The sequence below is a fragment of the Coregonus lavaretus genome, assembly GCF_964263955.1.
Source record: "Coregonus lavaretus genome assembly, chromosome: 15".
In the NCBI taxonomy this organism is placed as follows: Eukaryota; Metazoa; Chordata; class Actinopteri; order Salmoniformes; family Salmonidae; genus Coregonus; species Coregonus lavaretus.
The window spans coordinates 20,327,756-20,399,844 of record NC_140002.1 but is presented as its reverse complement, the minus strand read 5'-3'; the positions used below and the strand labels follow the sequence as shown (position 1 = coordinate 20,399,844).

General features: G+C 41.3%; 3 protein-coding genes, 1 long non-coding RNA gene and 1 pseudogene across 5 annotated transcripts in view; 2 read left to right on the top strand and 3 right to left on the bottom strand.

The window, feature by feature from the left end:
• Positions 1-3,295: 3,295 nt before the first annotated feature.
• On the bottom strand, positions 3,296-5,655 carry LOC311142399 (rhomboid domain-containing protein 2-like; annotated as a pseudogene). Its single transcript has 4 exons — positions 5,236-5,655; positions 4,452-4,857; positions 4,088-4,235; positions 3,296-3,840 (listed from the first exon to the last, which is right to left on the bottom strand). The product of its transcript is annotated as a rhomboid domain-containing protein 2-like (transcript).
• A 9,984-nt stretch (positions 5,656-15,639) lies between these two features.
• Positions 15,640-20,118, bottom strand: LOC311142642 (uncharacterized protein; the record flags this gene model as incomplete). The annotated part of the gene is made up of 4 exons (XM_084178297.1): positions 15,640-16,838; positions 17,086-17,233; positions 17,609-17,854; positions 20,067-20,118. 4 exons carry the CDS (start codon positions 20,116-20,118, stop codon positions 16,349-16,351), a joined length of 936 nt encoding a protein of 311 aa, XP_084034423.1. The 3' UTR covers positions 15,640-16,348.
• Positions 20,119-39,338: 19,220 nt separating this feature from the next.
• Positions 39,339-42,426, top strand: LOC311142641 (uncharacterized protein; the record flags this gene model as incomplete). The annotated part of the gene is made up of 4 exons (XM_084178296.1): positions 39,339-40,234; positions 40,366-40,641; positions 40,915-41,051; positions 42,282-42,426. Exons 1-4 carry the CDS (start codon positions 40,136-40,138, stop codon positions 42,424-42,426), a joined length of 657 nt encoding a protein of 218 aa, XP_084034422.1. The 5' UTR covers positions 39,339-40,135.
• A 3,546-nt stretch (positions 42,427-45,972) lies between these two features.
• LOC311142681 (rhomboid domain-containing protein 2-like) lies at positions 45,973-48,990 on the bottom strand. The gene is made up of 4 exons (XM_084178335.1): positions 48,458-48,990; positions 47,488-47,892; positions 47,124-47,271; positions 45,973-46,876 (listed from the first exon to the last, which is right to left on the bottom strand). Exons 1-4 carry the CDS (start codon positions 48,642-48,644, stop codon positions 46,387-46,389), a joined length of 1,230 nt encoding a protein of 409 aa, XP_084034461.1. The 5' UTR covers positions 48,645-48,990; the 3' UTR covers positions 45,973-46,386.
• Positions 48,991-70,746: 21,756 nt separating this feature from the next.
• The window catches only part of LOC311141995, a 4,155-nt gene continuing 2,812 nt past the window's right edge, over positions 70,747-72,089 (top strand). The window contains exon 1 of the long non-coding RNA XR_014614262.1: positions 70,747-70,871. This is a non-coding gene — a long non-coding RNA (uncharacterized lncRNA). The remainder of the gene's footprint in view (positions 70,872-72,089) is intronic.

Here is a 72,089-nt window from a genome sequence, read left to right as displayed (position 1 = left end):
ACCGGCCATCAAGTATGCTATTAATTTGTATGCCATTGTAGGATACTGTAGCCTACCATTTGATACAATAAAAATGTTGAAATTAAGATATCACTGGAGTCATTGCAAGTCAATTTGTGCCACTTGTGTAGCTTACCTGGAGCTGGCAAACAGATGTAATAAATAGCCTATAACTTTAAGCATATGTTTTCGTTTCAGTCTCCTCCATCTCCACTAACCGAAGATCATTGTATATATATTTTTCTATTAATGATGTAAAATAAATAGCTGTACAGAAAGACTCTTGTGAAGGCCAAATTACAGAGGAGGAACTTCTTGATGCAATTAAAGCCTTTAAGTCTGGGAAAACTCCAGGGTTGGATGGCATACCAGTCGAGGTATACCAAACCTTATTTGATATACTCAGAGGACCCTTATTAGCATGTTTTAACCACACCTACAAAAATGGTAGATTATCAGATACTCAACAAGGTCTGATTTCATTATTACTGAAACAGCATCCAAGTGGTAAATATAAAGATCCGGTCCATTAAAAAAATTGGAGGCCCCTTACACTTCAGTGTTGTGATGCAAAAATTCTAGCAAAATGTATAGCGTATAGAATTAAAAAGGTATTGTCGGATATTATTCATCCTAATCAGACAGGTTGTTTACATGGATGATACATTGGAGATAATATAAGACAAGTACTGGAAACAATAGAACACTATGAAAAATCTGGGAAACCAGGCCTGGTATTCATAGCTGACTTTGAAAAGGCTTTTGATAAAGTACGACTGGAATTTATATATAAATGCCTGGAATAAATTTCAATTTTGGAGAATCTCTTATAAAATGGGTTAAAGTTACAGTATGTAGAGTAACCCTAGGTGTAAAATAGTAAATAATAACTACTTCTCAGAAAGTATTAAGCTGTCAAGAGGAGTAAAACAAGGTTGTCCACTATCTGCATATCTATTTATTATGGCCATCGAAATGTTAGCTATTAAAATCAGATCCAACAATAATATCAAGGGGTTAGAAATCAAGGGCTTAAAAACAAAGATGTCATTGTACGCTGAGATTCATGCTTTCTTTAAATCCACAATTTGGATCCCTCCACAGCCTCATAGAGGATCTAGGTACTTTTTCTAACCTTTTACATTACCGTGTAATTTACCAATAAAATGGTCTGACGGTGATGTGGACATACTCGGTATACATATCCCAAAATAAAGAAATTATCTCACTACAATACATTTTAATAGAAAGTTAGCAAAAATATATAAAAATTTTCTACCATGGAAAGGAAAATACCTGTCTATTTGTGGTAAAATCACCCTGATTAACTCTTTAGTCATATCCCAGTTTACCTATTTGCTTATGGTCTTGCCTACATCTAGGGACCTGTTTTTAAAAATTATATGAGCAAAAAAAAGATTCAATTTTATTTGGAACGGCAAGCCAGACAAAATTAAACGTGCCTATTTATATAATGAACATGAATTCAGAGGGCAGAAATTATTAAATATTAAAGCATTAGACCTCTCACTAAAGGCTTCAGTCATGCAAAAGTTATACTTAAATCCAAACTGGTTTTCTAGCAGATTAATAAGAATATCTCACCCCATGTTCAAGAATGGCCTTTTCCCCTTTATTCAGATTACAACCTCTCACTGAAAATGAAATCATCTCCAAAATATCACTATTTTAAAAATAAGCCATAGAAAGTTGGTTGCGATTTCAGTTTAATCCACCAAAAAAGACAGAACAAATAATACAACAAATATTGTGGTTAAACTCAAATATAATTTTTATATTATTATTTTTTCGAAAAAGTGTTTAAAAAAGGTATAATCTTTGTAAATGATATCATAAATAGGACTAGTGGAGTTATGTCACACATGCAGCTAACAGAAATATATGGAAATGTCTGCTCTACGCAAAATTACAACCAACTAATTGCAGCATTAACGCAAAAATGGAAGAGGCAAGTGGAAGGGGGAAAAAATAAGGAACTTGTCTTCATTAAAGACCAAAATTGGTTAAAGAAAATTGTGATAAATAAAAAAGTATATCAGTTTTATTTAAGGACAAAAAAATTGACAGCTGTGCCATATAGATTGCAAAATAGTTGGAAAGAGATTTTCGATGTACCGATACCATGGCACATGGTTTATGAACTGATACGCAAAACAACGCCGGATTCAAAACCTAACATTTTTCAATTAAAATTATTATACAAAATTCTTGCAACCAATATAATGTTATATATATGGGGGATACAACCATCCCAGCTCTGCAGATTTTTCTGCGAAGAGACCGATTCATTAGATCATTTGTTTTGGTACTGTCCATGTGTAGCTTGTTTTTGGTCAAAGGTCCAGGAATGGTTGAAGAAGTGCAACATTTACCTGGAGCTAACTCTGCAGATAGCACTACTGGGTGATTTGAAAAGTCATAGTCAATCGATCAATAATATAATAATACTTTTAACAAAAATGTTTATCTTTAATTTACAATCTGTAGAAACTATGAGAATAGAAAGGTTCAGAACTTTTGTGAAACATCACAGCACAGTTGAAAAATATATGGCAAATGTAAATAAAAAATGGATGGTGTTAAGAGATAGATGGGAGGGGTTGAGTGGAGCTGAAGGGTGGGATTAAAAACAACAAGATAACTAATGTAAAATATACTGTGATGGGACCAACACTTTACATGTTGCATTTATATTTTTGTTAAGTGTAGTTAAGGGGGAAAAACTGATAATACATTAGTGTGATAAAAATGTTTAGTTTGAACTAAAAACTGTTCTGGTTTACTAAGGGTTTTGAAAAACTTTGTTTTAATCTAGGTTATATAAATCAAGAGTACCAAGAGATTTGTCTACCGTCTGTGTAAAAAAACACAAAGTACAAAACACACAAGCCAAAAGGAGTGGTCTTACAATCAACTGACAAGCAAACCCTTTATTGCATTGATTTGACCTTGAACATTCAGAGCCTGCTTGTATATTCAAACCAAAAACATCAGTGAAGAAAAAGTGGACCTTCAAATACTGCCTCAAAACACATGTCCAAGCATATTACATCTCAATGTATAACATGAGACAGAAAACACATTGAATGACAACTATGGGCTCGATTAAATCCGTATCGCCGTAGTTCAGAGCTATAGCGGCTTATAACCACACTGACATTTGTATTTTTTTAATGTTATTCGTTATACCAAGAGTTGACGTTTTTACAAGGATTGTGATTGCTGAAAATAGCCCGCTTGAAATGTAAATGTAATTTCCGGTCTTCCCGAACATTGCCTTTAAATTTCAATCGAGCTATAGCGAGTTTTGCCGTTACGGATTGAAGTCATCAATCTGTCAGTGAAGACACAGGTGCTCCTGGGTGAACCATCACAGATTCTGGCAGTGACTCCGGCATCTTTGCTGTGAAACTCTGGGGGGCACTGACAGACACAGACAGTGGACTGAGGTGGGAATGTTGAGAATGTGGATGTTGAGCCACTGGAGCCAAGTGACTGCTGGTTTGAGAGGCAGATGCATGCCCATGACTGAGTCCATGGCCGAAGCTGTGTTCGTGACTATGTCCATGACCTTGGCTGTGGCTGCAGCTGTGTCCACGTTCGTGACTATGTCCGTGACTTGGCCCAAAGCTATGCTTGAGGCCATATCCATGGTTGTGTCCGTAATAACCTGAGAGCTGAACAGGGCTCCCCTGTGTATAGTAGGAGTGGGCCCAGCCTTCAAATGTCTTTGGTGTGGTCTCGGTAGCCTGTAGGTTGGAGGTAAAGGACACTGGAGCGTAGGCTTGGACTGGGTAGGAGCCTGGGATTGGAATGATTCTGCAATCAATGAGAACGTGGACAGATTTCAGAGAGCCTATCTATACCAGTGATTCTCTATCTAATCATGGGGGACCACTAGGTGCCTATTGTACAGTATTCAATTACAGCTGAGGATCATCAATTATAACTGCACCTCATTATACTGTAGAACATTATGTGCTCTGGCTTGCACACAGTAATTGTTATTTAATGACCTCTTGTCTTGTCTGATAAATGATATGTCTGGTGCTTTCTCAGTACTCACGGTGGGTGGACCGTCTTCCTTCTCTCCTCTGTTGATGCAGGGACATACAGGACACCAATGTTCCTCAGCAGCCTGAAAGGCATCTTCTTGTCCAGCACTGATGCCCTGGCATCGGACATGTCCAGAAGTGAGAGCCAGCCCTTTCCGTCTGTTTCACCAGTGCAAGTTAAGGAGAATGTGTGACGCAGTGATGCAATATTTTTTCTAAACAAACATGCCATAATGTTCAGCAGCAGGATTCATATACAACACCTATAACCTATTACCACTTAACTACACTACTAAGCACACTTATAAAGCTGTGACATACTGCAGAGGAGTGTATCAGTTATTTTGAACCACAATGAGGTTGGAGTAAGGATACAGATCCCCCCCTGCGATGATGGCGATGGCATTGCAAAGGAAGACAGTGTGTGGGACCAAAAGTGTTATGATGAACAGAAACAGCCAGGGCAGGGCTAACATGGGTACAGTGACCCCGAAAAGAAAGCCCTTAACCATACGGGAGTGCACTGTGGCCATACCCATAAGGGAGAGGGACACTGGAATGAACCCCTCCACCTGGTTCTGGGCAGATGCACCAAACAGTAGCAGACCCAGTATGGTGTACAACACCCCTGTGCTGATAGAGAGCAGCAGAAACATGAGGAGGAACCGAACAGTGCCCACACTCTTCTCAATGCCTCCACAGAGGGGCACCAGAACCCCAATACTGAGGAGTAGCTGGGTCACTGTCTTGTGGTGGAAGGAGTATGTGATGAGCTTGTGCACTGCAAAGGAAGAGGAAAGGATTAAAACATAAATGATAGGGTTGACAGACATAAGCTGCACTGGTGTGTTGTGCTGTAGCCTACTGGCACCATCTGTTACATTAGCTATAAGTTTTAATAATAATAATAATAATAATATGCCATTTAGCAGACGCTTTTATCCAAAGCGACTTACAGTCATGCGTGCATACATTTTTGTGTATGGGTGGTCCCGGGGATCGAACCCACTATCTTGGCGTTACAAGCGCCGTGCTCTACCAGCTGAGCTACAGAGGACCACCATTCTAGCAAGCTAGCTAACGTTACAACACTCTCATACAAAGTAGCTACTGAGCATATATAACTGTTGATTCACTCAGACCCTCCTAGCTAACTTACCATGCCCATTGCCAAAAACTGTCGTTCCAAGACTGAAGACATCCTCTGATAAACCGAAATATGTAGTGACAGTAAACAAAACAAATGATACTATAATGACAGCAACAATCCCACTCGTGAGCCTGAACTCAGGAGTAAAACTCTTGAACCTCTGAACCATACGTTTTAAAATTATTCGGGATATCATTTTGATGCCCAATGCATATTTGTCAAACTAGTACTTGGATAATCAAGCACAATAATCAATCAACTTTTCCTCCAATATTGCGCAACACTTTAGCCAGATTGTAGGTAGCTAGCTAGCTAGAGGTTCCCACTAGATAACACAGCCACAAAGTACAAATAGGCTATATCGTAAAAATTAATGAAAACAAAAATAGGCTTTTTGGTCTTAATTTAAGGTTGGGCATAAGGTTAGCAGTGTGGTTAAATACTACGATTGGAAACAGTTGGATAGACCCGTCCTTGGAGTTTAGAACGTCTGGTAGGCTCTTACATTCTTTGGTCCCAAATGGCACCCTGTAGTGTACTACTTTTGACCTGTGCCCATTGGGCTCAGGTCAAAATAAGTGCAATATATGGGCACTGGGGTGCCATTTGGGACATGCCCTTTATGCAGAAAGCAAGATGAATCGTAATGATGAGAGAATCAAAAGAGCTTTAAGGCGCCGCCCTTATGTGGTAAATATCAAATATATATATATTTAAAAAATCTTCTGTTTTTGTTATCACCTTTTAAATTGAGTGTTGTGTTGACAGTTGAATCCAGTGAGGGTGAACACCCCTGATTCTGTGATGTGGCCAACCGGCAAAGAGCGCAGAAGTCCAAGGCCTGTAAGTCAAATCTGACCTGAAAACAATAACACATAAACATTAGTTATGCTGCATGTACAAACTGCAGTTATCACAATAAAAGCAAGTGCAGATATCCCTCCTTATCTAACCACATTTGAAATTGAATATTGTCTTGACAGTCTACTTCAGTGCAGACCCCTCAGATCCACAAAAGGCCTGTATGTCACATTCAAATCAACCACATAGCAGTAGCTACTTAAATTATTTATTGATAGCTACATCATTTATTTCCAAGTTATTTCCAAGGCCAAAATGAGCAAAAGAGTGTTACATTTTTTCTTTACTGTTCACAGCCAATCATTGTGAGCTGTGGGCAGGAACAGACATCTGGGGATGGATGGGACATCAATCCAGAGCCTCTTAGCCAGGTCAGATACATCTCTGCTGTTCCCATAGAAACAGAACAGATTGATCAATCTGTTGATTCATATGGCCATTTTGGTTGGCTTGGTTGAATTGACAATCATTCATTAGAAATGCTAAAGAATCCTACAGTATGGAAAGTCTTTAGCCCCATCCCTAATGTTATGGGAGTTGCATTTATTGCATTTCAATACACTTGCATTTTCAATTACTCACTACTTGTACAACTATGTTGGATTGCCTAAATATTCAACATTTTCTTGACAGTCAATGCCAGTGTATTCTATGGCTGCCCTAAGTACATGCCTTTGTCTGTCTCCTCAGTCTGGAAGGGTGACTCGGCTGATGGATAGAAATGATGATGGGGTGATCTCATCCTCCAACTCTGATGACATCTCTATCTACTCCTTCACTGACTGTGAATCTGAGGTAAGACAGTTGTACACCATGTCTTTGTTGAGTGACATCACTGTAAGGAGAATAGTCTCTGACTAGTTGACTCTGATACCCAGTCTGATGATGAGGATCATGAAAGGAGGACACCACCGCTGAAAGTGAAGGATGAGGAGGATGGAAAGGTGACAAGGCTTAAAGTGAGGGATATGGTAGAGGACGACGATCTTTCTCTCCACTCCTTCGATGAGTCAGACTTTCTGGTATGTTCTGCAGCATGTATTTGAGTAACTCTTTGACTGAATGTGGAGAATGGACTATGACCAACTAGCTCTCTGACACACAGCGTGATAATGGCAATGATGCCTCTGCTGAGGACAGTCCAGGGCCTTCAAAGGAACCACTGAGAAAAGGGGCTTCACTGAAGGACCCTCGACTGGTAGGCTCTTACATGTGTGTGTGTGTGTGTGTGTGTGTTAGTGGTGCGCGGGTCAGCTGTTTGTTCAACCGAACCCACCCGCAATTGCTAATAACCCAGCCGCAACCGCCCGACTATATGTGATAAAGTGAAAATCTGAGGCCCGCACCTGACCCTAACCCGCAAATATAGAACACCGTCAGAACGATTTCTTAGCAGGGGGTGCAGGATTTTTTTGTGCCTAATTTGGATATGTTTCTGCTTATAATTTCCAACATTTTGGTAGGCTATTTGTTAGTCAACTTGTCTATAATTAGATAGAAGACTAAATAAACCAAAAACGTTTAGGGATCAAGAAGAAAATGCAATAACTCAATAAAAAAAGGGAAACATTTTCTGTGCAAAATTTCCAAATGACATCAGTTTGACGGGTTGAAAACGACCAGACATGTTTCTGATAAGATTTCAGTTTGGCTTGGATGCACATTTTATGTGGTTGAAATATTATCAGCTTTTATGATGCTGATAAAGCAGTCCCTAGCTGCGCATTCGCATTCCCTCAAGATGCTGAAAGAAATCATATTTCTCCACTGCTGTTCCCGAGTCAAAATAAAGCCTACATTTGGTGTAGCCTATCATTTTACTGCAAGAAATGCTTAATTCTGCAGGAGTTAATATTAAGACTGTGAGAGGTTAAAGATCTACAGTCAGTGTCCAGATTTCAGTTTCCATTTAACCCATCTGAACAGTAGGCTGTTTGTTCCCTTGACGTGCCATAGGCCTATTTGAATCCCCCTCTTGTGACTGTCGAATTTCTATAGTGCCTCACAATCATCACACATAACATAGGCACTGCCATCATCCTCTTTTAACACTTCACCAAATATTTTCCAAACATTACTTTTCTGGCCGTCCCTTCTTTATTTTCAACTTTCCATTTCGTAGCTTTTCTCTTATTGAATTAAAGCGTTTGGTGATTGGTGTGTAGTCTATCTGGCGCGCGTCAAGTTATGCCCTAAAGTTTAGGCTTACGCACTAATGCCAAATAGCCTATAGATATAACTTGCACAATAATTATACATTTATGGATTTTTTAATGTATTGTTTTCTGTTTATTCAACAATATTTCATGACCCTAAATCCGCCGCCCTGTGGATATAACCGCGGGACTTCTGGTTATGAGTCAACCCGCGCATCACTAGTGTGTGTCACATCTCAATTGTTTGACCCTATGTCTGTACAGATTATTGTGGCCAAACCCAACATCCCTGTCATTGTTGCTCCGCCTGCTGTGGAGTACTTACCATACCACCACAGCCCTCGCCTGGCCCCAATCACCAACCTGAGCGAGAACGGTAGGAAGCTGCTCCAGAAAATGGCAGGAGTGGCCCCACAGGTGAGAGGAAATACAGAAAGCCCTTGCCTGGCCCCCATCACCAATACAGGAAGCCCTCGCCTGGCCCCCATCACCAACCTGAGTGAGAACAGCAGGAAGCTGCTCCAGGAAACGGCGCAGAAAATGGCAGGAGTGTACCCACAGGTGAGAGGAAACAGGAAGGGGATATTGGCCATATGTCCTACAGTATATCATAACTCTAGATATTGTAGCTCAAGAGTAGAAAATAGCCATAAGCTTATATTACTTTATCTCCTTGTCCAAAATATTCAGGAAGGGAAGGTCAAAAGGAAAAAGGGCAAGGCAAAAAAGCGAGTGAAGCAAGAGCAGGCTAGTAACATGAAGCAGGTGGAAAATGTTGGAGAAAGTAAGGAGGACAAGAAAGAGGAAAAGAAGAGTCTGAGGAAAGGTGAGGAAATAGAAGAAGGAGAAGTAGAACATAACAAGGGCATTTTTTAGATTTATAGAAATAGAATGAGGTAGAGAATTATAGAAATAGAATGAGATAGCAGAGAAAGAGCAGCTATCTGATGTGTAAGTGAAAACTACTATTTATTGTCCTGTTTGATTGACAGGTTTCTCCAGTGGCTGCTGCCCAAACTGAGATGTTTGAATAAATAATGGCCATCTACTACTACAACACACACACACACAGATTTTGAGTATTGCTTACTCCTCCAATACACACAGAAACTTAATTTCAGACACAGGAACTATGTTTAGCAAAATACACATATTGGTCTCGTTCTAATATTTTGAGACATGCACTATTCTTTAAAATAAAAAAACTACAAAAAAATTCCAATAAAGCTTTTTAAATTGCAATTATTTGTGTCAGACTGTTTTTTTTTTCTTCATTAATTACAACAAGGGAACAATTATTGTAGTGACATTACATGACATGTTATGTACCAGTGGGTGTTTTATATTCTGCTGTCCTGCACTGGATCCCACTGTAGGTGGCAGTAGTGCACAAAATAGTTGGTTTGCTCACCAGAAACCCAACCAGGCAGAGAGACTATTGTTACCATGCAATGAGCAGATGCTTCAGTGCAGGGTTGCCATGTCCGCAGTTTTGCTAACATTTGGGCTACTTTGAAAACGATGTCGCGGGGGGTAAACATGGCATTTCTTCAAACAAAACATATTTTTCACTGTGACCTGCTGCTGACTACCAGGCAGTGAGCAGGCAGGTTGTTACTGAATGAGCAGTAGGAAGGGGGAGGGCCGTGTTCATTCAAAAATCATGTCAAACACTATTATTGCAACTTATTATGTGAGTTGTTAAGCATATTTTTACTCCTGAACTTATTTAGGCTTGCCATAACAAAGGGGTTGAATACATATTGACTCAAGACATTTCAGCTTTTCATTTTTTATAGCTTTCTAAACATTTCTAAAAACATAATTCCACTTTGACATTATGGGGTGTTGTGTGTAGGTCAGTGACAGAAAATCTCAATTTATTCCATTTTAAATTCAGGCTGTAACACAACAAAATGTGGGTGTGAATACTTCCTGAAGGCACAGTACATGTACAAGCTTTGAGGGTTTTTTGAAAGAGAAAATCCATCATTATTGTGTGCCTACTGTAAATATGGCTGCCACTTGTCTTTTCCTAGGAATGCTCGGAACATGGCGCGGGATGTGCAGAATTCCTTCTATGACATCGTTGAGGAGGTGGGAGGTCTCACACACACACAGGCTGTGGCTTACATCAAGAAGCTGATGACCAAGGGCCGCTACTCTCAGGACGTGTGGAGCTAAGGAAGATTAACTTGCCCATGCCCCCCCCGCTTCTCCTTCACACAAATCCAGACAGCTGATGTTCTAAAAGAGCTGCAAAATCTGGACCCCTACAAATCATCTGGACTAGACAATCTGGACCCTTTCTTTCTAAAACTAGCCGCCGAAATTGTCGCAACCCCTATTACTAGCCTGTTCAACCTCTCTTTCGTAACGTCTGAGATCCCCAGAGATTGGAAAGCTGCCGCGGTCATCCCCCTCTTCAAAGGGGGTGACACTCTAGATCCAAACTGTTACAGACCCATATCCATCCTGCCCTGCCTTTCAAAAGTTTTTGAAAGCCAAGTCAACAAACAGATCACCAACCATTTCGAATCCCACCGTACCTTCTCCGCTATGCAATCCGGTTTCCGAGCTGGTCATGGGTGCACTTCAGCCACGCTCAAGGTCCTAAATGATATTATAACCGCGATCGATAATAGACAGTACTGTGCAGCCGTTTTCATTGACCTGGCCAAGGCTTTCGACTCTGTCAACCACCGCATTCTTATTGGCAGACTAAATAGCCTTGGTTTCTCTAATGACTGCCTCGCCTGGTTCACCAACTACTTCTCAGATAGAGTTCAATGTGTCAAATCGGAGGGCCTGTTGTCTGGACCTATGGCAGTCTCTATGGGGGTGCCACAGGGTTCAATTCTTGGGCCAACTCTTTTCTCTGTGTATATCAATGACGTCGCTCTTGCTGCTGGTGACTCTCAGATCCACCTCTACGCAGACGACACCATTTTGTATACATCTGGCCCTTCATTGGACACTGTGTTAACAAACCTCCAAACGAGCTTCAATTCCATACAACACTCCTTCAGTAGCCTCCAACTGCTCTTAAACACTAGTAAAACAAAATGCATGCTCTTCAACCGAACGCTGCTTGCACCCGCCCACCCGACTAGAATCACTACTCTAGACGGGTCTGACCTAGAGTACGTGGACAACTACAAATATCTAGGTGTCTGGTTAGACTGTAAACTCTCCTTCCAGACTCACATTAAGAATCTCCAATCCAAAGTTAAATCTAGAATCGGTTTCCTATTTCGCAACAAAGCCTCCTTCACTCATGCTGCCAAACATGCCCTTGTAAAACTAACTATCCTACCGATCCTTGACTTCGGCGATGTCATTTACAAAATAGCCTCCAACACTCTACTCAGCAAATTGGATGTTGTCTATCACAGTGCCATCCGTTTTGTCTCCAAAGCCCCATATAATACCCACCACTGTGACCTGTACGCTCTTGTTGGCTGGTCCTCACTACATATTCGTCGCCAAACCCACTGGCTCCAGGCCATCTATAAATCACTGCTAGGCAAATCCCCGCCTTATCTTAGCTCACTGGTCACCATAGCAACACCCACCCGTAGTCTGCGCTCCAGCGGGTATATCTCACTGGTCATCCCCAAAGCCAACACCTCCTTTGGCCGCAATTCCTTCCAGTTCTCTGCTGCCAATGACTGGAACAAATTGCAAAAATCTCTGAAGCTGGAGACGCTTATCTCCCTCACTAACTTTAAGCATCAGTTGTCAGAGCACCTTACCGATCACTGCACCTGTACACAGCCCATCTGAAATTAGCCCGCCCAACTACCTCATCCCTATATTGTTATTTATTTTGCTCATCTGTACCCCAGTATCTCTATTTGCACATCATCTCTTGCACATCATTCCAGTGTTAATACTAAATTGTAATTATTTTGCACTATAGCCTATTTTATTGCCTTACCTCCATAACTTGCTAAATTTGCACACTGTATATTAATTGTATTTCTGTTGTATTTTTTTTGATTTTTGTTTTATTTTACCCCATATGTAACTCTGTGTTGTTGTTTTTATCGCACTGCTATGCTTTATCTTGGCCAGGTCGCAGTTGTAAATGAGAACTTGTTCTCAACTGGTTTACCTGGTTAAATAAAGGTGAAATAAATAAATAAAAATTAAGTTAACGTTACAGCACACCCTCACAACCCCATATGTTAACCTATTTCTTTCGGGTGGAGGGTGAGTGGTAACGGAAAACAGTTTTAAACTGTTTTTGGAGGTAACGTGTCAGCACATAATCACTAAATGGAAAGACGTATGAATGAATGTTTGTTGTACTTATTGTCTTGTTGTGTAATCTTACTGACAGCATTTTGTAGAGACTCGTGCTGAGAGGTAGTGCAATTCATTCAAGATTGGTTGGGAATGGGCTCATACTCCAAATCGACCCCTAACCCCCAGGCCTTTCATGTACACTGAACAAAATATAAACGCAACATGTAAAGTGTTGGTCCCATGTTTCATGAGCTGAAATAAAAGATCCCAGACATTTTCCATCCACACAAAAAGCTTATTTCTCTCAAATTTTGTGCACGTGTAACCACGCCAGCCCAGGACCTCCACATCCGGCTCCTTCACCTGTGGGATCGTCTGAGACCAACCACCCGGACAGCTGATGAATCTGTGGGTTTGCACAACAGAATAATTTCTGCACAAACTGTCAGTAACCGTCTCAGGGAAGCTAATCTGCATGCTCGTCGTCCTCACCAGGGTCTTGACCTGACTGCAGTTTGGCGTCGTAACTGACTTCTGTGGGCAAATGCTCACCTTCGATAGCAACTGGCATGCTGGAGAAGTGTGCTCTTCACGGATGAATCCCGGTTTCAACTGTACCAGGTAGAAGTCAGCGTGTATGGCGCCATGTGGGCGAGCGGTTTGCTGATGTCAACATTGTGGACAGAGTGCCCCGTGGTGGTGGGGTTATGGTATGGACAGGCATAAGCTACGGACAATGAACACAATTGCATTTTAAATCGATGGCAATTTGAATGCACAGAGATACCGTGACGAGATCCTGAGGCCCATTGTCGTGCCATTCATCCGCCACCATCACCTCACGTTTCAGCACAATAATGCACGGCCCCATGTCACAAGGATCTGTTCACAATTTCTGGAAGCTGAAAATGTCCCAGTTCTTCCATGGCCTGCATACTCACCAGACATGTCACTGATTGAGCATGTTTGGGATGCTCTGGATTGACGTGTACGACAGCGTGTTCCATATCTGAATTCCCAGTCATGTGAAATCCATAGATTAGGGCCTAATTTATTCATTTCAATTGACTGATTTCCTTATATGAACTGTAACTCAGTAAAATCTTTGAAATAGTTGCATGTTGCGTTTATATTTTTGTTCAGTGTAGATTTGGTCCACGCGCTCCTTTTAAGGTTATGGAACATTTTGGAATAAACCAATAGATTTTTTTATAAAATAGAGTGCAGACCTTCATTGTTTCCCATCAGATTAGAAAAGTTGGAGATATTATACATTGAATGTTACACATCGTTTTTGTAAGTGAAACTAGGCGCAAACAGAGGTGATTATGATATGAAATATTGCCTCTGGACGTTTATCATGCTGTGAAGATCCCCACAAGGCGATAAAAAAAGTAATATATTGTAAATTAACTCCTGAAATGTCTACGGCATTGAAAGCATTCTATATTTGCATCTTTAAATGTATTTACAAGTTCAACATGGCTGCCTATTCAGATGCACGAAGGTTGTGTAAATACAGAGAGCAGTGCAAGATTAGTCAAATATGCATACTAGTAGCACATTCATATTGTACCATGTACTGTACAATTCCTACATTTAAATTGCAGTAACTGTTTAGTCATTGAGCCTTGTTCTTCATCGGTTCATTAAACGAAAAGGTTGTAGATTAAATGGTGGTTTACTGTAAAAATGCCCAGGTGTTTTTTTCTCATGCTCTCCCACTGTAAGGCTTAGTACCGACTAGTTATGTTTAGCTGGACACTACCACGGCATTTAGGCAATGCAATATGTGTTGTATTGTATGTGCACTTGCAGTACAACATGAATACATCTATTAACTGTCATTTATGTGTGTTCTGATAATCACTAATTCTGGGATATGTATATGTAAGAACTTTATCTAGTTTTATTTTCTTATGCTGATGGTTGAAAGCCTAAATACAAAATATTTACTTCAATTTTCTGAGGTTCTGTAACCGTATGAAATAGAATCAAGTGGATGATATACGGGTGATGTTCAGCAGTCTATCATTTTAGCACGTCATTTTGTGTTTCTTTTAATAGAGAAACCCTCAACTATTGTAGTGATACAGAATCAAATATGGCATGGTACATGTTGTCATTTAAATAAGAAATGTGCCTTTTTAAAATTGACCTGTGTTACATGACTCTTACCACTTGATCCAGTTTTATATGCAAAATAGCTATTTGTATATATACAGTAACTTTAAAGCATGCATTTGTAAAGAAATAATAAATGGAGATCATTGATTTGCTTTATTTAGTCTTGGTTGTCATTTATGGCTTCTCTTTACTGTGCACGACTAGTTAATTTTCCAAAGATTACATCATAATCTGCCCTTGTAGCCCACACTCTTGATCACCTCACCCACTTGTCCCCTGCTTCTGAATTTCCAAAATTTTTGAACGATGCATTGCAAAACAAACTGAATGTAATGGATCTAATTTAGTGGTGAGTGGATGCTATTTTGTATTTTATTCTAAGAACACAGATACCTTAAAAGAAAGGTAGGTGCGTGGATCAGAAAACCAAACAGTATCTGGTGTGACCACCATTTCCCTCAAGCAGCACGACACATATCCTTCGCATTGAGTTGATCAGGCTGTTGATTGTGGCCTGTGGAATGTTGGGCCACTCTTCAACAGCTGTGCGAAGTTGCTGTTCATTGCTTGCCCATATCATAACCCCACCGCCACCATTGGGCACTCTGCTGGTCCTGGGGTGGCGTGGTTACACGTGGTCTGCGGTTGTGAGGCCGGTTGGACGTACTGCCAAATTCTCTAAAACGACGTTGGAGTCTGCTTATGGTACAGAAATGAATTTTAAATTCTCTCGCAACATCTCTGGTGGACATTTCTGCAGTCAGCATGCCAATTGCACGCTTCCTCAAAACTTGAGACATATGTAGCATTGTGTTGTGTGACAAAACTGCACATTTTAGAGTGGCTCTTTTATTGTCCCCAGCACAAGAAGCACCTGTGTAATGATCAAGCTGTTTAATCAGCTTCTTGATATGCTACACCTGTCAGGTGGATGGATTATCTTGGCAAAGGACAAATGCTCACTAACAGAGATTTAAACAAATTTGTATACAAAATTAGAGAAAGAAGCTTTTTGTACGTTTGGAAAATTTCTGGGATCTTTTATTTCAGCTCATGAAACATGGGACCAACACTTTACATGTTGCATTTATATTTTGTTAAGTGTAGTTAAGGGGGGAAAACTGATAATACATTAGTGTGATAAAAATGTTTAGTTTGAACTTAAAACTGTTCTGGTTTACTAAGGGTTTTGAAAAACGTTGTTTTAATCTAGGTTGTATAAATCAAGAGTACCAAGAGATTTGTCTACCGTATGTGTAAAAAAACACAAAGTACAAAACACACAAGCCAAAAGGAGTGGTCTTACAATCAACTGACAAGCAAACCCTTTATTGCATTGATTTGACCTTGAACATTCAGAGCCTGCTTGTATATTCAAACCAAAAACATCAGTGAAGAAAAAGTGGACCTTCAAGTACTGCCTCAAACCACTTGTCCAAGCATATTACATCTCAATGTATAACATGAGACAGAAAACACATTGAATGACAACTATGGGCTCGATTAAATCCGTATCGCCGTAGTTCAGAGCTATAGCGGCTTATAACCACACTGACATTTGTATTTTTTTAATGTTATTAGTTATACCAAGAGTTGACGTTTTTACAAGGATTGTGATTGCTGAAAATAGCACGCTTGAAATGTAAATGTAATTTCCGGTCTTCGCGAACATTGCCTTTACATTTCAATCGAGCTATAGCGAGTTTTGCCGTTACGGATTGAAGTCATCAATCTGTCAGTGAAGACACAGGTGCTCCTGGGTGAACCATCACAGATTCTGGCAGTGACTCCGGCATCTTTGCTGTGAAACTCTGGGGGGCACTGACAGACACAGACAGTGGACTGAGGTGGGAATGTTGAGAATGTGGATGTTGAGCCACTGGAGCCCAGTGACTGCTGGTTTGAGAGGCAGATGCATGCCCATGACTGAGTCCATGGCCGAAGCTGTGTTCGTGACTATGTCCATAACCTTGGCTGTGGCTGCAGCTGTGTCCATGTTCGTGACTATGTCCGTGACTTGGCCCAAAGCTATGCTTGAGGCCATATCCATGGTTGTGTCCGTAATAACCTGAGAGCTGAACAGGGCTCCCCTGTGTATAGTAGGAGTGGGCCCAGCCTTCAAATGTCTTTGGTGTGGTCTCGGTAGCCTGTAGGTTGGAGGTAAAGGACACTGGAGCGTAGGCTTGGACTGGGTAGGAGCCTGGGGTTGGAATGATTCTGCAATCAATGAGAACGTGGACAGAATTCAGAGAGCCTATCTATACCAGTAATTCTCTATCTAATCATGGGGGACCACTAGGTGCCTATTGTACAGTATTCAATTACAGCTGAGGATCATCAATTATAACTGCACCTCATTATACTGTAGTACATTATGTGCTCTGGCTTGCACACAGCAATTGTTATTTAATGACCTCTTGTCTTGTCTGATAAATGATATGTCTGGTGCTTTCTTAGTACTCACGGTGGGTGGACCGTCTTCCTTCTCTCCTCTGTTGATGCAGGGACATACAGGACACCAATGTTCCTCAGCAGCCTGAAAGGCATCTTCTTGTCCAGCACTGATGCCCTGGCATCGGACATGTCCAGAAGTGAGAGCCAGCCCTTTCCGTCTGTTTCACCAGTGCAAGTTAAGGAGAATGTGTGACGCAGTGATGCAATATTTTTTCTAAACAAACATGCCATAATGTTCAGCAGCAGGATTCATATACAACACCTATAACCTATTACCACTTAACTACACTACTAAGCACACTTATAAAGCTGTGACATACTGCAGAGGAGTGTATCAGTTATTTTGAACCACAATGAGGTTGGAGTAAGGATACAGATCCCCCCTGCGATGATGGCGATGGCATTGCAAAGGAAGACAGTGTGTGGGACCAAAAGTGTTATGATGAACAGAAACAGCCAGGGCAGGGCTAACATGGGTACAGTGACCCCGAAAAGAAAGCCCTTAACCATACAGGAGTGCACTGTGGCCATACCCATAAGGGAGAGGGACACTGGAATGAACCCCTCCACCTGGTTCTGGGCAGATGCACCAAACAGTAGCAGACCCAGTATGGTGTACAACACCCCTGTGCTGATAGAGAGCAGCAGAAACATGAGGAGGAACCGAACAGTGCCCACACTCTTCTCAATGCCTCCACAGAGGGGCACCAGAACCCCAATACTGAGGAGTAGCTGGGTCACTGTCTTGTGGTGGAAGGAGTATGTGATGAGCTTGTGCACTGCAAAGGAAGAGGAAAGGATTAAAACATAAATGATAGGGTTGACAGACATAAGCTACACTGGTGTGTTGTGCTGTAGCCTACTGCTGTAGCCTACTGGCACCATCTGTTACATTAGCTATAAGTTTTAATAATAATAATAATGTGGTCCTCTGTAGCTCAGCTGGTAGAGCACGGCGCTTGAAACGCCAAGGTAGTGGGTTCGATCCCCGGGACCACCCATACACAAAAAAATGTATGCACGCATGACTGTAAGTCGCTTTGGATAAAAGCGTCTGCTAAATGGCATATTATTATTATTATTATTATTATTATAATAATATGCCATTTAGCAGACGCTTTTATCCAAAGCGACTTACAGTCATGCGTGCATACATTTTTGTGTATGGGTGGTCCCGGGGATCGAACCCACTATCTTGGCGTTACAAGAGCCGTGCTCTACCAGCTGAGCTACAGAGGACCACCATTCTAGCAAGCTAGCTAACGTTACAACACTCTCATACAAAGTAGCTACTGAGCATATATAACTGTTGATTCACTCAGACCCTCCTAGCTAACTTACCATGCCCATTGCCAAAAACTGTCGTTCCAAGACTGAAGACATCCTCTGATAAACCGAAATATGTAGTGACAGTAAACAAAACAAATGATACTATAATGACAGCAACAATCCCACTCGTGAGCCTGAACTCAGGAGTAAAACTCTTGAACCTCTGAACCATATGTTTTAAAATTATTCGGGATATCATTTTGATGACCAATGCATATTTGTCAAACTAGTACTTGGATAATCAAGCACAATAATCAATCAACTTTTCCTCCAATATTGCGCAACACTTTAGCCAGATTGTAGGTAGCTAGCTAGCTAGAGGTTCCCACTAGATAACACAGCCACAAAGTACAAATAGGCTATATCGTAAAAATTAATGAAAACAAAAATAGGCTTTTTGGTCTTAATTTAAGGTTGGGCATAAGGTTAGCAGTGTGGTTAAGTTTAAAATCCGAGTTTAAGAAGATGAATTGTAGAAATAGGCGGGCAAGCTTGCTAAGCAAAAACAAATGTACTGGACTTCCGCATTTGGATTCGTCACAACCACAAAGTTGCTCAACTGTTGCTCAGATCATCAAGTGCTGCATTTGAAGACACTGCCACCTGCTGACATGTGCCTCAAATGTGATGATCAAAGAGTCCTCTACAGCCATTTCAGTTAGATAGCTAGATAGATTTTATTTGACAGTTATAAATTACGACCAGGGGGAGATACCACCAGTCCAGTCCCATACAAGCCTTTCCTGTGACGTATTATGCGCGCCCATAAAAATGTGACCTATTGTGACGTAACCAAGCATAAATTCACTACATAAACTGTGTTCAGCTTTGATATAATCAGTACAATTGCTTTCTTCAGTCAGGTTGTTTCAGGTGCATAGTCTGCCCTAGCTGACACTGTGCAGAGAATAAATACTACGATTGGAAACGGTTGGATAGACCCGTCCTTGGAGTTTAGAACGTCTGGTAGGCTCTTACATTCTTTGGTCCCAAATGGCACCCTGTAGTGTACTACTTTTGACCTGTGCCCATTGGGCTCAGGTCAAAATAAGTGCAATATATGGGCACTGGGGTGCCATTTGGGACATGCACTTTATGCAGAAAGCAAGATGAATCGTAATGATGAGAGAATCAAAAGAGCTTTAAGGCGCCGCCCTTATGTGGTAAATATCAAATATATATATATTTAAAAAATCTTCTGTTTTTGTTATCACCTTTTAAATTGAGTGTTGTGTTGACAGTTGAATCCAGTGAGGGTGAACACCCCTGATTCTGTGATGTGGCCAACCGGCAAAGAGCGCAGAAGTCCAAGGCCTGTAAGTCAAATCTGACCTGAAAACAATAACACATAAACATTAGTTATGCTGCATGTACAAACTGCAGTTATCACAATAAAAGCAAGTGCAGATATCCCTCCTTATCTAACCACATTTGAAATTGAATATTGTCTTGACAGTCTACTTCAGTGCAGACCCCTCAGATCCACAAAAGGCCTGTATGTCACATTCAAATCAACCACATAACAGTAGCTACTTAAATTATTTATTGATAGCTACATCATTTATTTCCAAGTTATTTCCAAGGCCAAAATGAGCAAAAGAGTGTTACATTTTTTCTTTACTGTTCACAGCCAATCATTGTGAGCTGTGGGCAGGAACAGACATCTGGGGATGGATGGGACATCAATCCAGAGACTCTTAGCCAGGTCAGACATCTCTGCTGTTCCCATAGAGACAGAACAGATAGATCAATCTGTTGATTCATATGGCCATTTTGGTTGGCTTGGTTGAATTGACAATCATTCATTAGAAATGCTAAAGAATCCTACAGTATGGAAAGTCTTTAGCCCCATCCCTAATGTTATGGGAGTTGCATTTATTGCATTTCAATACACTTGCATTTTCAATTACCCATAAATTACTCACTACTTGTACAACTATGTTGGATTGCCTAAATATTCAACATTTTCTTGACAGTCAATGCCAGTGTATTCTATGGCTGCCCTAAGTACATGCCTTTGTCTGTCTCCTCAGTCTGGAAGGGTGACTCGGCTGATGGATAGAAATGATGATGGGGTGATCTCATCCTCCAACTCTGACATCTCTATCTACTCCTTCACTGACTGTGAATCTGAGGTAAGACAGTTGTACACCATGTCTTTGTTGAGTGACATCACTGTAAGGAGAATAGTCTCTGACTAGTTGACTCTGATACACAGTCTGATGAAAAGGATCATGAAAGGAGGACACCACCGCTGAAAGTGAAGGATGAGGAGGATGGAAAGGTGACAAGGCTTAAAGTGAGGGATATAGTAGAGGACTACGATCTTTCTCTCCACTCCTTCGATGAGTCAGACTTTCTGATATGTTCTGCAGCATGTATTTGAGTAACTCTTTGACTGAATGTGGAGAATGGACTATGACCAACTAGCTCTCTGACACACAGCGTGATAATGGCAATGATGCCTCTGCTGAGGACAGTCCAGGGCCTTCAAAGGAACCACTGAGAAAAGGGGCTTCACTGAAGGACCCTCGACTGATAGGCTCTTACATGTGTGTGTGTGTGTGTGTGTGTGTGTGTGTGTGTTAGTGGTGCGCGGGTCAGCTGTTTGTTCAACCGAACCCACCCGCAATTGCTAATAACCCATCCGCAACCGCCCGACTATATGTGATAAAGGGAAAATCTGAGGCCCGCACCTGACCCTAACCCGCAAATATATATATATAGAACACCGTCAGAACGATTTCTTAGCAGGGGGTGCAGGATTTTTTTGTGCCTAATTTGGATATGTTTCTGCTTATAATTTCCAACATTTTGGTAGGCTATTTGTTAGTCAACTTGTCTATAATTAGATAGAAGACTAAATAAACCAAAAACGTTTAGGGATCAAGAAGAAAATGCAATAACTCAAGAAAAAAAGGGAAACATTTTCTGTGCAAAATTTCCAAATGACATCAGTTTGACGGGTTGAAAACGACCAGACATGTTTCTGATAAGATTTCAGTTTGGCTTGGATGCACATTTTATGTGGTTGAAATATTATCAGCTTTTATGATGCTGATAAAGCAGTCCCTAGCTGCGCATTCACATTCCCTCAAGATGCTGAAAGAAATCATATTTCTCCACTGCTGTTCCCGAGTCAAAATATAGCCTACATTTGGTGTAGCCTATCATTTTACTGCAATAAATGCTTAATTCTGCAGGAGTTAATATTAAGACTGTGAGAGGTTAAAGATCTACAGTCAGTGTCCAGATTTCAGTTTCCATTTAACCCATCTGAACAGTAGGCTGTTTGTTCCCTTGACGTGCCATAGGCCTATTTGAATCCCCCTCTTGTGACTGTCGAATTTCTATAGTGCCTCACAATCATCAAACATAACATAGGCACTGCCATCATCCTCTTTTAACACTTCACCAAATATTTTCCAAACATTACTTTTCTGGCCGTCCCTTCTTTATTTTCAACTTTCCATTTCGTAGCTTTTCTCTTATTGAATTAAAGCGTTTGGTGATTGGTGTGTAGTCTATCTGGCGCGCGTCAAGTTATGCCCTAAAGTTTAGGCTTACGCACTAATGCCAAATAGCCTATAGATATAACTTGCACAATAATTATACATTTATGGATTTTTTAATGTATTGTTTTCTGTTTATTCAACAATATTTCATGACCCTAAATCCGCCGCCCTGTGGATATAACCGCGGGACTTCTGGTTATGAGTCAACCCGCGCATCACTAGTGTGTGTCACATCTCAATTGTTTGACCCTATGTCTGTACAGATTATTGTGGCCAAACCCAACATCCCTGTCATTGTTGCTCCGCCTGCTGTGGAGTACTTACCATACCACCACAGCCCTCGCCTGCCCCCAATCACCAACCTGAGCGAGAACGGTAGGAAGCTGCTCCAGAAAATGGCAGGAGTGGCCCCACAGGTGAGAGGAAATACAGAAAGCCCTTGCCTGGCCCCCATCACCAATAAAGGAAGCCCTCGCCTGGCCCCCATCACCAACCTGAGTGAGAACAGCAGGAAGCTGCTCCAGGAAATGGCGCAGAAAATGGCAGGAGTGTACCCACAGGTGAGAGGAAATACAGAAAGCCCTTGCCTGGCCCCCATCACCAATACAGGAAGCCCTCGCCTGGCCCCCATCACCAACCTGAGTGAGAACAGCAGGAAGCTGCTCCAGGAAATGGCGCAGAAAATGGCAGGAGTGTACCCACAGGTGAGAGGAAACAGGAAGGGGATATTGGCCATATGTCCTACAGTATATCATAACTCTAGATATCGTAGCTCAAGAGTAGAAAATAGCCATAAGCTTATATTACTTTATCTCCTTGTCCAAATTATTCAGGAAGGGAAGGTCAAAAGGAAAAAGGGCAAGGCAAAAAAGCAAGTGAAGCAAGAGCAGGCCAGTAACATGAAGCAGGTGGAAAATGTTGGAGAAAGTAAGGAGGACAAGAAAGAGGAAAAGAAGAGTCTGAGGAAAGGTGAGGAAATAGAAGAAGGAGAAGTAGAACATAACAAGGGCATTTTTGAGATTTATAGAAATAGAATGAGGTAGAGAATTATAGAAATAGAATGAGATAGCAGAGAAAGAGCAGCTATCTGATGTGTAAGTGAAAACTACTATTTATTCTCCTGTTTGATTGACAGGTTTCTCCAGTGGCTCTGCCCAAACTGAGATGTTTGAATAAATAATGGCCATCTACTACTACAACACACACACACACACACACATTTTGAGTATTGCTTACTCCTCCAATACACACAGAAACTTAATTTCAGACACAGGAACAATGTTTAGAAAAATACACATATTGGTCTCGTTCTAATATTTTGAGACATGCACTATTCTTTAAAATAAAAAAACTACAAAAAAATTCCAATAAAGCTTTTTAAATTGCAATTATTTGTGTCAGACTGTTTTTTTCTTCTTCATTAATTACAACAAGGGAACAATTATTGTAGTGACATTACATGACATGTTATGTACCAGTGGGTGTTTTATATTCTGCTGTCCTGCACTGGATCCCACTGTAGGTGGCAGTAGTGCACAAAATAATTGGTTTGCTCACCAGAAACCCAACCAGGCAGAGAGACTATTGTTACCATGCAACGAGCAGATGCTTCAGTGCAGGGTTGCCATGTCCGCAGTTTTGCTAACATTTGGGCTACTTTGAAAACGATGTCGCGGGGGGTAAACATGGCATTTCTTCAAACAAAACATATTTTTCACTGTGACCTGCTGCTGACTACCAGGCAGTGAGCAGGCAGGTTGTTACTGAATGAGCAATAGGAAGGGGGAGGGCCGTGTTTTTGTGTGTGTGTTTTAGAGCCACAGCAGGCAGCTGAGTCACCGGCCATCAAGTATGCTATTAATTTGTATGCCATTGTAGGATACTGTAGCCTACCATTTGATACAATAAATATGTTGAAATTAAGATATCACTGGAGTCATTGCAAGTCAATTTGTGCCACTTGTGTAGCTTACCTGGAGCTGGCAAACAGATGTAATAAATAGCCTATAACTTTAAGCATATGTTTTCGTTTCAGTCTCCTCCATCTCCACTAACCGAAGATCATTGTATATATATTTTTCTATTAATGATGTAAAATAAACAGCTGTACAGAAAGACTCTTGTGAAGGCCAAATTACAGAGGAGGAACTTCTTGATGCAATTAAAGCCTTTAAGTCTGGGAAAACTCCAGGGTTGGATGGCATACCAGTCGAGGTATACCAAACCTTATTTGATATACTCAGAGGACCCTTATTAGCATGTTTTAACCACACCTACAAAAATGGTAGATTATCAGATACTCAACAAGGTCTGATTTCATTATTACTGAAACAGCATCCAAGTGGTAAATATAAAGATCCGGTCCATTAAAAAAATTGGAGGCCCCTTACACTTCAGTGTTGTGATGCAAAAATTCTAGCAAAATATATAGCGTATAGAATTAAAAAGGTATTGTCGGATATTATTCATCCTAATCAGACAGGTTGTTTACATGGATGATACATTGGAGATAATATAAGACAAGTACTGGAAACAATAGAACACTATGACAAATCTGGGAAACCAGGCCTGGTATTCATAGCTGACTTTGAAAAGGCTTTTGATAAAGTACGACTGGAATTTATATATAAATGCCTGGATTAAATTTCAATTTTGGAGAATCTCTTATAAAATGGGTTAAAGTTACAGTATGTAGAGTAACCCTAGGTGTAAAATAGTAAATAATAACTACTTCTCAGAAAGTATTAAGCTGTCAAGAGGAGTAAAACAAGGTTGTCCACTATCTGCATATCTATTTATTATGGCCATCGAAATGTTAGCTATTAAAATCAGATCCAACAATAATATCAAGGGGTTAGAAATCAAGGGCTTAAAAACAAAGATGTCATTGTACGCTGATGATTCATGCTTTCTTTTAAATCCACAATTTGGATCCCTCCACAGCCTCATAGAGGATCTAGGTACTTTTTCTAACCTTTTACATTACCGTGTAGTTTACCAATAAAATGGTCTGACGGTGATGTGGACATACTCGGTATACATATCCCGAAATAAAGAAATTATCTCACTACAATACATTTTAATAGAAAGTTAGCAAAAATATATAAAAATGTTCTACCATGGAAAGGAAAATACCTGTCTATTTGTGGTAAAATCACCCTGATTAACTCTTTAGTCATATCCCAGTTTACCTATTTGCTTATGGTCTAGCCTACATCTAGGGACCTGTTTTTAAAAACTATATGAGCAAAAAAGATTCAATTGTATTTGGAACGGCAAGCCAGACAAAATTAAACGGGCCTATTTATATAATGAACATGAATTCGGAGGGCAGAAATTATTAAATATTAAAGCATTAGACCTCTCACTAAAGGCTTCAGTCATGCAAAAGTTATACTTAAATCCAAACTGGTTTTCTAGCAGATTAATAAGAATATCTCACCCCATGTTCAAGAATGGCCTTTTCCCCTTTATTCAGATTACAACCTCTCACTGAAAATGAAATCATCTCCAAAATATCACTATTTTAAAAATAAGCCATAGAAAGTTGGTTGCGATTTCAGTTTAATCCACCAGAAAAGACAGAACAAATAATACAACAAATAATGTGGTTAAACTCAAATATAATTTTTATATTATTATTTTTTCAAAAAAATGTTTAAAAAAGGTATAATCTTTGTAAATGATATCATAAATAGGACTAGTGGAGTTATGCCACACATGCAGCTAACAAAAATATATGGAAATGTCTGCTCTACCCAAAATTACAACCAACTAATTGCAGCATTAACGCAAAAATGGAAGAGGCAAGTGGAAGGGGGAAAAAATAAGGAACTTGTCTTCATTAAAGACCAAAATTGGTTAATGAAAATTGTGATAAATAAAAAAGTATATCAGTTTTATTTAAGGACAAAAAATTTGACAGCTGTGCCATATAGATTGCAAAATAGTTGGAAAGAGATTTTCGATGTACCGATACCATGGCACATGGTTTATGAACTGATACGCAAAACAACGCCGGATTCAAAACCTAAAATTTTTCAATTAAAATTATTATACAAAATTCTTGCAACCAATAGAATGTTATATATATGGGGGATACAACCATCCCAGCTCTGCAGATTTTTCTGCGAAGAGACCGATTCATTAGATCATTTGTTTTGGTACTGTCCATGTGTAGCTTGTTTTTGGTCAAAGGTCCAGGAAGAAGAAGTGCAACATTTACCTGGAGCTAACTCTGCAGATAGCACTACTGGGTGATTTGAAAAGTCATAGTCAATCGATCAATAATATAATAATACTTTTAACAAAAATGTTTATCTTTAATTTACAATCTGTAGAAACTATGAGAATAGAAAGGTTCAGAACTTTTGTGAAACATCACAGCACAGTTGAAAAATATATGGCAAATGTAAATAAAAAATGGATGGTGTTAAGAGATAGATGGGAGGGGTTGAGTGGAGCTGAAGGGTGGGATTAAAAACAACAAGATAACTAATGTAAAATATATTGTGATGGGACCAACACTTTACATGTTGCATTTATATTTTTGTTAAGTGTAGTTAAGGGGGAAAAACTGATAATACATTAGTGTGATAAAAATGTTTAGTTTGAACTAAAAACTGTTCTGGTTTACTAAGTGTTTTGAAAAACGTTGTTTTAATCTAGGTTATATAAATCAAGAGTACCAAGAGATTTGTCTACCGTCTGTGTAAAAAAACACAAAGTACAAAACACACAAGCCAAAAGGAGTGGTCTTACAATCAACTGACAATCAAACCCTTCTTGCATTGATTTGACCTTGAACATTCAGAGCCTGCTTGTATATTCAAACCAAAAACATCAGTGAAGAAAAAGTGGACCTTCAAGTACTGCCTCAAACCACATGTCCAAGCATATTACATCTCAATGTATAACATGAGACAGAAAACACATTGAATGACAACTATGGGCTCGATTAAATCCGTATTGCCGTAGTTCAGAGCTATAGCGGCTTATAACCACACTGACATTTTTTTTTTTTTTTATGTTATTAGTTATACCAAGAGTTGACGTTTTTACAAGGATTGTGATTGCTGAAAATAGCACGCTTGAAATGTAAATGTAATTTCCGGTCTTCGCGAACATTGCCTTTAAATTTCAATCGAGCTATAGCGAGTTTTGCCGTTACGGATTGAAGTCATCAATCTGTCAGTGAAGACACAGGTGCTCCTGGGTGAACCATCACAGATTCTGGCAGTGACTCCGGCATTTTTGCTGTGAAACTCTGGGGGGCACTGACAGACACAGACAGTGGACTGAGGTGGGAATGTTGAGAATGTGGATGTTGAGCCACTGGAGCCCAGTGACTGCTGGTTTGAGAGGCAGATGCATGCCCATGACTGAGTCCATGGCCGAAGCTGTGTTCGTGACTATGTCCATGACCTTGGCTGTGGCTGCAGCTGTGTCCATGTTCGTGACTATGTCCGTGACTTGGCCCAAAGCTATGCTTGAGGCCATATCCATGGTTGTGTCCATTATAACCTGAGAGCTGAACAGGGCTCCCCTGTGTATAGTAGGAGTTGGCCCAGCCTTCAAATGTCTTTGGTGTGGTCTCGGTAGCCTGTAGGTTGGAGGTAAAGGACACTGGAGCGTAGGCTTGGACTGGGTAGGAGCCTGGGGTTGGAATGATTCTGCAATCAATGAGAACGTGGACAGATTTCAGAGAGCCTATCTATACCAGTAATTCTCTATCTAATCATGGGGGACCACTAGGTGCCTATTGTACAGTATTCAATTACAGCTGCGGATCATCAATTATAACTGCACCTCATTATACTGTAGTACATTATGTGCTCTGGCTTGCACACAGCAATTGTTATTTAATGACCTCTTGTCTTGTCTGATAAATGATATGTCTGGTGCTTTCTCAGTACTTACGGTGGGTGGACCGTCTTCCTTCTCTCCTCTGTTGATGCAGGGACATACAGGACACCAATGTTCCTCAGCAGCCTGAAAGGCATCTTCTTGTCCAGCACTGATGCCCTGGCATCGGACATGTCCAGAAGTGAGAGCCAGCCCTTACCGTCTGTTTCACCAGTGCAAGTTAAGGAGAATGTGTGACGCAGTGATGCAAGATTTTTTCTAAACAAACATGCCATAATGTTCAGCAGCAGGATTCATATACAACACCTATAACCTATTACCACTTAACTACACTACTAAGCACACTTATAAAGCTGTGACATACTGCAGAGGAGTGTATCAGTTATTTTGAACCACAATGAGGTTATAGCCGGCCGCGACCGGGAGACCCATGGGGCGGCGCACAATTGGCCCAGCGTTGTCCAGGGTAGGGGAGGGAATGGCCGGCAGGGATGTAGCTCAGTTGGTAGAGCATGGCGTTTGCAACGCCAGGGTTGTGGGTTCGATTCCCACGGGGGGGCAGTATGAAAAATTAAAAAATAACTCACTAACTGTAAGTCGCTCTGGATAAGAGCGTCTGCTAAATGACTAAAATGTAAATGTAAATGAGTAAGGATACAGATCCCCCCTGCGATGATGGCGATGGCATTGCAAAGGAAGACAGTGTGTGGGACCAAAAGTGTTATGATGAACAGAAACAGCCAGGGCAGGGCTAACATGGGTACAGTGACCCCGAAAAGAAAGCCCTTAACCATACGGGAGTGCACTGTGGCCATACCCATAAGGGAGAGGGACACTGGAATTAACCCCTCCACCTGTTTCTGGGCAGATGCACCAAACAGTAGCAGACCCAGTATGGTGTACAACACCCCTGTGCTGATAGAGAGCAGCAGAAACATGAGGAGGAACCGAACAGTCCCCACACTCTTCTCAATGCCTCCACAGAGGGGCACCAGAACCCCAATACTGAGGAGTAGCTGGGTCACTGTCTTGTGGTGGAAGGAGTATGTGATGAGCTTGTGCACTGCAAAGGAAGAGGAAAGGATTAAAACATAAATGATAGGGTTGACAGACATAAGCTGCACTGGTGTGTTGTGCTGTAGCCTGCTGCTGTAGCCTACTGGCACCATCTGTTACATTAGCTATACGTTTTAGCAAGCTAGCTAACGTTACAACACTCTCATTCAAAGTAGCTACTGAGCATATATGACTGTTGATTCACTCAGACCCTCCTAGCTAACTTACCATGCCCATTGCCAAAAACTGTCGTTCCAAGACTGAAGACATCCTCTGATAAACCGAAATATGTAGTGACAGTAAACAAAACAAATGATACTCTAATGACAGCAACAATCCCACTCGTGAGCCTGAACTCAGGAGTAAAACTCTTGAACCTCTGAACCATATGTTTTAAAACTATTCGGATATCATTTTGATGCCCAATGCATATTTGTCAAACTTGGATAATCAAGTACAATAATCAATCTTTTCCTCCAATATTGCGTAAAACTTTAGCCAGATTATAGGTAGCTAGCTAGCTAGCTAGAGGTTCCCACTAGATAACAAAGCCACAAATTACAAATAGGCTATATCTTAAAAATTAATGAAAACAAAAATAGGCTTTTTGGTCTTAATTTAAGGTTGGGCATAAGGTTAGCAGTGTGGTTAAGTTTAAAATCCGAGTTTAAGAAGATGAATTGTAGAAATAGGCGGGCAAGCTTGCTAAGCAAAAACAAATGTACTGGACTTCCGCATTTGGATTTGTCACAACCACAAAGTTGCTCAACTGTTGCTCAGATCATCAAGTGCTGCATTTGAAGACACTGCCACCTGCTGACATGTGCCTCAAATGTGATGATCAAAGAGTCCTCAACAGCCATTTGAGTTAGATAGCTAGATAGATTTTATTTGACAGTTATGAATTACGACCAGGGGGAGATACCACCAGTCCAGTCCCATACAAGCCTTTCCTGTGACGTATTATGCGCGGCCATAAAACTGTGACCTATTGTGACGTAACCAAGCATAAATTCACTACATAAACTGTGTTCAGCTTTGATACAATCAGTACAATCGCTTTCTTCAGTCAGGTTGTTTCAGGTGCATAGTCTGCCCTAGCTGACACTGTGCAGAGAATAAATACTACGATTGGAAACGGTTGGATAGACCCGTGCGCACTGCACAAGGTGATTTGGAGTTTAGAACGTCTGGTAGGCTCTTACATTCTTTGGTCCCAAATGGCACCCTGTAGTGTACTACTTTTGACCTGTGCCCATTGGACTCAGGTCAAAATAAGTGCAATATATGGGCACTGGGGTGCCATTTGGGACATGCCCTTTATGCGTGTGTGTGCCAGGATATGTTTTGTGCCAATCAATTGATGGAAATGTATCCCTCAGAAAGCAAGATGAATCGTAATGATGAGTGAATCAAAAGAGCTTTAAGGCGCCGCCCTTATGTGTTAAATATCAAATATATATATATATATTTAAAAAATCTTCTGTTTTTGTTATCACCTTTTAAATGGAGTGTTGTGTTGACAGTTGAATCCAGTGAGGGTGAACACCCCTGATTCTGTGATGTGGCCAACCGGCAAAGTGCGCAGAAGGCCAAGGCCTGTAAGTCAAATCTGACCTGAAAACAATAACACATAAACATTAGTTATGCTGCATGTACAAACTGCAGTTATCACAATAAAAGCAAGTGCAGATATCCCTCCTTATCTAACCACATTTGAAATGGAATATTGTCTTGACAGTCTACTTCAGTGCAGACCCCTCAGATCCACAAAAGGCCTGTATGTCACATTCAAATCAACCACATAACAGTAGCTACTTAAATTATTTATTGATAGCTACATCATTTATTTCCAAGTTATTTCCAAGGCCAAAATGAGCAAAAGAGTGTTACATTTTTTCTTTACTGTTCACAGCCAATCATTGTGAGCTGTGGGCAGGAACAGACATCTGGGGATGGATGGGACATCAATCCAGAGCCTCTTAGCCAGGTCAGACATCTCTGCTGTTCCCATAGAGACAGAACAGATAGATCAATCTGTTGATTCATATGGCCATTTTGGTTGGCTTGGTTGAATTGACAATCATTCATTAGAAATGCTAAAGAATGGGGCGGAGCTAGCATGTTGGAGTGAACGGCTGTGTGTGAGAGGCTCCCGCAACTTTTTTGCGAAATAATCTAACCTAACTTACTTTATTGCACTTGTTACAACAAACTTTTCTTACTAATACAATATTGTAACTTTCTATGTGAAAATGCCTAGTAATAAGCGACCAAAGGACAATAAATCCACATCAGAGTTCTACACCCCACCAAACAACGAGACAAACATGGCGGAAGGCACAGGTAACAACGTGACACTTACAGAACTTACCCGGGCTTTGGGAGAACTACGTGTTGCTATAGCGGAGGATCTTAAGGCTACTATTGCTGAACTGGACACTAAAATCGAGAGCACCATTCGAACGGTCGCTTCGCAGGGCCAGAGTATTGTGGACCTTGAGAAAGCTTCTGAATTCAACGCTGGTAGGATCGACGAGTTAGAGATGCTATGCACGTCATTGCAGGATAATGTGCAGAGGCTTTCTGTGAAAGTGGTCGACCTGGAGGGCAGATCCAGGCGGCATAACCTTTGCGTTGTGGGTCTGGCAGAAGGGGTGGAGGCGGGCTCTCGCCCCACCGACTTCTTCGCCAAGCTACTGAAGGATGCAATGGGACCGGATGTTTTGGCGTCGGATCCCCTAGTGGACCGTGCACATCGCGCCCTTGTCCCAGTGCCTGGACCGGGCCAGCGTCCTCGCCCAGTAATCATCTGTTGTCACAGTTTCAAGACCAAGGATCTTATCCTGCGCGAGGCTCGAATGAGGGGCAACCTGTTACATAAAGGGCACCCCTTTCGTGTCTATGAGGACTATGCGCCCGATGTGGCAAAGCACCGCGCTGGCTACAGAGATGTCATGACCAAACTCTACAAACTCCATCTTCACCCAGCCTTGCTCTTCCCTGCAAGACTAAGAATTACCCCGCCTTCCGGGGAGAAGATCTGGCTCTCCTCGGTTCTGGACGCAGAGAAGTTTGTCCGGGAATATACACCAATCCCCCGTACAGGTTAGAGTGCCTTGTCATTGTGTGTTAAGGTCTGCTCACGGACTCGAATCCATACCATACCATACCATAACGGGTGAAACCGTATTAAACGGTCTCAGCAAGGGCTACCGAACATGTAATACGATGAGCTGACCAATGGAGGGCGGTCAGAGCTCTCACTTAACGTTAATTTCACTTTCATTCCGACTGGGTTTAGAGCGATGCCTGTTTGGGAGGCCTTCCAGGTCGGATCATTGACACTTTCGGATGGATATACTTATATTCCCCCATTTTTGTTTTGTTTCGTTATTTATTTTTCAATTCTTACATTATTCCTGTGCGTACATATAATAATAATTATTTGTACTTTATTATTATTTTCTCTTAGCATTTTAGTATTATGTATGTGTATATTTTAAATTTGTATAGATTATTATTCTGGGGTATGCATGTTTGTGTATGTAGATGTGTGTGTATGGATGTATATGTGTATGCGTGTGTATGTATCTGTATATATTTAAGAATATTTATTTTATATGTATATATTTTTTGGGGTGTGTGTATGTATGTGTGCGTGTATACGTGTGTATATGTGTGTGCGTATATATATATATTTACATTTTACATTACATTACATTTTAGTCATTTAGCAGACGCTCTTATCCAGAGCGACTTACAGTTAGCGCATACATTATTTTATCGAACCCACAACCCTGGCGTTGCAAACGCCATGCTCTACCAACTGAGCTACATCCCCTGCCAGCCATTCCCTCCCCTACCCTGGACGACGCTGGGCCAATTGTGCGCCGCCCCATGGGTCTCCCGGTCGCAGCCGGCTACGACAGAGCCTGGATTCGAACCAGGATCTCTAGGGGCACAGCTAGCACTGCGATGCAATGCCTTAGACCACTGCGCCACTCAAATCACTATTTTTTAAAATTATTTGAAAATAATGTATTATTATTATTATTTTTTAATTTTTTTACATTTTTATTTACTTTGTTATTTTTTTGATTGGGGGGTACGTTCAATTTATCAAAATCCTTGTTCAATTCTCCTAACCCACAATATGTAACTGTCCTGCTGTCTATGTCGGTTACTGATGGTTTATGTTTAGACCGGTATTGCTTAGCAATAGAATCTTGTGATGATACATCTTGCTTATCTCAGGGATTGACCCAAGATTAACCTTAAGTGCGCAATATGTTTAAGTTGCAACTTATTCTGTTTAGGTTTATTAGATGCTAATTGAACACTTTAAGTGCGGGAGCCTCCTCAGTTCATATGTTAGTAGAAGTTCTAGGATAGCGAGAGGTGAGCGCATAGTTGGGATTTTATTTGTGTTTTACCTCTTGTTCGAGGGCGCGCCGTGCTTTTTTGGCATCGGCCAGACAATGTGTTTGTTATTTTTATTTTCATATTTATTTCTGTCCTATGTGTGTATGCCTGTTAAATGTGGGTTGATGGGGGGGGGGGGGTAAAGGTTGGGGAAAGTAGGGGAACAGGGTGGAGAGTAAAGGTGCTTGCGGGGGGGGAGGGGTGGGTTGGATACTGCTCGGGTGTAGGTGCTACATATGCTGATCGTGATGGTTTGGTGCGCTTTCTTACCTTTTTAGTGAGTTACATGTTATGCAGGCCACCATAGGAACTACAAATGAGAGGAGGGCGGGACTTACATTCACTTCCTGGAATGTCAAGGGTTTAAACAAACCAATTAAGAGAGGCAGGGTCCTAGCCCACTTGAAAGCACTTTCGTCTGATATTATATTTTTGCAAGAAACCCATCTGAAAAACAAATCTCATAACAGACTTAAATGTAAGTGGGTGGGACAAGTGTATCACTCTAACTTCTCTGCCAAAACGAGAGGCACAGCGATTCTGGTACGGAAAGGAATTCCCTTTCTACATAAAACCACTATTGTGGATAAAGAGGGTCGTTATGTGATCGTAATAGGAGAGATCCATTCTACTTCTGTAACTCTACTAAATATCTATGGGCCAAACATTGATAACCCCTCTTTTTTCAAAAGAGTCCTTGCCCTGATTCCAGATATCTCCCATACTAATCTGGTCATTGGAGGGGACCTTAACTGTGTACTAGACCAATATTTGGATAGATCCTCTACCCGGCGAACCCCTACCTCCTATTCAAGCGAATTCTTGAATACCTACATAAAAAATTCTAACTTATTTGATATATGGAGGATCTCTAATCCTACGGGTAGGGAATACTCCTTTTACTCTCATGTTCACAATGTATATACTCGAATTGACTACTTTTTGGTTGATGCTAAACTACTCCCCTATACCTGTAATGTGAGATATCATGATATTATAATCTCTGACCACAGTCCACTCATCTTCTCCCTGAGATTGGGTGACATCGTACCAAACGAGAGGGTCTGGAGGTTGAATCCTCAGCTCCTCACAGAACCAACATTCTGTGAACATCTTAAAGACCAAATTACATTTTTATTTGATACCAACGACAACACAGAGACTTCCCCAGCATTATTGTGGGAAACGCTGAAGGCTTATTTGAGAGGCTGTATCATCTCCTTTCAGACTGCCAGTAGGCAAAACAGAAAAAAATTGGTAGAACTGGAGGGACAAATTCACTTACTGGATAGGGAGAATGCTAGACATCCATCTATGGAGAAACATAAACAAATTATGTCTTTAAAATTTTAATACAATCAGATCCTCTCGGCTAAAATTGCTAAATCTTTTCTCTATGCCAAGCAAAAATATTTTGAGTTTGGTGACAAACCACACAAATTACTCGCCAGACAACTTCGAAAAAACGTGAGTGACCGAATGATTCACAAAGTTAAATCTGCATCTGGGGAATTACTCTCCTCCCCCAAAGACATCAATGACAGATTCCGTCAGTTTTATGAGACTCTATATACATCTAAAGCGGATCCTAATCCCTTAATTATGCATAACTTTTTGGAGGACTGTAATCTTCCTGCCCTGAACCAGGAAGACTCTAACTTCCTGAATAAGGAAATATCTCTTGAAGAAATTAGAGAAACAATTAAATCTCTAAAGAGTGGCAAGACCCCGGGCCCAGATGGATACCCTGGTGAATTCTATAAAACATTCAGCAACATGCTATCTCCCTACCTGCACAAAATGTTGGTTCGGGCCAATGAGGATGGAGCTCTCCCATCTACTTTGGATGAGGCGTTTATTACAGTTATACATAAGAAGGGTAAAGATCCGGAAGAGGTAGGGTCATACAGACCAATATCCCTCCTTAATACAGACCAAAAGATTTTAGCAAAAACTCTGGCTAACAGGCTTAGCACTTTAATTGGCAAATTGGTCCATTCGGACCAGACCGGCTTTATCCCTAATAGAAACTCATTCTTCAATCTCAGGCGCCTCTTCACATTATGTATTCTCAGAGGTTACCTAACGTGGACCTTGCCGTTATATCTCTTGACGCCGAAAAGGCCTTTGACCAAGTTGAGTGGCCCTATCTATTCAAGGTCCTACAGAAATTTAATATTGGAGATGGGTTCATAAATTGGATCCAGCTTTTATATAGGAACCCCTGTGCGAGAATACTCACTAACCAATCAATGTCGCCCCGATTTAACCTCCACAGAGGGACAAGGCAGGGTTGTGCGCTGTCGCCTATGCTCTTCGCCCTAATTATTGAACCTCTCGCTCAAGCGATCAGATCTCATTCAGCAATACACGGCTATAATACTAAAGATACTCTAAATAAGATTTCCCTATACGCAGATGATATTCTCCTCTATGTAACAGAACCCCACGCTAGTATTCCAGCTATTCTTGAGGTGATTAATTTGTTTGGTACCTTCTCGGGATATAGAATAAATTGGAACAAGAGGGAATTAATGCCCATACGGTTGCAAAACACCTCCTGGCTAGAACATCTTCCAGTTAAGTTATCTTCAGAAAAATGTATCTACCTTGGAATTGTAGTTACCAAACAATACTCCTTACTATTTAAAGAGAATTTCCCTTCTCTGATGCAAAATCTCAAGGCAAACAAACAGTTTTGGAGAACTCTCCCAATTTCTCTGCTCGGAAGAATTAATGCCATTAAAATGGTCTTCCTCCCACAACTGCTCTACCTATACCAGAACATCCCAGTATTCATACCTAAATCATTTCATAAACAACTGGACTCTATTATCAATCCTTTCATCTGGGATTATAAAACACACAGGATAGGTATAAAACACCTATGTAAATCCAAGATGGAAGGAGGATTGTCTCTCCCAAATTTTATATTTTGCTATTGGGCCGCTAACCTCCGCGCTGTTACGTTTTTGCTGGATGACGCAACCCCGCCATCCAGCTGGCTTAGCATGGAGCGGGAGGAGTGTCACCCCTTCTCTATTGGTGCCGTGATTTTGTCACCTGTTAATCTGGAGATGTCACTTTACCATAACAATCCTATTATACATAGCACAGTCCGAATCTGGAAGCAAATTAAAGTCCACTTTGAGCTTAGACCAATATCATTCATGCTCCCTGTTGCCAGGAATCCCTCCTTTGCCCCCTCTAACCTTGATAACACCTTTGAGCGATGGGGAGAGTTGGGGATAAGTACCATAGGGGATTTATATATAGGAGGGACCTTTGCTTCCTTTGAAGCGCTGAGGGAAACTTATAACCTTCCCAGAAGTAACTTTTTCAGATACCTACAAATTAGAGACTATGTTAGAAAACACCTCCCAACATTTGAGAATGCTAAACCTTCCATGTTTGACGGATGCATAAAAATATGCCCCACCTCAGACAAACTGATATCTCGTCTATATGACGCTTTTCAATCTGTTAGCGCACCCTCTACAGATGCCATTAAGGCAAAATGGGAGGAAGAACTAGGGACTGATATTTCGGTGGCAGACTGGGAGGATAGCTTGGAGTATATCCACACCTGCTCCATTAACTCCAGACATCGTCTCATACAATTTAAGGTATTACACAGATTACACTACTCCAAAACTAAACTGCATAGGATATTTCCTGATACATCCCCTATGTGTGATAAATGTCAGGCTGAGCAGGGTACACTACTCCACTGCTTTGCCCTATGCTCTAGTCTGTATGGTTATTGGTGTGGAATATTTGGGGTCCTCTCTGAAGTTCTGGAGACTTCAATAGACCCAGACCCGCTTCTGATAATCCTGGGAGTGTCCGATTCCCTAAACGGATTAACCAACTCCCAAAAACAACTCATCTCTTACAGTCTCATTTCGGCAAAAAAATTAATCTTGTTGTTTTGGAAAAGGAGGGAAGCGCCCTCTACCAAATTATGGCTCAGCGAAGTGGCAAAAACTGTACACTTAGAAAGAATTAGATATATTCTGAACAATAAATTATCAACATTTGATCAAATCTGGCAGCCTTTCCTCTCTTACCTGGACCAGTCGGTGCTGTGAATTTGTACTTTTTAACGCACTCTCAATTGTCATATTGTAATCTACCTTTGGGCAGCGTGTGCTGGCCCTGACACTCGAGCAGTCGGGAGGGGAATAGGGTGGAATAGGGGGGGATAAGTGGGGGGGGGTTACATATACCCTTTTTCTTTCTACCTGTCCCTGTTCTGTATGTCGTGTTTTGTAATATTTGTTTTGTGTCCAGAACTCTGGGTCTTGTTGTTCATGTCTGTTCTCTTATGTTTAGATAAGAACTGTACACATGTCTTTCATACCTATACACCATTCTTGTGTGTGTTCAATAAAAAAATATTTGAACAGAGAAATGCTAAAGAATCCTACAGTATGGAAAGTCTTTAGCCCCATCCCTAATGTTATGGGAGTTGCATTTATTGCATTTCAATACACTTGCATTTTCAATTACCCATAAATTACTCACTACTTGTACAACTATGTTGGATTGCCTAAATATTCAACATTTTCTTGACAGTCAATGCCAGTGTATTCTATGGCTGCCCTAAGTACATGCCTTTGTCTGTCTCCTCAGTCTGGAAGGGTGACTCGGCTGATGGATAGAAATGATGATGGGGTGATCTCATCCTCCAACTCTGATGACATCTCTATCTACTCCTTCACTGACTGTGAATCTGAGGTAAGACAGTTGTACACCATGTCTTTGTTGAGTGACATCACTGTAAGGAGAATAGTCTCTGACTAGTTGACTCTGATACACAGTCTGATGATGAGGATCATGAAAGGAGGACACCACTGCTGAAAGTGAAGGATGAGGAGGATGGAAAGGTGACAAGGCTTAAAGTGAGGGATATAGTAGAGGACGACGATCTTTCTCTCCACTCCTTCGATGAGTCAGACTTTCTGGTATGTTCTGCAGCATGTATTTGAGTAACTCTTTGACTGAATGTGGAGAATGGACTATGACCAACTAGCTCTCTGACACACAGTGTGATAATGGCAATGATGCCTCTGCTGAGGACAGTCCAGGGCCTTCAAAGGAACCACTGAGAAAAGGGGCTTCACTGAAGGACCCTCGACTGGTAGGCTCTTACGTGTGTGTGTGTGTGTGTGTGTGTGTGTGTGTGTGTGTTAGTGGTGCGCGGGTCAGCTGTTTGTTCAACCGAACCCACCCGCAATTGCTAATAACCCATCCGCAACCGCCCGACTATATGTGATAAAGTGAAAATCTGAGGCCCGCACCTGACCCTAACCCGCAAATATAGAACACCGTCAGAACGATTTCTTAGCAGGGGGTGCAGGATTTTTTTGTGCCTAGTTTGGATATGTTTCTGCTTATAATTTCCAACATTTTGGTAGGCTATTTGTTAGTCAACTTGTCTATAATTAGATAGAAGACTAAATAAACCAAAAACTTTTAGGGATCAAGAAGAAAATGCAATAACTTAAGATCAAAAGGGAAACATTTTCTGTGCAAAATTTCCAAATGACATCAGTTTGACGGGTTGAAAACGACCAGACATGTTTCTGATAAGATTTCAGTTTGGCTTGGATGCACATTTTATGTGGTTGAAATATTATCAGCTTTTATGATGCTGATAAAGCAGTCCCTAGCTGCGCATTTGCATTCCCTCAAGATGCTGAAAGAAATCATATTTCTCCACTGCTGTTCCCGAGTCAAAATAAAGCCTACATTTGGTGTAGCCTATCATTTTACTGCAAGAAATGCTTAATTCTGCAGGAGTTAATATTAAGACTGTGAGAGGTTAAAGATCTACAGTCAGTGTCCAGATTTCAGTTTCCATCTAACCCATCTGAACAGTAGGCTGTTTGTTCCCTTGACGTGCCATAGGCCTATTTGAATCCCCCTCTTGTGACTGTCGAATTTCTATAGTGCCTCACAATCATCAAACATAACATAGGCACTGCCATCATCCTCTTTTAACACTTCACCAAATATTTTCCAAACATTACTTTTCTGGCCGTCCCTTCTTTATTTTCAACTTTCCATTTCGTAGCTTTTCTCTTATTGAATTAAAGCGTTTGGTGATTGGTGTGTAGTCTATCTGGCGCGCGTCAAGTTATGCCCTAAAGTTTAGGCTTACACACTAATGCCAAATAGCCTATAGATATAACTTGCACAATAATTATACATTTATGGATTTTTTAATGTATTGTTTTCTGTTTATTCAACAATATTTCATGACCCTAAATCCCCCGCCCTGTGGATATAACCGCAGGACTTCTGGTTATGAGTCAACCCGCGCATCACTAGTGTGTGTCACATCTCAATTGTTTGACCCGATGTCTGTACATATTATTGTGGCCAAACCCAACATCCCTCTCCCTGCCTCTGTGAGTGCCCTGAAGAAGGTGTCACGCCAGATGGAGGTGGTCCCTTCTGTCCGGCCCTGCAGGCAGCAGCTGGACAAGAAGACACAGTGGACCAACACCAATGAGGAGAGCCTGAGGAGAATTAAAGAAAACCTGGCCTCCATAGAGCTTGACCTGGAGGAAGGCCTGAAGACGGTCAATGACGGTCTGGACATCAACCAAGAGAGGCAGAAGAAGAATGAGGGATGCTTCAGAGCCTGGATTGAGAAGTGGATGGGGAGGAGGAAGGATGAAAGACTGAGGGATGAAGATGTGAATAGGGAAGACAATGGGAGGAGGGGCGAGGAGTTGAGGGCACTGATCCAAGTGATGAAGAGAAACTGCAGCAAAATGAGATCTTGAGGCAGTAGACCTGGACAGTTGGCTGAATGACTTGGAAAGGTTGAAAGTGGCTTTCAAGAAATGCACTGGAGAGATGGCCGAAATGGTAGAGAGCATGGCAGAAATGAAGACCAGCATAGCCAAGAACAGGCTCCTCAAGCTTGAAAAAAAGAAGTATGAAGTCCAGCGCTTTGTAAGTTACTCTTACTTATTGAGTGTAGTCATGTATCTAATGTATTTATAGATTAGTTATACAGTATATCTAGAGATTGTGTATAACATAGCACTGTCCTGACAGTTTGTTTGTTGTTTCTGGTATTACAGAGCCCAGGGAAAGTCTCTGGTCCTGTGCCTGGCCAGACTTGCCTTTCTCCTCTTGTGACCTCAGCACCCTGGACCCTGGCTGAAGCCCTACGGGCCCTGCCCTCTCCAGAGGATGTCCCAAAGCCTCTGACTCCTCCCAGCCCTGTCCCTGTCATTGTTGCTCCGCCTGCTGTGGAGTACTTACCATACCACCACAGCCCTCGCCTGGCCCCAATCACCAACCTGAGCGAGAACGGTAGGAAGCTGCTCCAGAAAATGTCAGGAGTGGCCCCACAGGTGAGAGGAAATACAGAAAGCCCTTGCCTGGCCCCCATCACCAATACAGGAAGCCCTCGCCTGGCCCCCATCACCAACCTGAGTGAGAACAGCAGGAAGCTGCTCCAGGAAACGGCGCAGAAAATGGCAGGAGTGTACCCACAGGTGAGAGGAAACAGGAAGGGGATATTGGCCATATGTCCTACAGTATATCATAACTCTAGATATTGTAGCTCAAGAGTAGAAAATAGCCATAAGCTTATATTACTTTATCTCCTTGTCCACATTATTCAGGAAGGGAAGGTCAAAAGGAAAAAGGGCAAGGCAAAAAAGCGAGTGAAGCAAGAGCAGGCTAGTAACATGAAGCAGGTGGAAAATGTTGGAGAAAGTAAGGAGGACAAGAAAGAGGAAAAGAAGAGTCTGAGGAAGAGGTGAGGAAATAGAAGAAGGAGAAGTAGAACATAACAAGGGCATTTTTGAGATTTATAGAAATAGAATGAGGTAGAGAATTATAGAAATAGAATGAGGTAGCAGAGAAAGAGCAGCTATCTGATGTGTAAGTGAAAACTACTATTTATTCTCCTGTTTGATTGACAGGTTTCTCCAGTGGCTGCTGCCCAAACTTAGATGTTTGAATAAATAATGGCCATCTACTACTACAACACACACACACACAGATATTTTGAGTATTGCTTACTCCTCCAATACACACAGAAACTTAATTTCAGACACAGGAACTATGTTTAGAAAAATACACATATTGGTCTCGTTCTAATATTTTGAGACATGCACTATTCTTTAAAATAAAAAAACTACAAAAAATGTTTGAAATATGCATTTTCAATAAAGCTTTTGAAATTGCAATTATTTGTGTCAGACTGTTTTTTTGTTCTTCATTAATTACAGCAAGGGAACAATTATTGTAGTGACATTACATGACATGTTATGTACCAGTGGGTGTTTTATATTCTGCTGTCCTGCACTGGATCCCACTGTAGGTGGCAGTAGTGCACAAAATAGTTGGTTTGCTCACCAGAAACCCAACCAGGCAGAGAGACTATTGTTACCATGCAACGAGCAGATGCTTCAGTGCAGGGTTGCCATGTCCGCAGTTTTGCTAACATTTGGGCTACTTTGAAAACGATGTCGCGGGGGGTAAACATGGCATTTCTTCAAACAAAACATATTTTTCACTGTGACCTGCTGCTGACTACCAGGCAGTGAGCAGGCAGGTTGTTACTGAATGAGCAGTAGGAAGGGGGAGGGCCGTGTTCATTCAAAAATCATGTCAAACACTATTATTGCAACTTATTATGTGAGTTGTTAAGCATATTTTTACTCCTGAACTTATTTAGGCTTGCCATAACAAATGGGTTGAATACATATTGACTCAAGACATTTCAGCTTTTCATTTTTTATAGCTTTCTAAACATTTCTAAAAACATAATTCCACTTTGACATTATGGGGTGTTGTGTGTAGGTCAGTGACAGAAAATCTCAATTTATTCCATTTTAAATTCAGGCTGTAACACAACAAAATGTGGGTGTGAATACTTCCTGAAGGCACAGTACATGTACAAGCTTTGAGGGTTTTTTGAAAGAGAAAATCCATCATTATTGTGTGCCTACTGTAAATATGGCTGCCACTTGTCTTTTCCTAGGAATGCTCGGAACATGGCGCGGGATGTGCAGAATTCCTTCTATGACATCGTTGAGGAGGTGGGAGGTCTCACACACACACAGGCTGTGGCTTACATCAAGAAGCTGATGACCAAGGGCCGCTACTCTCAGGACGTGTGGAGCTAAGGAAGATTAAGTTAACGTTACAGCACACCCTCACAACCCCATATGTTAACCTATTTCTTTCGGGTGGAGGGTGAGTGGTAACGGAAAACAGTTTTAAACTGTTTTTGGAGGTAACGTGTCAGCACATAATCACTAAATGGAAAGACGTATGAATGAATGTTTGTTGTACTTATTGTCTTGTTGTGTAATCTTACTGACAGCATTTTGTAGAGACTCGTGCTGAGAGGTAGTGCAATTCATTCAAGATTGGTTGGGAATGGGCTCATACTCCAAATCGACCCCTAACCCCCAGGCCTTTCATGTACACTGAACAAAATATAAACGCAACATGTAAAGTGTTGGTCCCATGTTTCATGAGCTGAAATAAAAGATCCCAGACATTTTCCATCCACACAAAAAGCTTATTTCTCTCAAATTTTGTGCACGTGTAACCACGCCAGCCCAGGACCTCCACATCCGGCTCCTTCACCTGTGGGATCGTCTGAGACCAACCACCCGGACAGCTGATGAATCTGTGGGTTTGCACAACAGAATAATTTCTGCACAAACTGTCAGTAACCGTCTCAGGGAAGCTAATCTGCATGCTCGTCGTCCTCACCAGGGTCTTGACCTGACTGCAGTTTGGCGTCGTAACTGACTTCTGTGGGCAAATGCTCACCTTCGATAGCAACTGGCATGCTGGAGAAGTGTGCTCTTCACGGATGAATCCCGGTTTCAACTGTACCAGGTAGAAGTCAGCGTGTATGGCGCCATGTGGGCGAGCGGTTTGCTGATGTCAACATTGTGGACAGAGTGCCCCGTGGTGGTGGGGTTATGGTATGGACAGGCATAAGCTACGGACAATGAACACAATTGCATTTTAAATCGATGGCAATTTGAATGCACAGAGATACCGTGACGAGATCCTGAGGCCCATTGTCGTGCCATTCATCCGCCACCATCACCTCACGTTTCAGCACAATAATGCACGGCCCCATGTCACAAGGATCTGTTCACAATTTCTGGAAGCTGAAAATGTCCCAGTTCTTCCATGGCCTGCATACTCACCAGACATGTCACTGATTGAGCATGTTTGGGATGCTCTGGATTGACGTGTACGACAGCGTGTTCCATATCTGAATTCCCAGTCATGTGAAATCCATAGATTAGGGCCTAATTTATTCATTTCAATTGACTGATTTCCTTATATGAACTGTAACTCAGTAAAATCTTTGAAATAGTTGCATGTTGCGTTTATATTTTTGTTCAGTGTAGATTTGGTCCACGCGCTCCTTTTAAGGTTATGGAACATTTTGGAATAAACCAATAGATTTTTTTATAAAATAGAGTGCAGACCTTCATTGTTTCCCATCAGATTAGAAAAATTGGAGATATTATACATTGAATGTTACACATCGTTTTTGTAAGTGAAACTAGGCGCAAACAGAGGTGATTATGATATGAAATATTGCCTCTGGACGTTTATCATGCTGTGAAGATCCCCACAAGGCGATAAAAAAAGTAATATATTGTAAATTAACTCCTGAAATGTCTACGGCATTGAAAGCATTCTATATTTGCATCTTTAAATGTATTTACAAGTTCAACATGGCTGCCTATTCAGATGCACGAAGGTTGTGTAAATACAGAGAGCAGTGCAAGATTAGTCAAATATGCATACTAGTAGCACATTCATATTGTACCATGTACTGTACAATTCCTACATTTAAATTGCAGTAACTGTTTAGTCATTGAGCCTTGTTCTTCATCGGTTCATTAAACGAAAAGGTTGTAGATTAAATGGTGGTTTACTGTAAAAATGCCCAGGTGTTTTTTTCTCATGCTCTCCCACTGTAAGGCTTAGTACCGACTAGTTATGTTTAGCTGGACACTACCACGGCATTTAGGCAATGCAATATGTGTTGTATTGTATGTGCACTTGCAGTACAACATGAATACATCTATTAACTGTCATTTATGTGTGTTCTGATAATCACTAATTCTGGGATATGTATATGTAAGAACTTTATCTAGTTTTATTTTCTTATGCTGATGGTTGAAAGCCTAAATACTAAATATTTACTTCAATTTTCTGAGGTTCTGTAACCGTATGAAATAGAATCAAGTGGATGATATACGGGTGATGTTCAGCAGTCTATCATTTTAGCACGTCATTTTGTGTTTCTTTTAATAGAGAAACCCTCAACTATTGTAGTGATACAGAATCAAATATGGTATGGTACATGTTGTCATTTAAATAAGAAATGTGCCTTTTTAAAATTGACCTGTGTTACATGACTCTTACCACTTGATCCAGTTTTATATGCAAAATAGCTATTTGTATATAAACAGTAACTTTAAAGCATGCATTTGTAAAGAAATAATAAATGGAGATCATTGATTTGCTTTATTTAGTCTTGGTTGTCATTTATGGCTTCTCTTTACTGTGCACGACTAGTTAATTTTCCAAAGATTACATCATAATCTGCCCTTGTAGCCCACACTCTTGATCACCTCACCCACTTGTCCCCTGCTTCTGAATTTCCAAAATTTTTGAACGATGCATTGCAAAACAAACTGAATGTAATGGATCTAATTTAGTGGTGAGTGGATGCTATTTTGTATTTTATTCTAAGAACACAGATACCTTAAAAGAAAGGTAGGTGCGTGGATCAGAAAACCAAACAGTATCTGGTGTGACCACCATTTCCCTCAAGCAGCACGACACATATCCTTCGCATTGAGTTGATCAGGCTGTTGATTGTGGCCTGTGGAATGTTGTGTCACTCTTCAACAGCTGTGCGAAGTTGCTGTTCATTGCTTGCCCATATCATAACCCCACCGCCACCATTGGGCACTCTGCTGGTCCTGGGGTGGCGTGGTTACACGTGGTCTGCGGTTGTGAGGCCGGTTGGACGTACTGCCAAATTCTCTAAAACGACGTTGGAGTCTGCTTATGGTACAGAAATGAATTTTAAATTCTCTCGCAACATCTCTGGTGGACATTTCTGCAGTCAGCATGCCAATTGCACGCTTCCTCAAAACTTGAGACATATGTAGCATTGTGTTGTGTGACAAAACTGCACATTTTAGAGTGGCTCTTTTATTGTCCCCAGCACAAGAAGCACCTGTGTAATGATCAAGCTGTTTAATCAGCTTCTTGATATGCTACACCTGTCAGGTGGATGGATTATCTTGGCAAAGGACAAATGCTCACTAACAGAGATTTAAACAAATTTGTATACAAAATTAGAGAAAGAAGCTTTTTGTACGTTTGGAAAATTTCTGGGATCTTTTATTTCAGCTCATGAAACATGGGACCAACACTTTACATGTTGCATTTATATTTTGTTAAGTGTAGTTAAGGGGGAAAAACTGATAATACATTAGTGTGATAAAAATGTTTAGTTTGAACTAAAAACTGTTCTGGTTTACTAAGGGTTTTGAAAAACGTTGTTTTAATCTAGGTTGTATAAATCAAGAGTACCAAGAGATTTGTCTACCGTATGTGTAAAAAAACACAAAGTACAAAACACACAAGCCAAAAGGAGTGGTCTTACAATCAACTGACAAGCAAACCCTTTATTGCATTGATTTGACCTTGAACATTCAGAGCCTGCTTGTATATTAAAACCAAAAACATCAGTGAAGAAAAAGTGGACCTTCAAGTACTGCCTCAAAACACTTGTCCAAGCATATTACATCTCAATGTATAACATGAGACAGAAAACACATTGAATGACAACTATGGGCTCGATTAAATCCGTATCGCCGTAGTTCAGAGCTATAGCGGCTTATAACCACACTGACATTTGTATTTTTTTAATGTTATTAGTTATACCAAGAGTTGACGTTTTTACAAGGATTGTGATTGCTGAAAATAGCACGCTTGAAATGTAAATGTAATTTCCGGTCTTCGCGAACATTGCCTTTACATTTCAATCGAGCTATAGCGAGTTTTGCCGTTACGGATTGAAGTCATCAATCTGTCAGTGAAGACACAGGTGCTCCTGGGTGAACCATCACAGATTCTGGCAGTGACTCCGGCATCTTTGCTGTGAAACTCTGGGGGGCACTGACAGACACAGACAGTGGACTGAGGTGGGAATGTTGAGAATGTGGATGTTGAGCCACTGGAGCCCAGTGACTGCTGGTTTGAGAGGCAGATGCATGCCCATGACTGAGTCCATGGCCGAAGCTGTGTTCGTGACTATGTCCATAACCTTGGCTGTGGCTGCAGCTGTGTCCATGTTCGTGACTATGTCCGTGACTTGGCCCAAAGCTATGCTTGAGGCCATATCCATGGTTGTGTCCGTAATAACCTGAGAGCTGAACAGGGCTCCCCTGTGTATAGTAGGAGTGGGCCCAGCCTTCAAATGTCTTTGGTGTGGTCTCGGTAGCCTGTAGGTTGGAGGTAAAGGACACTGGAGCGTAGGCTTGGACTGGGTAGGAGCCTGGGGTTGGAATGATTCTGCAATCAATGAGAACGTGGACAGAATTCAGAGAGCCTATCTATACCAGTAATTCTCTATCTAATCATGGGGGACCACTAGGTGCCTATTGTACAGTATTCAATTACAGCTGAGGATCATCAATTATAACTGCACCTCATTATACTGTAGTACATTATGTGCTCTGGCTTGCACACAGCAATTGTTATTTAATGACCTCTTGTCTTGTCTGATAAATGATATGTCTGGTGCTTTCTTAGTACTCACGGTGGGTGGACCGTCTTCCTTCTCTCCTCTGTTGATGCAGGGACATACAGGACACCAATGTTCCTCAGCAGCCTGAAAGGCATCTTCTTGTCCAGCACTGATGCCCTGGCATCGGACATGTCCAGAAGTGAGAGCCAGCCCTTTCCGTCTGTTTCACCAGTGCAAGTTAAGGAGAATGTGTGACGCAGTGATGCAATATTTTTTCCAAACAAACATGCCATAATGTTCAGCAGCAGGATTCATATACAACACCTATAACCTATTACCACTTAACTACACTACTAAGCACACTTATAAAGCTGTGACATACTGCAGAGGAGTGTATCAGTTATTTTGAACCACAATGAGGTTGGAGTAAGGATACAGATCCCCCCTGCGATGATGGCGATGGCATTGCAAAGGAAGACAGTGTGTGGGACCAAAAGTGTTATGATGAACAGAAACAGCCAGGGCAGGGCTAACATGGGTACAGTGACCCCGAAAAGAAAGCCCTTAACCATACGGGAGTGCACTGTGGCCATACCCATAAGGGAGAGGGACACTGGAATGAACCCCTCCACCTGGTTCTGGGCAGATGCACCAAACAGTAGCAGACCCAGTATGGTGTACAACACCCCTGTGCTGATAGAGAGCAGCAGAAACATGAGGAGGAACCGAACAGTGCCCACACTCTTCTCAATGCCTCCACAGAGGGGCACCAGAACCCCAATACTGAGGAGTAGCTGGGTCACTGTCTTGTGGTGGAAGGAGTATGTGATGAGCTTGTGCACTGCAAAGGAAGAGGAAAGGATTAAAACATAAATGATAGGGTTGACAGACATAAGCTACACTGGTGTGTTGTGCTGTAGCCTACTGCTGTAGCCTACTGGCACCATCTGTTACATTAGCTATAAGTTTTAATAATAATAATAATGTGGTCCTCTGTAGCTCAGCTGGTAGAGCACTGCGCTTGAAACGCCAAGGTAGTTGGTTCGATCCCCGGGACCACCCATACACAAAAAAATGTATGCACGCATGACTGTAAGTCGCTTTGGATAAAAGCGTCTGCTAAATGGCATATTATTAGTATTATTATTATTATTATTATAATAATATGCCATTTAGCAGACGCTTTTATCCAAAGCGACTTACAGTCATGCGTGCATACATTTTTGTGTATGGGTGGTCCCGGGGATCGAACCCACTATCTTGGCGTTACAAGAGCCGTGCTCTACCAGCTGAGCTACAGAGGACCACCATTCTAGCAAGCTAGCTAACGTTACAACACTCTCATACAAAGTAGCTACTGAGCATATATAACTGTTGATTCACTCAGACCCTCCTAGCTAACTTACCATGCCCATTGCCAAAAACTGTCGTTCCAAGACTGAAGACATCCTCTGATAAACCGAAATATGTAGTGACAGTAAACAAAACAAATGATACTATAATGACAGCAACAATCCCACTCGTGAGCCTGAACTCAGGAGTAAAACTCTTGAACCTCTGAACCATATGTTTTAAAATTATTCGGGATATCATTTTGATGACCAATGCATATTTGTCAAACTAGTACTTGGATAATCAAGCACAATAATCAATCAACTTTTCCTCCAATATTGCGCAACACTTTAGCCAGATTGTAGGTAGCTAGCTAGCTAGAGGTTCCCACTAGATAACACAGCCACAAAGTACAAATAGGCTATATCGTAAAAATTAATGAAAACAAAAATAGGCTTTTTGGTCTTAATTTAAGGTTGGGCATAAGGTTAGCAGTGTGGTTAAGTTTAAAATCAGAGTTTAAGAAGATGAATTGTAGAAATAGGCGGGCAAGCTTGCTAAGCAAAAACAAATGTACTGGACTTCCGCATTTGGATTCGTCACAACCACAAAGTTGCTCAACTGTTGCTCAGATCATCAAGTGCTGCATTTGAAGACACTGCCACCTGCTGACATGTGCCTCAAATGTGATGATCAAAGAGTCCTCTACAGCCATTTCAGTTAGATAGCTAGATAGATTTTATTTGACAGTTATAAATTACGACCAGGGGGAGATACCACCAGTCCAGTCCCATACAAGCCTTTCCTGTGACGTATTATGCGCGCCCATAAAACTGTGACCTATTGTGACGTAACCAAGCATAAATTCACTACATAAACTGTGTTCAGCTTTGATATCATCAGTACAATCGCTTTCTTCAGTAAGGTTGTTTCAGGTGCATAGTCTGCCCTAGCTGACACTGTGCAGAGAATAAATACTACGATTGGAAACGGTTGGATAGACCCGTCCTTGGAGTTTAGAACGTCTGGTAGGCTCTTACATTCTTTGGTCCCAAATGGCACCCTGTAGTGTACTACTTTTGACCTGTGCCCATTGGGCTCAGGTCAAAATAAGTGCAATATATGGGCACTGGGGTGCCATTTGGGACATGCCCTTTATGCGTGTATGTGCCAGGATATGTTTTGTGCCAATCAATTGATGGAAATGTATCCCTCAGAAAGCAAGATGAATCATAATGATGAGAGAATCAAAAGAGCTTTAAGGCGCCGCCCTTATGTGGTAAATATCAAATATATATATATATTTAAAAAATCTTCTGTTTTTGTTATCACCTTTTAAATGGAGTGTTGTGTTGACAGTTGAATCCAGTGAGGGTGAACACCCCTGATTCTGTGATGTGGCCAACCGGCAAAGTGCGCAGAAGGCCAAGGCCTGTAAGTCAAATCTGACCTGAAAACAATAACACATAAACATTAGTTATGCTGCATGTACAAACTGCAGTTATCACAGTAAAAGCAAGTGCAGATATCCCTCCTTATCTAACCACATTTGAAATGGAATATTGTCTTGACAGTCTACATCAGTGCAGACCCCTCAGATCCACAAAAGGCCTGTATGTCACATTCAAATCAACCACATAACAGTAGCTACTTAAATTATTTATTGATAGCTACATCATTTATTTCCAAGTTATTTCCAAGGCCAAAATGAGCAAAAGAGTGTTACATTTTTTCTTTACTGTTCACAGCCAATCATTGTGAGCTGTGGGCAGGAACAGACATCTGGGGATGGATGGGACATCAATCCAGAGCCTCTTAGCCAGGTCAGACATCTCTGCTGTTCCCATAGAGACAGAACAGATAGATCAATCTGTTGATTCATATGGCCATTTTGGTTGGCTTGGTTGAATTGACAATCATTCATTAGAAATGCTAAAGAATCCTACAGTATGGAAAGTCTTTAGCCCTATCCCTAATGTTATGGGAGTTGCATTTATTGCATTTCAATACACTTGCATTTTCAATTACCCATAAATTACTCACTACTTGTACAACTATGTTGGATTGCCTAAATATTCAACATTTTCTTGACAGTCAATGCCAGTGTATTCTATGGCTGCCCTAAGTACATGCCTTTGTCTGTCTCCTCAGTCTGGAAGGGTGACTCGGCTGATGGATAGAAATTATGATGGGGTGATCTCATCCTCCAACTCTGACATCTCTATCTACTCCTTCACTGACTGTGAATCTGAGGTAAGACAGTTGTACACCATGTCTTTGTTGAGTGACATCACTGTAAAGAGATTAGTCTCTGACTAGTTTACTCTGATACACAGTCTGATGATGAGGATCATGAAAGGAGGACACCACCGCTGAAAGTGAAGGATGAGGAGGATGGAAAGCTGACAAGGCTTAAAGTGAGGGATATGGTAGAGGACGACGATCTTTCTCTCCAATCCTTCGATGAGTCAGACTTTCTGGTATGTTCTGCAGCATGTATTTGAGTAACTCTTTGACTGAATGTGAAGAATGGACTATGACCAACTAGCTCTATGACACACAGCGTGATAATGGCAATGATGCCTCTGCTGAGGACAGTCCAGGGCCTTCAAAGGAACCACTGAGAAAAGGGGCTTCACTGAAGGACCCTCGACTGGTAGGCTCTTACGTGTGTGTGTGTGTGTGTGTGTGTTAGTGGTGCGCGGGTCAGCTGTTTGTTCAACCGAACCCACCCGCAATTGCTAATAACCCAGCCGCAACCGCCCGACTATATGTGATAAAGTGAAAATCTGAGGCCCGCACCTGACCCTAACCCGCAAATATAGAACACCGTCAGAACGATTTCTTAGCAGGGGGTGCAGGATTTTTTTGTGCCTAATTTGGATATGTTTCTGCTTATAATTTCCAACATTTTGGTAGGCTATTTGTTAGTCAACTTGTCTATAATTAGAGAGAAGACTAAATAAACCAAAAACGTTTAGGGATCAAGAAGAAAATGCAATAACTCAAGAAAAAAAGGGAAACATTTTCTGTGCAAAATTTCCAAATGACATCAGTTTGACGGGTTGAAAACGACCAGACATGTTTCTGATAAGATTTCAGTTTGGCTTGGATGCACATTTTATGTGGTTGAAATATTATCAGCTTTTATGATGCTGATAAAGCAGTCCCTAGCTGCGCATTCGCATTCCCTCAAGATGCTGAAAGAAATCATATTTCTCCACTGCTGTTCCCGAGTCAAAATAAAGCCTACATTTGGTGTAGCCTATCATTTTACTGCAAGAAATGCTTAATTCTGCAGGAGTTAATATTAAGACTGTGAGAGGTTAAAGATCTACAGTCAGTGTCCAGATTTCAGTTTCCATTTAATCCATCTGAACAGTAGGCTGTTTGTTCCCTTGACGTGCCATAGGCCTATTTGAATCCCCCTCTTGTGACTGTCGAATTTCTATAGTGCCTCACAATCATCACACATAACATAGGCACTGCCATCATCCTCTTTTAACACTTCACCAAATATTTTCCAAACATTACTTTTCTGGCCGTCCCTTCTTTATTTTCAACTTTCCATTTCGTAGCTTTTCTCTTATTGAATTAAAGCGTTTGGTGATTGGTGTGTAGTCTATCTGGCGCGCGTCAAGTTATGCCCTAAAGTTTAGGCTTACGCACTAATGCCAAATAGCCTATAGATATAACTTGCACAATAATTATACATTTATGGATTTTTTAATGTATTGTTTTCTGTTTATTCAACAATATTTCATGACCCTAAATCCGCCGCCCTGTGGATATAACCGCGGGACTTCTGGTTATGAGTCAACCCGCGCATCACTAGTGTGTGTCACATCTCAATTGTTTGACCCTATGTCTGTACAGATTATTGTGGCCAAACCCAACATCCCTGTCATTGTTGCTCCGCCTGCTGTGGAGTACTTACCATACCACCACAGCCCTCGCCTGGCCCCAATCACCAACCTGAGCGAGAACGGTAGGAAGCTGCTCCAGAAAATGTCAGGAGTGGCCCCACAGGTGAGAGGAAATACAGAAAGCCCTTGCCTGGCCCCCATCACCAATACAGGAAGCCCTCGCCTGGCCCCCATCACCAACCTGAGTGAGAACAGCAGGAAGCTGCTCCAGGAAACGGCGCAGAAAATGGCAGGAGTGTACCCACAGGTGAGAGGAAATACAGAAAGCCCTTGCCTGGCCCCCATCACCAATAAAGGAAGCCCTCGCCTGGCCCCCATCACCAACCTGAGTGAGAACAGCAGGAAGCTGCTCCAGGAAACGGCGCAGAAAATGGCAGGAGTGTACCCACAGGTGAGAGGAAACAGGAAGGGGATATTGGCCATATGTCCTACAGTATATCATAACTCTAGATATTGTAGCTCAAGAGTAGAAAATAGCCATAAGCTTATATTACTTTATCTCCTTGTCCACATTATTCAGGAAGGGAAGGTCAAAAGGAAAAAGGGCAAGGCAAAAAAGAGAGTGAAGCAAGAGCAGGCTAGTAACATGAAGCAGGTGGAAAATGTTGGAGAAAGTAAGGAGGACAAGAAAGAGGAAAAGAAGAGTCTGAGGAAGAGGTGAGGAAATAGAAGAAGGAGAAGTAGAACATAACAAGGGCATTTTTGAGATTTATAGAAATAGAATGAGGTAGAGAATTATAGAAATAGAATGAGGTAGCAGAGAAAGAGCAGCTATCTGATGTGTAAGTGAAAACTACTATTTATTCTCCTGTTTGATTGACAGGTTTCTCCAGTGGCTGCTGCCCAAACTTAGATGTTTGAATAAATAATGGCCATCTACTACTACAACACACACACACACAGATATTTTGAGTATTGCTTACTCCTCCAATACACACAGAAACTTAATTTCAGACACAGGAACTATGTTTAGAAAAATACACATATTGGTCTCGTTCTAATATTTTGAGACATGCACTATTCTTTAAAATAAAAAAACTACAAAAAATGTTTGAAATATGCATTTTCAATAAAGCTTTTGAAATTGCAATTATTTGTGTCAGACTGTTTTTTTGTTCTTCATTAATTACAGCAAGGGAACAATTATTGTAGTGACATTACATGACATGTTATGTACCAGTGGGTGTTTTATATTCTGCTGTCCTGCACTGGATCCCACTGTAGGTGGCAGTAGTGCACAAAATAGTTGGTTTGCTCACCAGAAACCCAACCAGGCAGAGAGACTATTGTTACCATGCAACGAGCAGATGCTTCAGTGCAGGGTTGCCATGTCCGCAGTTTTGCTAACATTTGGGCTACTTTGAAAACGATGTCGCGGGGGGTAAACATGGCATTTCTTCAAACAAAACATATTTTTCACTGTGACCTGCTGCTGACTACCAGGCAGTGAGCAGGCAGGTTGTTACTGAATGAGCAGTAGGAAGGGGGAGGGCCGTGTTTTTGTGTGTGTGTTTTAGAGCCACAGCAGGCAGCTGAGTCACCGGCCATCAAGTATGCTATTAATTTGTATGCCATTGTAGGATACTGTAGCCTACCATTTGATACAATAAATATGTTGAAATTAAGATATCACTGGAGTCATTGCAAGTCAATTTGTGCCACTTGTGTAGCCTACCTGGAGCTGGCAAACGGATTTAATAAATAGCCTATAACTTTAAGCATATGTTTTCGTTTCAGTCTCCTCCATCTCCACTAACCGAAGATAATTGTATATATTTTTTTCTATTAATGATGTAAAATAAACAGTTGTACAGAAAGACTCTTCTGAAGGCCAAATTACAGAGGAGGAACTTCTTGATGCAATTAAAGCCTTTAAGTCTGGGAAAACTCCAGGGTTGGATGGCATACCAGTCGAGGTATACCAAACCTCATTTGATATACTCAGAGGACCCTTATTAGCATGTTTTAACCACACCTACAAAAATGGTAGATTATCAGATACTCAACAAGAAGGTCTGATTTCATTATTACTGAAACAGCATCCAAGTGGTAAATATAAAGATCCGGTCCATTAAAAAAATTGGAGGCCCCTTAAACTTCAGTGTTGTGATGCAAAAGTTCTAGCAAAATGTATAGCGTATAGAATTAAAAAGGTATTGTCGGGTATTATTTATCCTAATCAGACAGGTTGTTTACATGGATGATACATTGGAGATAATATAAGACAAGTATTGGAAACAATAGAACACTATGAAAAATCTGGGAAACCAGGCCTGGTATTCATAGCTGACTTTGAAAAGGCTTTTGATAAAGTACGACTGGAATTTATATATAAATGCCTGGAATAAATTTCAATTTTGGAGAATCTCTTATAAAATGGGTTAAAGTTACAGTATGTATAGTAACCCTAGGTGTAAAATAGTAAATAATGACTACTTCTCAGAAAGTTTTAAACTGTCAAGAGGAGTAAAACAAGGTTGTCCACTATCTGCATATCTATTTATTATGGCCATCGAAATGTTAGCTATTAAAATCAGATCCAACAATAATATCAAGGGGTTAGAAATCAAGGGCTTAAAAACAAAGATGTCATTGTACGCTGATGATTCATGCTTTCTTTTAAATCCACAATTTGGATCCCTCCACAGCCTCATAGAGGATCTAGGTACTTTTTCTAACCTTTTACATTACCGTGTAGTTTACCAATAAAATGGTCTGACGGTGATGTGGACATACTCGGTATACATATCCCGAAATAAAGAAATTATCTCACTACAATACATTTTAATAGAAAGTTAGCAAAAATATATAAAAATGTTCTACCATGGAAAGGAAAATACCTGTCTATTTGTGGTAAAATCACCCTGATTAACTCTTTAGTCATATCCCAGTTTACCTATTTGCTTATGGTCTTGCCTACATCTAGGGACCTGTTTTTAAAAATTAAATGAGCAAAAAAAAGATTCAATTTTATTTGGAACGGCAAGCCAGACAAAATTAAACGGGCCTATTTATATAATGAACATGAATTCAGAGGGCAGAAATTATTAAATATTAAAGCATTAGACCTCTCACTAAAGGCTTCAGTCATGCAAAAGTTATACTTAAATCCAAACTGGTTTTCTAGCAGATTAATAAGAATATCTCACCCCATGTTCAAGAATGGCCTTTTCCCCTTTATTCAGATTACAACCTCTCACTGAAAATGAAATCATCTCCAAAATATCACTATTTTAAAAATAAGCCATAGAAAGTTGGTTGCGATTTCAGTTTAATCCACCAGAAAAGACAGAACAAATAATACAACAAATAATGTGGTTAAACTCAAATATAATTTTTATATTATAATTTTTTCAAAAAAATGTTTAAAAAAGGTATAATCTTTGTAAATGATATCATAAATAGGAATAGTGGAGTTATGTCACACATGCAGCTAACAAAAATATATGGAAATGTCTGCTCTACCCAAAATTACAACCAACTAATTGCAGCATTAACGCAAAAATGGAAGAGGCAAGTGGAAGGGGGAAAAAATAAGGAACTTGTCTTCATTAAAGACCAAAATTGGTTAATGAAAATTGTGATAAATAAAAAAGTATATCAGTTTTATTTAAGGACAAAAAATTTGACAGCTGTGCCATATAGATTGCAAAATAGTTGGAAAGAGATTTTCGATGTACCGATACCATGGCACATGGTTTATGAACTGATACGCAAAACAACGCCGGATTCAAAACCTAAAATTTTTCAATTAAAATTATTATACAAAATTCTTGCAACCAATAGAATGTTATATATATGGGGGATACAACCATCCCAGCTCTGCAGATTTTTCTGCGAAGAGACCGATTCATTAGATCATTTGTTTTGGTACTGTCCATGTGTAGCTTGTTTTTGGTCAAAGGTCCAGGAAGAAGAAGTGCAACATTTACCTGGAGCTAACTCTGCAGATAGCACTACTGGGTGATTTGAAAAGTCATAGTCAATCGATCAATAATATAATAATACTTTTAACAAAAATGTTTATCTTTAATTTACAATCTGTAGAAACTATGAGAATAGAAAGGTTCAGAACTTTTGTGAAACATCACAGCACAGTTGAAAAATATATGGCAAATGTAAATAAAAAATGGATGGTGTTAAGAGATAGATGGGAGGGGTTGAGTGGAGCTGAAGGGTGGGATTAAAAACAACAAGATAACTAATGTAAAATATATTGTGATGGGACCAACACTTTACATGTTGCATTTATATTTTTGTTAAGTGTAGTTAAGGGGGAAAAACTGATAATACATTAGTGTGATAAAAATGTTTAGTTTGAACTAAAAACTGTTCTGGTTTACTAAGGGTTTTGAAAAACGTTGTTTTAATCTAGGTTATATAAATCAAGAGTACCAAGAGATTTGTCTACCGTCTGTGTAAAAAAACACAAAGTACAAAACACACAAGCCAAAAGGAGTGGTCTTACAATCAACTGACAATCAAACCCTTCTTGCATTGATTTGACCTTGAACATTCAGAGCCTGCTTGTATATTCAAACCAAAAACATCAGTGAAGAAAAAGTGGACCTTCAAGTACTGCCTCAAACCACTTGTCCAAGCATATTACATCTCAATGTATAACATGAGACAGAAAACACATTGAATGACAACTATGGGCTCGATTAAATCCGTATTGCCGTAGTTCAGAGCTATAGCGGCTTATAACCACACTGACATTTTTTATTTTTTTTATGTTATTAGTTATACCAAGATTTGACGTTTTTACAAGGATTGTGATTGCTGAAAATAGCACGCTTGAAATGTAAATGTAATTTCCGGTCTTCGCGAACATTGCCTTTAAATTTCAATCGAGCTATAGCGAGTTTTGCCGTTACGGATTGAAGTCATCAATCTGTCAGTGAAGACACAGGTGCTCCTGGGTGAACCATCACAGATTCTGGCAGTGACTCCAGCATTTTTGCTGTGAAACTCTGGGGGGCACTGACAGACACAGACAGTGGACTGAGGTGGGAATGTTGAGAATGTGGATGTTGAGCCACTGGAGCCCAGTGACTGCTGGTTTGAGAGGCAGATGCATGCCCATGACTGAGTCCATGGCCGAAGCTGTGTTCGTGACTATGTCCATGACCTTGGCTGTGGCTGCAGCTGTGTCCATGTTCGTGACTATGTCCGTGACTTGGCCCAAAGCTATGCTTGAGGCCATATCCATGGTTGTGTCCATTATAACCTGAGAGCTGAACAGGGCTCCCCTGTGTATAGTAGGAGTGGGCCCAGCCTTCAAATGTCTTTGGTGTGGTCTCGGTAGCCTGTAGGTTGGAGGTAAAGGACACTGGAGCGTAGGCTTGGACTGGGTAGGAGCCTGGGGTTGGAATGATTCTGCAATCAATGAGAACGTGGACAGATTTCAGAGAGCCTATCTATACCAGTAATTCTCTATCTAATCATGGGGGACCACTAGGTGCCTATTGTACAGTATTCAATTACAGCTGCGGATCATCAATTATAACTGCACCTCATTATACTGTAGTACATTATGTGCTCTGGCTTGCACACAGCAATTGTTATTTAATGACCTCTTGTCTTGTCTGATAAATGATATGTCTGGTGCTTTCTCAGTACTTACGGTGGGTGGACCGTCTTCCTTCTCTCCTCTGTTGATGCAGGGACATACAGGACACCAATGTTCCTCAGCAGCCTGAAAGGCATCTTCTTGTCCAGCACTGATGCCCTGGCATCGGACATGTCCAGAAGTGAGAGCCAGCCCTTACCGTCTGTTTCACCAGTGCAAGTTAAGGAGAATGTGTGACGCAGTGATGCAAGATTTTTTCTAAACAAACATGCCATAATGTTCAGCAGCAGGATTCATATACAACACCTATAACCTATTACCACTTAACTACACTACTAAGCACACTTATAAAGCTGTGACATACTGCAGAGGAGTGTATCAGTTATTTTGAACCACAATGAGGTTATAGCCGGCCGCGACCGGGAGACCCATGGGGCGGCGCACAATTGGCCCAGCGTCGTCCAGGGTAGGGGAGGGAATGGCCGGCAGGGATGTAGCTCAGTTGGTAGAGCATGGCGTTTGCAACGCCAGGGTTGTGGGTTCGATTCCCACGGGGGGCCAGTATGAAAAATTAAAAAATAACTCACTAACTGTAAGTCGCTCTGGATAAGAGCGTCTGCTAAATGACTAAAATGTAAATGTAAATGAGTAAGGATACAGATCCCCCCTGCGATGATGGCGATGGCATTGCAAAGGAAGACAGTGTGTGGGACCAAAAGTGTTATGATGAACAGAAACAGCCAGGGCAGGGCTAACATGGGTACAGTGACCCCGAAAAGAAAGCCCTTAACCATACGGGAGTGCACTGTGGCCATACCCATAAGGGAGAGGGACACTGGAATGAACCCCTCCACCTGTTTCTGGGCAGATGCACCAAACAGTAGCAGACCCAGTATGGTGTACAACACCCCTGTGCTGATAGAGAGCAGCAGAAACATGAGGAGGAACCGAACAGTCCCCACACTCTTCTCAATGCCTCCACAGAGGGGCACCAGAACCCCAATACTGAGGAGTAGCTGGGTCACTGTCTTGTGGTGGAAGGAGTATGTGATGAGCTTGTGCACTGCAAAGGAAGAGGAAAGGATTAAAACATAAATGATAGGGTTGACAGACATAAGCTGCACTGGTGTGTTGTGCTGTAGCCTGCTGCTGTAGCCTACTGGCACCATCTGTTACATTAGCTATACGTTTTAGCAAGCTAGCTAACGTTACAACACTCTCATTCAAAGTAGCTACTGAGCATATATAACTGTTGATTCACTCAGACCCTCCTAGCTAACTTACCATGCCCATTGCCAAAAACTGTCGTTCCAAGACTGAAGACATCCTCTGATAAACCGAAATATGTAGTGACAGTAAACAAAACAAATGATACTCTAATGACAGCAACAATCCCACTCGTGAGCCTGAACTCAGGAGTAAAACTCTTGAACCTCTGAACCATATGTTTTAAAACTATTCGGATATCATTTTGATGCCCAATGCATATTTGTCAAACTTGGATAATCAAGTACAATAATCAATCTTTTCCTCCAATATTGCGTAAAACTTTAGCCAGATTATAGGTAGCTAGCTAGCTAGCTAGAGGTTCCCACTAGATAACAAAGCCACAAATTACAAATAGGCTATATCTTAAAAATTAATGAAAACAAAAATAGGCTTTTTGGTCTTAATTTAAGGTTGGGCATAAGGTTAGCAGTGTGGTTAAGTTTAAAATCCGAGTTTAAGAAGATGAATTGTAGAAATAGGCGGGCAAGCTTGCTAAGCAAAAACAAATGTACTGGACTTCCGCATTTGGATTTGTCACAACCACAAAGTTGCTCAACTGTTGCTCAGATCATCAAGTGCTGCATTTGAAGACACTGCCACCTGCTGACATGTGCCTCAAATGTGATGATCAAAGAGTCCTCAACAGCCATTTGAGTTAGATAGCTAGATAGATTTTATTTGACAGTTATGAATTACGACCAGGGGGAGATACCACCAGTCCAGTCCCATACAAGCCTTTCCTGTGACGTATTATGCGCGGCCATAAAACTGTGACCTATTGTGACGTAACCAAGCATAAATTCACTACATAAACTGTGTTCAGCTTTGATACAATCAGTACAATCGCTTTCTTCAGTCAGGTTGTTTCAGGTGCATAGTCTGCCCTAGCTGACACTGTGCAGAGAATAAATACTACGATTGGAAACGGTTGGATAGACCCGTGCGCACTGCACAAGGTGATTTGGAGTTTAGAACGTCTGGTAGGCTCTTACATTCTTTGGTCCCAAATGGCACCCTGTAGTGTACTACTTTTGACCTGTGCCCATTGGACTCAGGTCAAAATAAGTGCAATATATGGGCACTGGGGTGCCATTTGGGACATGCCCTTTATGCGTGTGTGTGCCAGGATATGTTTTGTGCCAATCAATTGATGGAAATGTATCCCTCAGAAAGCAAGATGAATCGTAATGATGAGTGAATCAAAAGAGCTTTAAAGCGCCGCCCTTATGTGTTAAATATCAAATATATATATATATATTTAAAAAATCTTCTGTTTTTGTTATCACCTTTTAAATGGAGTGTTGTGTTGACAGTTGAATCCAGTGAGGGTGAACACCCCTGATTCTGTGATGTGGCCAACCGGCAAAGTGCGCAGAAGGCCAAGGCCTGTAAGTCAAATCTGACCTGAAAACAATAACACATAAACATTAGTTATGCTGCATGTACAAACTGCAGTTATCACAATAAAAGCAAGTGCAGATATCCCTCCTTATCTAACCACATTTGAAATGGAATATTGTCTTGACAGTCTACTTCAGTGCAGACCCCTCAGATCCACAAAAGGCCTGTATGTCACATTCAAATCAACCACATAACAGTAGCTACTTAAATTATTTATTGATAGCTACATCATTTATTTCCAAGTTATTTCCAAGGCCAAAATTAGCAAAAGAGTGTTACATTTTTTCTTTACTGTTCACAGCCAATCATTGTGAGCTGTGGGCAGGAACAGACATCTGGGGATGGATGGGACATCAATCCAGAGCCTCTTAGCCAGGTCAGACATCTCTGCTGTTCCCATAGAGACAGAACAGATAGATCAATCTGTTGATTCATATGGCCATTTTGGTTGGCTTGGTTGAATTGACAATCATTCATTAGAAATGCTAAAGAATGGGGCGGAGCTAGCATGTTGGAGTGGACGGCTGTGTGTGAGAGGCTCCCGCAACTTTTTTGCGAAATAATCTAACCTAACTTACTTTATTGCACTTGTTACAACAAACTTTTCTTACTAATACAATATTGTAACTTTCTATGTGAAAATGCCTAGTAATAAGCGACCAAAGGACAATAAATCCACATCAGAGGTCTACACCCCACCAAACAACGAGACAAACATGGCGGAAGGCACAGGTAACAACGTGACACTTACAGAACTTACCCGGGCTTTGGGAGAACTACGTGTTGCTATAGCGGAGGATCTTAAGGCTACTATTGCTGAACTGGACACTAAAATCGAGAGCACCATTCGAACGGTCGCTTCGCAGGGCCAGAGTATTGTGGACCTTGAGAAAGCTTCTAAATTCAACGCTGGTAGGATCGACGAGTTAGAGATGCTATGCACGTCATTGCAGGATAATGTGCAGAGGCTTTCTGTGAAAGTGGTCGACCTGGAGGGCAGATCCAGGCGGCATAACCTTTGCGTTGTGGGTCTGGCAGAAGGGGTGGAGGCGGGCTCTCGCCCCACCGACTTCTTCGCCAAGCTACTGAAGGATGCAATGGGACCGGATGTTTTGGCGTCGGATCCCCTAGTGGACCGTGCACATCGCGCCCTTGTCCCAGTGCCTGGACCGGGCCAGCGTCCTCGCCCAGTAATCATCTGTTGTCACAGTTTCAAGACCAAGGATCTTATCCTGCGCGAGGCTCGAATGAGGGGCAACCTGTTACATAAAGGGCACCCCTTTCGTGTCTATGAGGACTATGCGCCCGATGTGGCAAAGCACCGCGCTGGCTACAGAGATGTCATGACCAAACTCTACAAACTCCATCTTCACCCAGCCTTGCTCTTCCCTGCAAGACTAAGAATTACCCCGCCTTCCGGGGAGAAGATCTGGCTCTCCTCGGTTCTGGACGCAGAGAAGTTTGTCCGGGAATATACACCAATCCCCCGTACAGGTTAGAGTGCCTTGTCATTGTGTGTTAAGGTCTGCTCACGGACTCGAATCCATACCATACCATACCATAACGGGTGAAACCGTATTAAACGGTCTCAGCAAGGGCTACCGAACATGTAATACGATGAGCTGACCAATGGAGGGCGGTCAGAGCTCTCACTTAACGTTAATTTCACTTTCATTCCGACTGGGTTTAGAGCGATGCCTGTTTGGGAGGCCTTCCAGGTCGGATCATTGACACTTTCGGATGGATATACTTATATTCCCCCATTTTTGTTTTGTTTCGTTATTTATTTTTCAATTCTTACATTATTCCTGTGCGTACATATAATAATAATTATTTGTACTTTATTATTATTTTCTCTTAGCATTTTAGTATTATGTATGTGTATATTTTAAATTTGTATAGATTATTATTCTGGGGTATGCATGTTTGTGTATGTAGATGTGTGTGTATGGATGTATATGTGTATGCGTGTGTATGTATCTGTATATATTTAAGAATATTTATTTTATATGTATATATTTTTTGGGGTGTGTGTATGTATGTGTGCGTGTATACGTGTGTATATGTGTGTGCGTATATATATATATTTACATTTTACATTACATTACATTTTAGTCATTTAGCAGACGCTCTTATCCAGAGCGACTTACAGTTAGCGCATACATTATTTTATCGAACCCACAACCCTGGCGTTGCAAACGCCATGCTCTACCAACTGAGCTACATCCCCTGCCAGCCATTCCCTCCCCTACCCTGGACGACGCTGGGCCAATTGTGCGCCGCCCCATGGGTCTCCCGGTCGCAGCCGGCTACGACAGAGCCTGGATTCGAACCAGGATCTCTAGGGGCACAGCTAGCACTGCGATGCAATGCCTTAGACCACTGCGCCACTCAAATCACTATTTTTTAAAATTATTTGAAAATAATGTATTATTATTATTATTTTTTAATTTTTTTACATTTTTATTTACTTTGTTATTTTTTTGATTGGGGGGTACGTTCAATTTATCAAAATCCTTGTTCAATTCTCCTAACCCACAATATGTAACTGTCCTGCTGTCTATGTCGGTTACTGATGGTTTATGTTTAGACCGGTATTGCTTAGCAATAGAATCTTGTGATGATACATCTTGCTTATCTCAGGGATTGACCCAAGATTAACCTTAAGTGCGCAATATGTTTAAGTTGCAACTTATTCTGTTTAGGTTTATTAGATGCTAATTGAACACTTTAAGTGCGGGAGCCTCCTCAGTTCATATGTTAGTAGAAGTTCTAGGATAGCGAGAGGTGAGCGCATAGTTGGGATTTTATTTGTGTTTTACCTCTTGTTCGAGGGCGCGCCGTGCTTTTTTGGCATCGGCCAGACAATGTGTTTGTTATTTTTATTTTCATATTTATTTCTGTCCTATGTGTGTATGCCTGTTAAATGTGGGTTGATGGGGGGGGGGGGGTAAAGGTTGGGGAAAGTAGGGGAACAGGGTGGAGAGTAAAGGTGCTTGCGGGGGGGGAGGGGTGGGTTGGATACTGCTCGGGTGTAGGTGCTACATATGCTGATCGTGATGGTTTGGTGCGCTTTCTTACCTTTTTAGTGAGTTACATGTTATGCAGGCCACCATAGGAACTACAAATGAGAGGAGGGCGGGACTTACATTCACTTCCTGGAATGTCAAGGGTTTAAACAAACCAATTAAGAGAGGCAGGGTCCTAGCCCACTTGAAAGCACTTTCGTCTGATATTATATTTTTGCAAGAAACCCATCTGAAAAACAAATCTCATAACAGACTTAAATGTAAGTGGGTGGGACAAGTGTATCACTCTAACTTCTCTGCCAAAACGAGAGGCACAGCGATTCTGGTACGGAAAGGAATTCCCTTTCTACATAAAACCACTATTGTGGATAAAGAGGGTCGTTATGTGATCGTAATAGGAGAGATCCATTCTACTTCTGTAACTCTACTAAATATCTATGGGCCAAACATTGATAACCCCTCTTTTTTCAAAAGAGTCCTTGCCCTGATTCCAGATATCTCCCATACTAATCTGGTCATTGGAGGGGACCTTAACTGTGTACTAGACCAATATTTGGATAGATCCTCTACCCGGCGAACCCCTACCTCCTATTCAAGCGAATTCTTGAATACCTACATAAAAAATTCTAACTTATTTGATATATGGAGGATCTCTAATCCTACGGGTAGGGAATACTCCTTTTACTCTCATGTTCACAATGTATATACTCGAATTGACTACTTTTTGGTTGATGCTAAACTACTCCCCTATACCTGTAATGTGAGATATCATGATATTATAATCTCTGACCACAGTCCACTCATCTTCTCCCTGAGATTGGGTGACATCGTACCAAACGAGAGGGTCTGGAGGTTGAATCCTCAGCTCCTCACAGAACCAACATTCTGTGAACATCTTAAAGACCAAATTACATTTTTATTTGATACCAACGACAACACAGAGACTTCCCCAGCATTATTGTGGGAAACGCTGAAGGCTTATTTGAGAGGCTGTATCATCTCCTTTCAGACTGCCAGTAGGCAAAACAGAAAAAAATTGGTAGAACTGGAGGGACAAATTCACTTACTGGATAGGGAGAATGCTAGACATCCATCTATGGAGAAACATAAACAAATTATGTCTTTAAAATTTTAATACAATCAGATCCTCTCGGCTAAAATTGCTAAATCTTTTCTCTATGCCAAGCAAAAATATTTTGAGTTTGGTGACAAACCACACAAATTACTCGCCAGACAACTTCGAAAAAACGTGAGTGACCGAATGATTCACAAAGTTAAATCTGCATCTGGGGAATTACTCTCCTCCCCCAAAGACATCAATGACAGATTCCGTCAGTTTTATGAGACTCTATATACATCTAAAGCGGATCCTAATCCCTTAATTATGCATAACTTTTTGGAGGACTGTAATCTTCCTGCCCTGAACCAGGAAGACTCTAACTTCCTGAATAAGGAAATATCTCTTGAAGAAATTAGAGAAACAATTAAATCTCTAAAGAGTGGCAAGACCCCGGGCCCAGATGGATACCCTGGTGAATTCTATAAAACATTCAGCAACATGCTATCTCCCTACCTGCACAAAATGTTGGTTCGGGCCAATGAGGATGGAGCTCTCCCATCTACTTTGGATGAGGCGTTTATTACAGTTATACATAAGAAGGGTAAAGATCCGGAAGAGGTAGGGTCATACAGACCAATATCCCTCCTTAATACAGACCAAAAGATTTTAGCAAAAACTCTGGCTAACAGGCTTAGCACTTTAATTGGCAAATTGGTCCATTCGGACCAGACCGGCTTTATCCCTAATAGAAACTCATTCTTCAATCTCAGGCGCCTCTTCACATTATGTATTCTCAGAGGTTACCTAACGTGGACCTTGCCGTTATATCTCTTGACGCCGAAAAGGCCTTTGACCAAGTTGAGTGGCCCTATCTATTCAAGGTCCTACAGAAATTTAATATTGGAGATGGGTTCATAAATTGGATCCAGCTTTTATATAGGAACCCCTGTGCGAGAATACTCACTAACCAATCAATGTCGCCCCGATTTAACCTCCACAGAGGGACAAGGCAGGGTTGTGCGCTGTCGCCTATGCTCTTCGCCCTAATTATTGAACCTCTCGCTCAAGCGATCAGATCTCATTCAGCAATACACGGCTATAATACTAAAGATACTCTAAATAAGATTTCCCTATACGCAGATGATATTCTCCTCTATGTAACAGAACCCCACGCTAGTATTCCAGCTATTCTTGAGGTGATTAATTTGTTTGGTACCTTCTCGGGATATAGAATAAATTGGAACAAGAGGGAATTAATGCCCATACGGTTGCAAAACACCTCCTGGCTAGAACATCTTCCAGTTAAGTTATCTTCAGAAAAATGTATCTACCTTGGAATTGTAGTTACCAAACAATACTCCTTACTATTTAAAGAGAATTTCCCTTCTCTGATGCAAAATCTCAAGGCAAACAAACAGTTTTGGAGAACTCTCCCAATTTCTCTGCTCGGAAGAATTAATGCCATTAAAATGGTCTTCCTCCCACAACTGCTCTACCTATACCAGAACATCCCAGTATTCATACCTAAATCATTTCATAAACAACTGGACTCTATTATCAATCCTTTCATCTGGGATTATAAAACACACAGGATAGGTATAAAACACCTATGTAAATCCAAGATGGAAGGAGGATTGTCTCTCCCAAATTTTATATTTTACTATTGGGCCGCTAACCTCCGCGCTGTTACGTTTTTGCTGGATGACGCAACCCCGCCATCCAGCTGGCTTAGCATGGAGCGGGAGGAGTGTCACCCCTTCTCTATTGGTGCCGTGATTTTGTCACCTGTTAATCTGGAGATGTCACTTTACCATAACAATCCTATTATACATAGCACAGTCCGAATCTGGAAGCAAATTAAAGTCCACTTTGAGCTTAGACCAATATCATTCATGCTCCCTGTTGCCAGGAATCCCTCCTTTGCCCCCTCTAACCTTGATAACACCTTTGAGCGATGGGGAGAGTTGGGGATAAGTACCATAGGGGATTTATATATAGGAGGGACCTTTGCTTCCTTTGAAGCGCTGAGGGAAACTTATAACCTTCCCAGAAGTAACTTTTTCAGATACCTACAAATTAGAGACTATGTTAGAAAACACCTCCCAACATTTGAGAATGCTAAACCTTCCATGTTTGACGGATGCATAAAAATATGCCCCACCTCAGACAAACTGATATCTCGTCTATATGACGCTTTTCAATCTGTTAGCGCACCCTCTACAGATGCCATTAAGGCAAAATGGGAGGAAGAACTAGGGACTGATATTTCGGTGGCAGACTGGGAGGATAGCTTGGAGTATATCCACACCTGCTCCATTAACTCCAGACATCGTCTCATACAATTTAAGGTATTACACAGATTACACTACTCCAAAACTAAACTGCATAGGATATTTCCTGATACATCCCCTATGTGTGATAAATGTCAGGCTGAGCAGGGTACACTACTCCACTGCTTTGCCCTATGCTCTAGTCTGTATGGTTATTGGTGTGGAATATTTGGGGTCCTCTCTGAAGTTCTGGAGACTTCAATAGACCCAGACCCGCTTCTGATAATCCTGGGAGTGTCCGATTCCCTAAACGGATTAACCAACTCCCAAAAACAACTCATCTCTTACAGTCTCATTTCGGCAAAAAAATTAATCTTGTTGTTTTGGAAAAGGAGGGAAGCGCCCTCTACCAAATTATGGCTCAGCGAAGTGGCAAAAACTGTACACTTAGAAAGAATTAGATATATTCTGAACAATAAATTATCAACATTTGATCAAATCTGGCAGCCTTTCCTCTCTTACCTGGACCAGTCGGTGCTGTGAATTTGTACTTTTTAACGCACTCTCAATTGTCATATTGTAATCTACCTTTGGGCAGCGTGTGCTGGCCCTGACACTCGAGCAGTCGGGAGGGGAATAGGGTGGAATAGGGGGGGGGTTACATATACCCTTTTTCTTTCTACCTGTCCCTGTTCTGTATGTCGTGTTTTGTAATATTTGTTTTGTGTCCAGAACTCTGGGTCTTGTTGTTCATGTCTGTTCTCTTATGTTTAGATAAGAACTGTACACATGTCTTTCATACCTATACACCATTCTTGTGTGTGTTCAATAAAAAAATATTTGAACAGAGAAATGCTAAAGAATCCTACAGTATGGAAAGTCTTTAGCCCCATCCCTAATGTTATGGGAGTTGCATTTATTGCATTTCAATACACTTGCATTTTCAATTACCCATAAATTACTCACTACTTGTACAACTATGTTGGATTGCCTAAATATTCAACATTTTCTTGACAGTCAATGCCAGTGTATTCTATGGCTGCCCTAAGTACATGCCTTTGTCTGTCTCCTCAGTCTGGAAGGGTGACTCGGCTGATGGATAGAAATGATGATGGGGTGATCTCATTCTCCAACTCTGATGACATCTCTATCTACTCCTTCACTGACTGTGAATCTGAGGTAAGACAGTTGTACACCATGTCTTTGTTGAGTGACATCACTGTAAGGAGAATAGTCTCTGACTAGTTGACTCTGATACCCAGTCTGATGATGAGGATCATGAAAGGAGGACACCACTGCTGAAAGTGAAGGATGAGGAGGATGGAAAGGTGACAAGGCTTAAAGTGAGGGATATAGTAGAGGACGACGATCTTTCTCTCCACTCCTTCGATGAGTCAGACTTTCTGGTATGTTCTGCAGCATGTATTTGAGTAACTCTTTGACTGAATGTGGAGAATGGACTATGACCAACTAGCTCTCTGACACACAGTGTGATAATGGCAATGATGCCTCTGCTGAGGACAGTCCAGGGCCTTCAAAGGAACCACTGAGAAAAGGGGCTTCACTGAAGGACCCTCGACTGGTAGGCTCTTACGTGTGTGTGTGTGTGTGTGTGTGTGTGTGTGTGTGTGTGTTAGTGGTGCGCGGGTCAGCTGTTTGTTCAACCGAACCCACCCGCAATTGCTAATAACCCATCCGCAACCGCCCGACTATATGTGATAAAGTGAAAATCTGAGGCCCGCACCTGACCCTAACCCGCAAATATAGAACACCGTCAGAACGATTTCTTAGCAGGGGGTGCAGGATTTTTTTGTGCCTAGTTTGGATATGTTTCTGCTTATAATTTCCAACATTTTGGTAGGCTATTTGTTAGTCAACTTGTCTATAATTAGATAGAAGACTAAATAAACCAAAAACTTTTAGGGATCAAGAAGAAAATGCAATAACTTAAGATCAAAAGGGAAACATTTTCTGTGCAAAATTTCCAAATGACATCAGTTTGACGGGTTGAAAACGACCAGACATGTTTCTGATAAGATTTCAGTTTGGCTTGGATGCACATTTTATGTGGTTGAAATATTATCAGCTTTTATGATGCTGATAAAGCAGTCCCTAGCTGCGCATTTGCATTCCCTCAAGATGCTGAAAGAAATCATATTTCTCCACTGCTGTTCCCGAGTCAAAATAAAGCCTACATTTGGTGTAGCCTATCATTTTACTGCAAGAAATGCTTAATTCTGCAGGAGTTAATATTAAGACTGTGAGAGGTTAAAGATCTACAGTCAGTGTCCAGATTTCAGTTTCCATCTAACCCATCTGAACAGTAGGCTGTTTGTTCCCTTGACGTGCCATAGGCCTATTTGAATCCCCCTCTTGTGACTGTCGAATTTCTATAGTGCCTCACAATCATCAAACATAACATAGGCACTGCCATCATCCTCTTTTAACACTTCACCAAATATTTTCCAAACATTACTTTTCTGGCCGTCCCTTCTTTATTTTCAACTTTCCATTTCGTAGCTTTTCTCTTATTGAATTAAAGCGTTTGGTGATTGGTGTGTAGTCTATCTGGCGCGCGTCAAGTTATGCCCTAAAGTTTAGGCTTACACACTAATGCCAAATAGCCTATAGATATAACTTGCACAATAATTATACATTTATGGATTTTTTAATGTATTGTTTTCTGTTTATTCAACAATATTTCATGACCCTAAATCCCCCGCCCTGTGGATATAACCGCAGGACTTCTGGTTATGAGTCAACCCGCGCATCACTAGTGTGTGTCACATCTCAATTGTTTGACCCGATGTCTGTACATATTATTGTGGCCAAACCCAACATCCCTCTCCCTGCCTCTGTGAGTGCCCTGAAGAAGGTGTCACGCCAGATGGAGGTGGTCCCTTCTGTCCGGCCCTGCAGGCAGCAGCTGGACAAGAAGACACAGTGGACCAACACCAATGAGGAGAGCCTGAGGAGAATTAAAGAAAACCTGGCCTCCATAGAGCTTGACCTGGAGGAAGGCCTGAAGACGGTCAATGACGGTCTGGACATCAACCAAGAGAGGCAGAAGAAGAATGAGGGATGCTTCAGAGCCTGGATTGAGAAGTGGATGGGGAGGAGGAAGGATGAAAGACTGAGGGATGAAGATGTGAATAGGGAAGACAATGGGAGGAGGGGCGAGGAGTTGAGGGCACTGATCCAAGTGATGAAGAGAAACTGCAGCAAAATGAGATCTTGAGGCAGTAGACCTGGACAGTTGGCTGAATGACTTGGAAAGGTTGAAAGTGGCTTTCAAGAAATGCACTGGAGAGATGGCCGAAATGGTAGAGAGCATGGCAGAAATGAAGACCAGCATAGCCAAGAACAGGCTCCTCAAGCTTGAAAAAAAGAAGTATGAAGTCCAGCGCTTTGTAAGTTACTCTTACTTATTGAGTGTAGTCATGTATCTAATGTATTTATAGATTAGTTATACAGTATATCTAGAGATTGTGTATAACATAGCACTGTCCTGACAGTTTGTTTGTTGTTTCTGGTATTACAGAGCCCAGGGAAAGTCTCTGGTCCTGTGCCTGGCCAGACTTGCCTTTCTCCTCTTGTGACCTCAGCACCCTGGACCCTGGCTGAAGCCCTACGGGCCCTGCCCTCTCCAGAGGATGTCCCAAAGCCTCTGACTCCTCCCAGCCCTGTCCCTGTCATTGTTGCTCCGCCTGCTGTGGAGTACTTACCATACCACCACAGCCCTCGCCTGGCCCCAATCACCAACCTGAGCGAGAACGGTAGGAAGCTGCTCCAGAAAATGTCAGGAGTGGCCCCACAGGTGAGAGGAAATACAGAAAGCCCTTGCCTGGCCCCCATCACCAATACAGGAAGCCCTCGCCTGGCCCCCATCACCAACCTGAGTGAGAACAGCAGGAAGCTGCTCCAGGAAATGGCGCAGAAAATGACAGGAGTGTACCCACAGGTGAGAGGAAACAGGAAGGGGATATTGGCCATATGTCCTACAGTATATCATAACTCTAGATATCGTAGCTCAAGAGTAGAAAATAGCCATAAGCTTATATTACTTTATCTCCTTGTCCAAAATATTCAGGAAGGGAAGGTCAAAAGGAAAAAGGGCAAGGCAAAAAAGCGAGTGAAGCAAGAGCAGGCTAGTAACATGAAGCAGGTGGAAAATGTTGGAGAAAGTAAGGAGGACAAGAAAGAGGAAAATAAGAGTCTGAGGAAGAGGTGAGGAAATAGAAGAAGGAGAAGTAGAACATAACAAGGGCATTTTTGAGATTTATAGAAATAGAATGAGGTAGAGAATTATAGAAATAGAATGAGGTAGCAGAGAAAGAGCAGCTATCTGATGTGTAAGTGAAAACTACTATTTATTGTCCTGTTTGATTGACAGGTTTCTCCAGTGGCTGCTGCCCAAACTTAGATGTTTGAATAAATAATGGCCATCTACTACTACAACACACACACACACAGATATTTTGAGTATTGCTTACTCCTCCAATACACACAGAAACTTAATTTCAGACACAGGAACTATGTTTAGAAAAATACACATATTGGTCTCGTTCTAATATTTTGAGACATGCACTATTCTTTAAAATAAAAAAACTACAAAAAATGTTTAAAATATGCATTTTCAATAAAGCTTTTGAAATTGCAATTATTTGTGTCAGACTGTTTTTTTGTTCTTCATTAATTACAGCAAGGGAACAATTATTGTAGTGACATTACATGACATGTTATGTACCAGTGGGTGTTTTATATTCTGCTGTCCTGCACTGGATCCCACTGTAGGTGGCAGTAGTGCACAAAATAGTTGGTTTGCTCACCAGAAACCCAACCAGGCAGAGAGACTATTGTTACCATGCAACGAGCAGATGCTTCAGTGCAGGGTTGCCATGTCCGCAGTTTTGCTAACATTTGGGCTACTTTGAAAACGATGTCGCGGGGGGTAAACATGGCATTTCTTCAAACAAAACATATTTTTCACTGTGACCTGCTGCTGACTACCAGGCAGTGAGCAGGCAGGTTGTTACTGAATGAGCAGTAGGAAGGGGGAGGGCCGTGTTCATTCAAAAATCATGTCAAACACTATTATTGCAACTTATTATGTGAGTTGTTAAGCATATTTTTACTCCTGAACTTATTTAGGCTTGCCATAACAAATGGGTTGAATACA

What these genes read in the sequence shown, in the direction of transcription:
- LOC311142681 (XM_084178335.1), bottom strand. Translation starts at nt 48,644, where the DNA reads ATGATATCCCGAATAATTTTAAAACATATGGTTCAGAGGTTCAAGAGT. An exon ending in AGTTTTTGGCAATGGGCATG is followed by an intron (nt 47,893 to 48,457) that starts GTAAGTTAGCTA and finishes CTTCCTTTGCAG; the next exon opens with TGCACAAGCTCATCACATAC. An exon ending in CATCATCGCAGGGGGGATCT is followed by an intron (nt 47,272 to 47,487) that starts GTATCCTTACTC and finishes CTGGTGAAACAG; the next exon opens with ACGGAAAGGGCTGGCTCTCA.